Below are 72,089 nucleotides of genomic sequence, written 5' to 3'. Positions count from 1 at the left end.
CTTGACTGTATCCTACTGCTGTCCTTCAGTAAGTTGCAAAGGTGGAAGTTCAGAAGTCTTCTTATAATTCTAGGCTTAGCAAAGCTTGGTAAAAACCACAAATTATTGTTCTTAACTCACGGGGCACCAACATGTTATCCAACACAGAACTCTCAGCTGATGCACTGTGATATGTATTTACTTTGGTAGGTGTGGATGTGGTGGCTGCATCAAGTAGTAAAAATTAGAGAATACTTTATTAAATCCAACCCTACAATGGAGATGATGCCTAGGTGGGAACAGAGTGCTCAGCCACGATGACTACAGACCAGTAAATGGGCAAACTTGACCACGTCCTCTGACAGGTGCTAGAAGGACCAGTGTGGAAGATGATGCCTAGGCAAGAAGTTTAATGCTCAGCTGCAATCACTACAGACTAGTAATTGGTCAAACTTGACTGTAATCTACTGCTGTCCTTCGGTAAGTTGCAGAGGTGGCAGTTTGTGAGCCTTATTAAACCACGAGGCTTAGCAAAGTTTGGTAATGATCACAAACTATTGTTCTTAACTCATGACATATTATCCAACACAGTACAACTCTCAGCTGATGCACTGTGATATGTATTCACTTTGGCAGGTATAGATGAGGCGGCTGAATCAAGTAGCAAACTTTAGAGAATATTCACATGTCCTGTTTCTTAAATCCAAGCCTATAGTGGAGATGATGCCTAGGTGGGGAAAGGGTGCTCAGCCGTGATGACTACAGACCAATAAATGGGGAAGCTTGACGGTGTCCTCTGACAGGTGCTAGAAGGACTTGTGTAGGAGATGATGCCTAAGTGGGGAAAGGGTGCTCAGCCGTGATGACTACAGACCAATAAATGGGGAAGCTTGACTGTGTTCTCTGACAGGTGCTAGAAGGACTGGAGTAGGAGATGATGCCTAGGTGGGGAAAGGGTGCTCAGCCGTGATGACTACAGACCAATAAATGGGGAAACTTGACTGTATCCTCTGACAGGTGCTAGAAGGACTGGTGTAGGAGATGATGCCTAGGTGGGGAAAGGGTGCTCAGCCGTGATGACTACAGACCAATAAATGGGCAAGCTTGACTGTATCCTCTGACAGGTGCTAGAAGGACTGGTGTAGGAGATGATGCCTAGGTGGGGAAAGGGTGCTCAGCCGTGATGACTACAGACCAATAAATGGGCAAGCTTGACTGTGTCCTCTGACAGGTGCTAGAAGGACTGGTGTAGGAGATGATGCCTAGGTGGGGAAAGGTTGCTCAGCCGTGATGACTACAGACCAATAAATGGGCAAGCTTGACTGGGTCCTCTGACAGGTGCTAGAAGGACTGGTGTAGGAGATGATGCCTAGGTGGCGAAAGGGTGCTCAGCCGTGATGACTATAGACTAATAAATGGGGAAGCTTGACTGTGTTCTCTGACAGGTGCTAGAAGGACTGGAGTAGGAGATGATGCCTAGGTGGGGAAAGGGTGCTCAGCCGTGATGACTACAGACCAATAAATGGGCAAGCTTGACTGTGTCCTCTGACAGGTGCTAGAAGGACTGATGTAGGAGATGATGCCTAGGTGGGGAAAGGGTGCTCAGCCGTGATGACTATAGACTAATAAATGGGCAAGCTTGACTGTGTTCTCTGACAGGTGCTAGAAGGACTGATGTAGGAGATGATGCCTAGGTGGGGAAAGGGTGCTCAGCCATGATGACTACAGACCAATAAATGAGGAAGCTTGACTGTGTCCTATGATGCTAGAAGGACTGGTGTAGGAGATGATGCCTAGGAAGGGGTTTTGTGCTCATCCTCAATCACTATAGACTAATAATTGGGCAAACTTGGACATATCCTGCTGTTGTCCTTGTGTAAGTTGCAGAGGTGGCAGTTCACAAGCCTTGTAAAACCACTAGGCAAAGCTTGGTAATAATCACAAATTATTGTCCTTAACACATGGTACTAAACCATCCATTTCCATCCTTTGGTGGCTTGGTGGTAACATCAGGTTTGATGAGATGACAATCATATGTGGGAGTGGTTGACCTAGTTGATCTGGTTGTGTGGCTGGCATATGGAGCCCCTTCTCCATGGTCAGTATACCAGAGAGCTGGATGCGGCTATTGCCGGGAACGCCATCCTGTTTTTTTTAACTTTGTACTTTGTTTTGAGTATTTGATTGCTGTTCTAGAGACATCTATTGCCTTACTTTTCCTGAAGAAATGAGCGATGACCCGAGAAATGCATTGAAGCTTGATTTCCCCATACGCATACACTTTGGAAATATGTACAAATTAAGGATCTGCATATTAAAGAGTTGTGAGAATATGGATGGATAAATTATGTATTTCTAAGATGTTGGTATAATAAAGAGCGTACAATACATTATCTTAAAATTTTAGATTGAAAAATAAAAACTTTGATTTTTAACTATATTAATGGATTATTTTTTTTACCTTAAAAGCTCTGTAACTTTTATTTTGTAGGATAGGAAGTCTCATTAATTGTTTAGGATGTGGTTCCCTAATTACAGCTATAGTTTTCTTAGTGCCCCTTTCTTTTTCTGTTTTATTTTGAAGGATGATGAATCTGGAGTAATGGGTGTAATAGTAATGAAGAGGAAGTAGCCTGAGAAGGGGAGGAACAGAGGGCGATGAGTCTCAAGTGAGTAATACAACATTAGAGGGAGATGAATGAGGAGTAAGTAGTGGAATAGTGATGAATCTGGAATAAGTAAATGAGTGGAAACAAATACATCACCTCCTGCACTCAGGGACCCAGATCAGAGGTAGGCCGATGGAACAATATATGAAAGTTCGTCCAAAAACTGAACAAAGGTTGTGCAGCTCCAACATGAGGCTGGGGTAGCCCGATACAAACTGAAACGCGTCAGCTTTACCCTGAGAGTATCCCCTCTTGATGAGATTCACACGTATCTCCTATTCCAGTGCTTCAATCTTGGATTTTATATGCCTTATATATTGCCTTATATATTGCCACTTTTGTGAGTATATTTCTTAATCCAATAAATGTACCATTTGCTTACTGAGGTAATGCACAAGGTTGGTACGCTTTTGTTTTTGTTCATCACTACATAAGTAAATGAGTGTAATGAGTGGAAAAGTAGATGTTCAGGAAGCTGATGTATACGGTAGCATAATAAATGAGAGCGATGAATGCATAGTAGAATAGTAAAGTGTGAGAAGCAAGGAATGAATAGAGGAATAGTAGTGGGTGAGGAGCCTGGAAAAGATAGAGAATTCAAGGGTGAGTATCCTGGAATGGGTAGTGATATAGCAGACAGTTAGGATCCTGGAATGAGTAGTGGAATAGTAGAAATTTAGGATCCTGGAATGAGCAGTGGAATAGTAGAAATTTAGGATCCTGGAATGAGTAGTGGAATAGCAGAAAGTTTGAATCCTGGAATGAGTAGTGGGATGGTAGAAAGTTAGAATCCTGGAATGAGTAGTGGGATGGTAGAAAGTTAGGATCCTGGAATGAGTAGTGGGATGGTAGAAAGTTAGGATCCTGGAATGAGTAGTGGGATAGTAGAAAGTTAGGATCCTGGAATAAGTAGTGGGATGGTAGAAAGTTAGGATCCAGGAATGAGTAGTGGGATGGTAGAAAGTTAGGATCCAGGAATGAGCAGTGGGATAGTAGAAAGTTAGGATCCTGGAATGAGTAGTGGGATAGTAGAAAGTTAGGATCCTGGAATGACTAGTGGGATAGTAGAAAGTTATGGTCCTGGAATGAGTAGTGGGATGGTAGAAAGTTAGGATCCTGGAATGAGTAGTGGGATGGTAGAAAGTTAGGATCCTGGAATGAGTAGTGGGATGGTAGAAAGTTAGGATCCAGGAATGAGTAGTGGGATGGTAGAAAGTTAGGATCTTGAAATGAATAGTGGGATAGTAGAAAGTTAGGATCCTGGAATGAGTAGTGGGATGGTAGAAAGTTAGGATCTTGAAATGAGTAGTGAGATAGTAGAAAGTTAGGATCCTGGAATGAGTAGTGGGATAGTAGAAAGTTAGGATCCTGGAATGAGTAGTGGGATAGTAGAAAGTTAGGATCCTGGAATGAGTAGTGGGATGGTAGAAAGTTAGGATCTTGAAATGAGTAGTGGGATAGTAGAAAGTTAGGATCCTGGAATGAGTAGTGGGATGGTAGAAAGTTAGGATCTTGAAATGAGTAGTGAGATAGTAGAAAGTTAGGATCCTGGAATGAGTAGTGGGATAGTAGAAAGTTAGGATCCTGGAATGAGTAGTGGGATAGTAGAAAGTTAGGAACCCGGAATGAGTAGTGGGATGGTTTAAAGTTATGATCCTGGAATGAGTAGTGGGATGGTAGAAAGTTATGATCCAGGAATGAGTAGTGGGATAGTAGAAAGTTATGATCCTGGAATGAGTAGTGGGATGGTAGAAAGTTATGATCCAGGAATGAGTAGTGGGATGGTAGAAAGTTAGGATCCTGGAATGAGTAGTGGGATAGTAGAAAGTTAGGATCCTGGAATGAGTAGTGGGATAGTAGAAAGTTAGGATCCTGGAATGAGTAGTGGGATAGTAGAAAGTTATGATACTGGAATGAGTAGTGGGATGGTAGAAAGTTATGATCCAGGAATGAGTAGTGGGATGGTAGAAAGTTAGGATCCTGGAATGAGTAGTGGGATAGTAGAAAGTTAGGATCCTGGAATGAGTAGTGGGATAGTAGAAAGTTAGGATCCTGGAATGAGTAGTGGGATAGTAGAAAGTTAGGAACATGGAATGAGAAGTGGAATATTAGAGAATAATGAGAATAGAATAAGTAGTAGAATAGTAGAAAGTGAGGCATCTGGAATGCGTAGTAGAATAGTAGAGGGTGAGAATCCTGGAATGCGTTATGGAACAGAAAAGGATGAGAATCCTGAAATTAGTTGTGGAATGGAGAAGGATCCTGAAATAAGTACTGCTAAAGTTGAATTTAATGAGTCTGGAATAGGTAATGAAATAGTGGAGGTTGAGGATTCTGAAGTGAGTAGTGGAATAGTATAGGGTATGGATCCTGGAATGAGTAGTGGAATAGAAGAGGATGAGGAATGTGTAAAGTGTAGATGAATCGGTGAGGGTGAGGACTCTGAAATGAGTAGTGGAATAGTATAGGGTATGAATCCTGGAACGAGTAGTGGAATAGAAGAGGATGAGGAATGTGTAAAGTGTAGATGAATCGGTGAGGGTGAGGACTCTGAAATGAGTAGTGGAATAGTATAGGGTATGGATCCTGGAATGAGCAGTGGAATAGAAGAGGATGAGGAGCCTAGAATGAGTAGTAGATTAGCAGAGAGTAAGGAATGTGTAAAGTGTGGAGGAATCGGTCAGGGTGAGGACTCTGAAATGAGTAGTGGAATAGTGTATTGTAAGGCTCCAGGAATAAGTTGTGGAACAGCAGAGGATGAGAATCTTTGAATGAGTAGTGCAATAGTATAAGGTAAGGAGCCTGGAATGAATTGAAGAATAGTAAAAGGTGATGAGTCTGGAAAGAGAACTGAAAAAGTAGAGGTGCCTGGAATGAGTAGTGGAAAACTAGAAGATAAGCACCTTGAAATGAGTGATAGAATAGTAGAAGGTGAGGATTCCGGAATAAGCAGAGAAATACAGAGAGGTTGATGCGATAATCCTGAAGTTAGCAGGGCATTAGTACAGGGTGAGGATCCTGGAGTTCATAGTGGAATAGTAGAGGTTGGGGGCTGGGGGGTTCTGAAGTTAGTGGTGGAATAATAGAGATTGGGGGGGAGGGGGATCTGGAGTTAGTGGTGGAATAATAGAGATTGGGGGGGAGGGGGATCTGGAGTTAGTGGTGGAATAATAGAGATTGGGGGGGAGGGGGATCTGGAGTTAGTGGTGGAATAATAGAGATTGGGGGGGAGGGGGATCTGGAGTTAGTGGTGGAATAATAGAGATTGGGAGGGGGGGAATCTGGAGCTAGCGGTGGAATAGTAAAGGTTGGGGATGGGGGTTCTGGAGTTAGTGGTGGAATAATAGAGGTTGGGGGGGATTCTGGAGTTAGTGGTGGAATAATAGAGGTTCTGGAGTTAGTGGTGGAATAATAGAGGTTGGGGGGGGGGGGTTCTGGAGTTAGTGGTGGAATAGTAGGGGTTGGGGGGGGAGGTTCTGGAGTTAGTGGTGGAATAGTAGAGGTTGGGGATGGGGGTTCTGGAGTTAGTGGTGGAATAAAAGAGGTTGGGGGGGTTCTGGAGTTAGTGGTGGAATAGTAAAGGTTGAGGGTGGGGGGGGGGGGGTTTGGAGTTAATTGTGGAATAGTAGAGGTTGGGGGTTCTGGAGTTAGTGGTGGAATAGTAGAGGTTGAGGGTGGGGAGGGTTTGGAGTTAGTGGTGGAATAGTAGAGGTTGGGGATGGAGGTTCTGGAGTTAGTGGTGGAATAAAAGAGGTTGAGGATGGGGGTTCTGGAGTTAGTGGTAGAATAAAAGAGGTTGAGGATGGGGGTTCTGGAGTTAGTGGTGGAATAGTAGAGGTTGGGGATGTGGGTTCTGGAGTTAGTGGTGGAATAGTAAAGGTTGAGGGTGGGGGGGGTTTGGAGTTAGTGGTGGAATAGTAGAGGTTGGGGGGGGGATTCTGGAGTTAGTGGTGGAATAGTAGAGGTTGGGGATGTGGGTTCTGGAGTTAGTGGTAGAATAGTAAAGGTTGAGGGTGGGAGGGCTTTGGAGTTAGTGGTGGAATAGTAAAGGTTGAGGGTGGGGGGATTTTGGAGTTAGTGGGGGAATAGTAAAGGTCGGGGATGGGGGTTCTGGTGTTAGTGGTGGAATAGTAGAGATTGGGGATGTGGGTTCTGGAGTTAGTGGTGGAATAGTAAAGGTTGAGGGTGGGGGGGCTTTGGAGTTAGTGGTGGAATAGTAGAGGTTGGGGATGGGGGGTTCTGGTGTTAGTGGTGGAATAGTAAAGGCTGAGGGTGGGGGGGCTTTGGAGTTAGTGGTGGAATAGTAGAGGTTGGGGATGGGGGGTTCTGGTGTTAGTGGTGGAATAGTAAAGGCTGAGGGTGGGGGGGCTTTGGAGTAAGTGGTGGAATAGTAGAGGTTGGGGATGGGGGTTCTGGAGTTAGTGGTGGAATAGTAAAGGTTGAGGGTGGGGGGGCTTTGGAGTTAGTGGTAGAATAGTAAAGGTTGAGGGTGGGGGGGCTTTGGAGTTAGTGGTGGAATAGTAGAGGTTGGGGATGGGGGTTCTGGTGTTAGTGGTGGAATAGTAGAGGTTGGGGAATAGGTAATGGAAAAGGCAATGCTTGAGATGTTGGAGGTCACTGTAGCAGAATGAATGGGAGAGGAATATCTGAAATATATAGTATAGTACTAGTGTATGTTAGCGGTGGAATAATAGAGGTTGGGGGTGGGGGGTTCTGGACTTAGTGGTGGAAAAATAGAGGTTTGGGGGGGAGGGGATTCTGAAGTTAGTGGTGGAATTACAATTAGTGGAATAGTAATGGATAAGCCTCTTCAAATGAGTAGAATGAGTATAGATGATGATTAGAGTAGAGGGTCTGGAGTGGGTGGTGGAGTGGTGGTGGGGAGATGAGTATGGATTGAGTAGAGGAATACTAGTCGAGGTGCTTTCATTACCCTCAGCAACCAATGAATTCAGTGCAGTCATGACAGCCAGGCTCTTATTATCTGCCAGGAGATGAGCAACAGATTTCTCCTTTCTCCATGTTCTATATATAGTATACAGTGTATGTAAAAAGAAATGCACACTGGCGCTTACTTCCCAGATTTACTGTAATTCTTCAACAGCATGCTTATCACAAGAGCAATGCACAGGACCACGTCTCCTGGATGCCGGGTGTCATTCTCGGTATCTGTCATTCTGTATGTATGGACTCTGCACAGTCCCATTTCTCCTGTCCTGGATGCCGGGTGTCATTCTTGGTATCTCCTCTTATTCTGTATGTATGGACTCTGCAGAGTCCTACTTCTCCTGTCCCGGATGCCGGGTGTAATTCTCAGGATCTGTCCTTATTCTGTATGTATAGGGTAATGAAAGCACCTCGACTAGTATTCCTCTACTCAATCCATACTCATCTCCCCACCACCACTCCACCACCTCCGCAACATCGCCAAAATCCGCACGTTTCTAACCCCAGAAACCACTAAACAGCTCATCCACTCCCTCATCATATCACGACTCGACTACTGCAACTCCCTCCTCACTGGCCTACCTCGCCACTGGCTATCCCCGCTTCAGTCCATCCTGAATACGGCTGCCAGACTCATTCACCTTTCCAACCGCTCCATCTCCGCCACCCCCCTCTGCCAATCCCTCCACTGGCCTCCATTCAGTGTCCTCCACCCCCCTCTGCCAATCCCTCCACTGGCTTCCGATTGCGCAACGGATCAAATTCAGAATCCTAACGCTGACGTACAAAGCTGTCCACCATACTGCCCCGAACTACATCACTGACCTAATATCCAAGTACCACCCAACATGCACACTCCGCTCCTCACAAGATCTCCTTCTCTCTAGTTCCCTGGTCTCCTCCTCCCATGCCCACCTCCAGGACTTCTCCAGGGTGTCACCCATCCTCTGGAACTCCCTGCCCCAACCCATCAGATCATCACCTACTCTCCTCTCCTTTAGGCGCACCCTGAAAACCCATCTCTTCAGGGAAGCCTACCCCACCCCCTGCTAACTTGCCGACCTCCTCCACTCTTCCTACCACTCCATCCCCCACAGCTTTCTCCTCCTGTACCACCATCCCCTCCCTCCTAGATTGTAAGCTCCAAGGAGCAGGGCCCTCAATCCCCTCATGTTTTGCATTGTATTGGTATTGTTCTGTCACATGTTCTGTCCCCCTTTGTAATGTACAGCGCTGAGCGAACTATTGGCGCTTTATAAATACTGTATAATAATAATAGTAATGTATGGACTCTGCACAGTCCCACTTCTCTAGTCCCGGATGCCGGGTGTAACTCTCAGTATCTGTCCTTATTCTGTATGTACAGACTTTGCACAGTCCTATTTATTCTGTCCTGGATGCCGGGTGTCATTCTCGGTATCTATCCTTATTCTGTTTGTATGGACTCTGCACAGTCCCACTTCTCCTTTCTTGGATGCCCGGTGTAATTCTCGGTATCTGTTCTTATTCTGTATGTATGGACTCTGCACAGTCCCATGTCTCCTGTCGTGGATGCTGGGTGTAATTCTCGGTATCTGTTCCTATTCTGTATGTATGGACTCTGCACAGTCCCACTTCTCCTGTCCCGGATGCCGGGTGTAACTCCCAGTATCTGTTCTTATTCTGTATGTATGGACTCTGCACAGTCCCACTTCTCCTGTCCCGGATGCCGGGTGTAACTCCCAGTATCTGTTCTTATTCTGTATGTACGGTCTCTGCACAGTCCCACTTCTCCTGTCCTGGATGCCGGGTGTAACTCTCAGTATCTGTCCTCATTCTGTATGTATGGACTCTGCACAGTCCCACTTCTCCTGTCCTGGATGCCGGGTGTAACTCTCAGTATCTGTCCTCATTCTGTATGTATGGACTCTGCACAGTCCCAATTCTCCTGTCCTGGATGCTGGGTGTCATTCTCGGCATCTATCCTTATTCTGTATGTATGGACTCTGCACAGTCCCACGTCTCCTGTCCCGGATGCCGGGTGTCATTCTCGGTATCGGTTCCTATTCTATGTGTACAGTATATAGAATATATTGGGAGATCACACTCTCTTCCAGTGTGTATAGAAGAACCTCCTTGGTAACAGATGCTGGGATGTGGAGGGTTAAACTGGCTATACACAGTTGGATTTTTGTTTGAATGTTCAATAGTAAATCATTTCTCGCCATTGTTATCTAATTTTATTCAAATCCCTTAAAATTTCCTCCCCACCTGCTACTTGAAAGGAATCCCAGATATGTTAAACAGGTTTTATTACAATATGAATGTTTTTTTCCTGAACAGACCGTAATTACAGTTAGAATTTCGTTTGTTTGAGAAAAAATTTCCATCCTGCACCTTCGAATTTTCTTGCCACTGCAGTCGGAAAATCGAATGTCAAAAGAATGTTTGGAATTAAAAATTTTTATGAAATTATACTGCAGCTTTGCAGCGTCTCTCAGTTCGCCGCTGGCGTTCTCGATCATGTTTCCGTATCACAGGCCCTGTACCGTGGAATGCTCGCTGTATGCACCACCAAGCTGTCGCTGCGCTTGCTGTTCTGACCTGTCTATGGAGTCTGCAGCTTCACACCCGCCTGTCACTACACCTCCATCTCCCTCGCTCACTAACCATCCATAATGTAGGCATGTCTGGGCCCCATGAATTATTCATGAACACGGGATGTCCCATGGGAGAGATTCAGTGTTAACCCACGCAATACGAAACACATAAAGTGTTGCTGAAGGAAAAAAGGAGAGAGTGGGCATTCCTCGGCATGGGAAACACCCTTCATTCGGAGCGAAATCTCTGCATTTTGGATGCGGAGAATTCTACAGGGTGCTTGGAGATGGCTGTGCAGCAACAAAATTCTGACACAGATTAAACAGTGGGAGGCTGAGAACATAAGAAAAAAAAAATCAAGATATGTTTCTGGAAAGGATATGGAGGTGGTGGAGACAGAAATAAAACAATAGGAGGGATACCAAAGCATTGAGAAGAGCAAGAACATGTCAGGTTTTAGGGAAACTGATAATATGGAGGTGGTGGAGAAATAAGGAGTATATCAGGGATTCAGTGAGGGATCCTGAGGTGGTGGGAAGGGCAGTAAAATCTTTGGGGTACATGAGCAGGGATACTGAGGTTCCAGGGGAAGCAGCAGAGTGGTGATGGATAGAGGAAGGGATATTGGAATGCTGAGGTGTACAGGAAAAACTAGGAAGATGGTGCGATGAATGGAAGACTGCAAGCATGTACAAGAAGGGATATTGGAATGTTGAAGTGTACAAGAAGAGATATTAGAATGTTGGGTTGTACAGGAAGACTTAAGAAGATGATGTGGTAAATGTGAGACTGTTGGGGTGCACAGTAAGAGATATTGGAATGCTGGGGTGTAGAGGAAGAGATATTGAAATACTGGGGTTAAGAGGATGACACAGGAAGATGATGAGGTGAATGGAAGATTGCCAGGGTGTTCCAGAAAAGATAATAGAATGTTGGGGTGTAGAGGAAGAGATATTAGAATGTTGTGGTGTAGAGGAAGAGATATTGGAATGTTGTGGTGTAGAGGAAGAGATATTGGAATGTTGTGGTGTAGAGGAAGAGATATTGGAATGTTGGGGTGTAGAGGAAGGCACGGGAATATGGTGAGGTGAATGGAAGTTTGTCAGGGTGTACCAGAAGAGATACTAGAATGTTGGGGTGTAGAGGAAGAGATATTGGAATGTTGTGGTGTAGAGGAGGAGATATTGGGATGTTGGGGTGTAGAGGAAGGCACGGGAATATGGTGAGGTGAATGGAAGTTTGTCAGGGTGTATATTGCAAAGCTGGGGTGTAGAGGAAGAGGTACTAAAATGTTAGGGTGTAGGGGAAGACGATGAGGGGAATAGAAGGTTGTTAGGGTGTACCAGAAGAGATATTGGAATGTTGAGGTGTAGAGGAAGGCACGGGAAGATGATGAGGGGAATAGAAGGTTGTCAGGGTGTACCAGAAGAGATATTGGAATGTTGAGGGGTAGGAGAAGAGTTATTGAAATGTTAGGCTGTAGAAGAAAACATGGCGAGATGGTGTGATGAATGGAAGGCTACCATGGTGTACCAGAAAAGATATTGAAATGATGGGGTGTAGAAGAAGAGATATTGAAGGGTTGAAGTGTAGAGGAAGACACAAGAAGATGGTGAGGTGAATGGAAGATTTCCAGGGCGTACCAGAAGAGATATTGGAATGTTTGGGTGTAGAAGAAGGGATATTGAAAGGTTAGAGTGTACAAGAAGACACAGGAAGAAGGTGAGGTGAATGGAAGATTGTCAGGGTGTACCAGAAGAGATATTGAAATGTTGGGGTGTACCAGAAGAGACACTGGAATGTTGGGATGTAAGGGAAAAGATTTTGGAATATTGGATGTAGAGGTAGACATGGGAAGATGGTGAGGTGAATGGGTGGTTGCCAGGGTGTACCAGAAGAGATATTGGAATGCTGAGGTGTACAGGAAAAACTAGGAAGATGGTGCGTTGAATGGAAGACCGCAAGCATGTACAAGAAGGGATATTGGAATGCTGAAGTCTACAAGAAGAGATATTACAATGCTGTGGTGTACAGGAAGATTTAGGAATATGGTGTGGTAAATGTGAGACTGTTGGGGTGTACAGTAAGAGATATTGGAATGTTGGGGTGTAGAGGAAGAGATATCAAAATATTGGGGATTAGAGGAAGACACAGGAAGATGATGAGGTGAATAGATGGTTGTCAGGGTGTACCAGAGGAGATATTGAAATGTTAGGGTTTAGAGGTAGACATGGGAAGATGGTGAGGGGAATGGAAGGTTGTTAGGGTGTGCCAGAAGAGATATTGATATGTTTGGGTGTAGAAGAAGAGATCTTGAAAGGTTTTAGTGTAGAGGAAGACACAAGAAGATGGTGAGGTGAATGGAAAATTGTCAGGGTGTATCAGAAGAGATATTGGAATGTTGGGGTGTAGAAGAAGAGATATTGAAAGGTTAGAGTGTAGAAGAAGACACGGGAAGAAGATAGTTGGGTGTAGAAGAATAGATATTGAAGGGTTGGAGTGTAGAGGAAGACACAAGAAGATAATGAGGTGAATGGAAGATTGTCAGGGTGTATAAGAAAATGTATTAGAACGTATTTTGTAGAGGAAGAGATATGGAAATGTTGGGGTGTAGAGCAAAGCATAAGGATATGGTCAGGTGAATGGAAGATTTTCAGTGTGTACCAGAAGAGATATTAGAATGTTGGGGTGTAGGGGAAGACATGGGAAGATGGTGAGGTGAATGGAAAGTTGTCAGGGTGTACCAGAAGAGATACTGGAATGTTAGGGGGGGGGGGGTGGGGGTAGTAGAAGAGTTATTGAAATGTTAGGGTGTAGAGGAAGACATGATGAGATGGTGACATGAATGGAAGGCTGTCAGGGTGTACCAGAAGAGATATTGAAATGTTGAGGTGTAGAAGAAATGATATTGAACGTTTGGAGTGTAGAGGATAATGGAATATTGGGTGTAGAGGAAGACATTGGATGATAGTGAGGTGAATGGAGCGCTACGATAGGTAGGAGGAGAACCAGGAGAGAGCAGAGTCTCTGAGGCCAAGAGAGTGGAGTTTTTTGAGGAGGAGGGGATGGTCAACCATATCAAAAGTCGCAGAGAGGTCAAGTTTTAGTAGGGCAGTTTCAGTGGAGTGTAGTGAGCGAAAGCCAGACTGTAAAGGGTCAAGAAGGTTGTTGTCGGTGAGGTGGGAGCTCAGGCGATTGTAGACTAAGCATTCTAGGAGTTTAGAGGTAAATGGCAGCAGGGAGATGGGTCTTAAGTTGTTCAGGTTAGTGGGGTCCAGGGAGGGCTTTTTAAGTATGGGAGTGATGTGCGCATGCTTTAGAGGGGAGGGGAAGGCACCGTAAGAGAGGGAAAGATTGAAGATGTGAGTGAGGGAGCATAGGATGGAAGGAGAGGGTGACTGTAGTAGTTGTAAGGGGACAGGATCCAGGGGGCAGGTAGTGAGATGGGCTTTCGAGAAAATCTTAGTGACCTCTTTGGTAGTAGCAAGGTCAAAAGAGGAAAGTGTTGAGGGAGGTTTAGTATAAGGTATGCTAAGTGGGATGGATGTCTGTGCAGTGGAGATGCCCCTACGAATTGCATCAATCTTGTTTTTGAAATGATTTGCAATCTTAGCAGTGAGTGAGGTACTGGGTGGAGGTGGAGAAAGTAGAGAGTTAAAAGTAGAGAAGAGACGAGGACTGGATGACAAGGTATTAATAAGAGTGACAAAGTAGGCTTGTTTGGCAGCATGAAGGGAGGAATTGTATGTTAATAAAGCAGATTTATATCGGGTGAATACTTGCTGGGTTTTAGTTTTACACCACAATCGCTCCAGCGCACGACTATATCGTTTAAGATTTCTGGTGTTGTCAGTCTGCCAAGGTTGCAACGGTCGGGGCTTGATGCTTCGTGTTGTTAGAGGAGCAAGCGTGTCTAATGCGGATGAAAGCAAACTGTTGTAGAAAGCAGTAGCTAGGTCAGGGCAGGACAGGGGAGAGATTCTGTCAAAGAGTTGGTCAAGGGAAGGGATATCGAGAATAAAACAGAATGATGGGATGTGCAAGAAGGTATATCTAGGAGAAAGTAGAATGCTGGCATCTACTGGAAGAGATGTCTGAGATCACAATGTAGGATGTAAAAGGAAAGGATATCTGGAAGAGGGTAGTATGTTGTAAAGTGTGGGAAGGGATATGTAATAGAGAGCAGCATGTTGGGATGTGTAGAAAGGGACAGGACTCTGAATATGGGGGTTCCACCAGTCCACCTGTACGGGGAGAGACATACAGGGGATTGGTTCCAGTAATTGCCCCCCCGGCTGCACCCATCACCCTCCCTATGCACCATACATTTCCACCTGCTGCCAGGGCCCCTCTGTTTACCTCCACCCCCTCAGTGCTGTTGGATTCCCGCCTCTCCTTCCCACCAGCAGCTGCAAGGACACAATAGGATCCTTCAGGATGGAGAGCAAAAGAAGGGTCTGATAAATATGTCACATCTACCAGGCCCTTCCTTTCCTGAATGAACACAGCGAGTGATCGGTAGCAATCGCTCACGGTGTTCATTCATAAACCGAAGCCTAGTAAACGGTGTTTCTTTTGAGAAGGGCCCTGTCAGGTTGGCTGTATGGGGCCCTGAGGTTTCTAACAGCTGCCCTGGGAAGGGATATATCGCAAAGAGCAGAATGTTGTAATGTATGGGAAGGAATACCTAAGAAGAGAGCAGAAAGTTGGAATTTACAGGAAGGGGTAGAAAGAAGAAAGTAGAATGTTGGGATCTAATTGAAGAGATATGTAAGATTTCCGAATGTAGGAATATACGGGAAGAGATATTTAGGAAAGAGCATAATATTGGAATGTACAGGAAGGGATATCTGAGATAAAACAGAATCTTGATGCATGGTAAGGTATTGTATAGGATGGAGAGACAAAAATGTAGGGACTTATGGGAAGGGATATGTTGAAGAGAGCAGAATGTTTGGATCCACAGGAGGAAATTGTAACATAGATGTGGGATTCAAGTGATTGGACTGAGATGTGATCAGTAACAATATGTAATTGTAAATTTAGTTGCATTCCTTGTTATTACAGAAATATTCAGTCATAGGTATTCAGAGACATGTGCTCACCCATTAGCATCTGAAAAGACAGAGCAACTTCCAGGCTGGAAGTGACACCTGGGTGCCAAAAAGGTTTGTATATAATCAGACTTTGCCACCTTCCTGAAGTTTAAAAGAGGAATGCAGACATTTCGGCTTCATGACACCAGGGGGACTCCGATGTGCCTGGGGAGCTTTAAAGTATATCACAGATCAAAGGAATAAATTTCATCTCTCATAAAAGCTAAAATATTAGTTGCAGAGAGATGAAAATACTTCTTTCTGATTGGGCACTCTGTGGGCTACATCTGCATGTAAAAACTGTATTTGTGGCCAGAAAAATGCTGGAAATGGTTATGTGGCGCCGGATTGCGACAGCTGAACAGTGATTGGTACTGTCGCGATCGGACTGATGCGCTGGTGTCGGAAATTCAATCCCTGACTTGGTGATTCAAACCGTTCCTGGTCCAATTGACTTTGGGCATTTCAGCACCCAGAACATCCTGTGGGCTGGTACAGGAACACCCCCCAGGGTTGATTGGCCAAGGACTCATGTCCAGCCTACATCCATATTCCCATAAATTGAGGACTTGAGGTATGGACGTTGTGCTTTGTATGGAGCCCGTTCTATTTGACTGGCGGATCGCGGACTTTCTCTGACTTGCTCCAGTTGCAGGATAACTCTTGGTAAAAGTTTTATTTCTGTTTTATTTCCCTTTTATTTTATAGTCAATAGCCAATTGTGTGTATTCTTGTATTTTCTGTAACTTTTAATACTTTGTACATATTTTATGCACTGCCCATTTTGGGATATTAAATCATAAGATGAATAAGTGACTTCTGGGTATTTAAGCTCGGGCTCATATCTCCGGAGAGATTAGATTGTATTGTATGTTAGTGCCTTTAAATGCTCGGTTAAGTTCATTGCCAATCTGTATGCAATTGCACTGCGTGTTGGCAGATTGCATGTAGATTGTAAGGGTGACAGGTCTGCCAGACGGAGATCTGTGTGTGTGGTGTCCCAACAGACCGTTCTGCGGATAAACTGTTGGGTAGTGGCAAGCTACCGTTTGTGGTGTGTCTGGTGTGGGGGTGTGTGGACAATGGAAGAGTGACTAACACCGGGGTTCTAGCTTGTAGGATAGCTGGAGGAATCCTAGAAGGGTGTGTGATTGCTAGGCTGCTCCTCAACCCTAATTAGTGCACCAGATTGTATGTAAGATCGTATCTGCCAGTGTGTGGTCGACCGGCTGGATTGGATTGGAGTCTCCCTCCAGTGGTGGCCAAGAGGTAGTGCGGGCTGTGACAGTTGTGTTCAAAATAATAGTAGTGTGTTGAAAAAAGTGAATAAAGCTGAAACTCCTAATAGCTTTTATTTCCATCCACGCAAATGCATTGGGAACACGACACATTCTATTCCAAATCAAAACATGAAGAAAAATACATCAAATTTGTGTTGTTCCTCTAAAAAAATGGAAGAAAAGTGAATATTAGACAGTTCAAAAAAATGGCCGTGTTTGTATTCTTCTTTACAAACTCAAACATTCACTATATAAACTGAGAAATGTTTGAAGATTTTGCTTTCCTTTGAATGACTTCATGAATATTTGGTTGTAGTCGCACTGTTTCTGAGAACTGCTGTACATCTGTGTTGCATGGAGTCACCCAACTTCTGGCCCCTGTGATCAGGTATTCCAGCCCAGGATGATTGGACCACATTCCACAGTTCTTCTCTATTTCTTGGTTTTGCCTCAGAAACGGCATCTTTGATGTCACCCCACAAGTTTTCTATTGGATGAAGATCCGGGGATTGGGCTGGCCACTCCATAACATCCATCTTGTTGGTCTGGAACCAAGATGTTGCACGTTTACTGGTGTGTTTGGGGTCGTTGTCTTGTTGGAACACCCATTTCAAGGGCATTTCCTCTTCAGCATAAGGCAGCATGACCTCTTCAAGTATTCTGATGGATTCAAACTGATCCATGATCCCTGGTATGCGATAAATAGGCCCAACACCGTAGTATGAGAAACATCCCCATATCATGATGCTTGCACCACCATGCTTCACTGTCTTCACAGTGTACTGTGGCTTGAATTCAGTGTTTGGGGGTCGTCTGACAAACTGTCTCCGCCCACTAGACCCAAAAAGAACAATCTTACTTCCATCAGTCCACAAAATGTTGCGCCATTTCTCTTTAGGCCGGTCAATGTGCTCTTTGGCAGATTGTAACCTCTTCAGCACATGTCTTTTTCTCCAACAGTGGGACTTTGCGGGGACTTCTTGCAGATAGCTTGGCTTCACATCGGGGTCTTCTAATTGTAACAGTCCTCACAGGGAACGTCACACCTTCTTTCATCTTCCTGGAGCTGATTGTTGGCTGAGTCTGCGCCATTTTGGCTATTCTTCTATCCATTCCAATGGTAGTTTTTCGCTTTCTTCCACGTCTTTCAGGTTTTGGTTGCCATTTTAAAGCATTTGCCATCATTTTAGCTGAGCAGCCGATCATTTTCTGCACTTCTTTATATGTTTTCCCCTCCAATCAACTTTTTAATCAAGGTACGCTGTTCTTCTGAACAATGTCTGGAATGACCCATTTTCCTCAGAATTTCAGAGAGAAATGCACTGTAACCAGCATGGACAACATTTGCTGCCTTCCTTCCTTAAATAAGGGCAATCATTGCCACCTGTTTATCAAAGAATGAATGACCTCACTAATAGAACTCCACACTGCTATTATTTTGAACACGCCCCTTTCAATGAGTGATTCAATGACACAGAATCAGCAGCATGCATGTCATGACTGTTGGGTCTGTTGGATTTCTATTACTCTACTACACCTGCTAGGAAATTATTTGCAATGTAGAAATATAATTTCTACCAAAAACAGTGATTGATCCGGTTAGTGATGTCTGACTGCTAGTATTTTGAACACCACTGTAGGTGAGTGTGTGACTTTTAGCTCTACATGACTGAGTGATCCCAAAAGGCATCTGCTTACATCCTCTTCTTACTTTCTGTTCAACTAAATTTACTGACAGTACATTTCTGAAGTGCCCCACCCAACCAGTTCCTCCATGAGTTGAGCAGCTTTAGCCCGGGTTCACACTGATGCAGCACAGAATTTGCAGCATTTTCAGTGAAAATTCCACACCGCATCACAATCGCACCCCGTTCATACAAACCGATGCGGGTGTGTATGTTTATAACACCCCAAAATTGGCCCGCAAAACGCTGTGCGATGGGCAGAATTAGGTGAATATCTATGCGATCTGATTCTAGTGTGGACCAAAAAAGTGTCCTGCACATTTTTGGTGCGGGTGCAAATAGAGTCATACATAATGTATAGGTCCGATCGCACCACACACAAATCTCATGTGATTTGTACAGGAATGCGGTGCAGTTCATGTGCGAATCACGTGCGATTTACCGCACCGCATGAGTGTGAACCTAGCCTCACAGTGCTACTAAACCCTGCAATCAATATATCTGGTCTCCCACATACACACTACATTGAAATGCAATTATTTTAGTAACTAAACTGCTCAAAAAAATTAAAGGAAGACTTTTTAATCCGAGTCTAGCATCAAGTTCATGACACTCCTGAGATATGGTTCTGGTCAGGTAAGTAGCAGAGGGGGTGATCATCAGTTTCAGCTGCTTCGGTGTTAATGAAATTAACAACAGGTGCACTAGATGGGCAACAATGAGGTAACCCCCAAAACAGGAATGGTTTTACAGATGGAGGCCACTGACATTTTTTTCCCTACTCATCTTTTCTGTTTTTCACTAGTTTTGCATTTGGCTAGGGTCAGTGTCACTACTGATAGGATGAGGCCATACCTGGACCCTACAGAGGTTGCACAGGCAGTCCAACTCCTCCAGGATGGCACATCAATACATGTCATTGCCAGAAGGTTTGCTGTGTCTCCCAGCACAGTCTCAAGAGCATGGAGGAGATTCCAGGAGACAGGCAGTTACTCTAGGAGAGCTGGACAGGGCCGTAGAAGGTCCTTAACCCATCAGCAGGACCGGTATCTGCTCCTTTGTGCAAGGAGGGACAGGATGAGCCCTGCCAGAGCCCTACAAAATGACCTCCAGCAGGCCACTGGTGTGAATGTCTCTGACCAATCAGAAACAAACTTCATGAGGGTGGCCTGAGGGCCCTACGTCCTCTAGTGGGCCCTGTGCTTACTGCCCGGCTCCATAGAGCTGGATTGGCATTTGCCATTGAACCCCAGAATTGGCAGGTTCACCACTGGCACCCTGTGCTTTTCACAGATGAGAGCAGGTTCCCCCTGAGCACATGTGACAGACATGAAAGGGTCTGGAGAAGCCGTGGAGAACGTTCTGCTGCCTGTAATATGGTTCACCATGACCATTTTGGTGGTGGGTCAGTGATGGTCTGGGGAGGCATAGCCATGGAGGGACACACAGACCTCTACAGGCTAGACAATTGCACCCTGACTGCCATTAGGTATCGGGATGAAATCCTTGGACCCATTGTCAGACCCTACACTGGTGCAGGGGGTCCTGGGTTCCTCCTGGTGCACGGGGTCCTGGGTTCCTCCTGGTGCATGACAATGCCCGGCCTCATGTAGGGAGAGTATGCAGGCAGTTCCTGGAGGATGAAGGAATTGATACCATTGAATGGCCCCCACGCTCGCCTGACCTAAATCCAATAGAACCCCTCTGGGATGTCATGTTTCGGTCCATCCAACGCCGCCAGGTTGCACCTCAGACTGTCCAGGAGCTCAATGATGTCCTGGTCCAGATCTGGGTGGAAATCCCCCAGGACACCATCTGTGGTCTCATTAGGAGCCTCCCCCGACGTTGTCAGGCATGCATACAAGCACGTGGGGGCCACACAGACTACTGAGGACCATTCTGAGTTGCTGCAATAACATTTCAGCCAAATGGACTCGCCTGCTGCATCATTTCTTCACTTTGATTTTCGGGGTGTCTTTGAATTCAGTCCTCTGTAGGTTGATCATCTTCATTTCCATCAAACGATGGGGCATCTTTACATTCCTCACACATTACCCCGTCCAGTATAGAGATCTAGAAGGAGATTTTTCCCCTTTGAGATCTTTTGTGTTTTCAAAGTGTTCCTTTTATTTTTTTTTAGCTGTGTATAAACTGCTAAATCTCTTTTCTCATCAGCAGTGTATAGCAGTCTTGTGACTACTATCTGTGTCCAGCACTGCACTGGTTGCAGCTTGTAGGAGGATTTGATTTTCCTCTAGGAGCATGCAGAACCCCTGACCTGTCTGGACAGTGCTGATTGGCCCTGTGCTGATCACATGCACTCTCTCAAGAAGAAGAAAAAAAACGCTCTAGCAATACACACCAAACTGAGCATGTGCAGAGTGACTCCACCTGATATGTCTTATCAGGAGATAAGAGGGGGACACTGGAAGAAGGGGAGGATCAGAGAAGACAGGATCAAACAGCTTTTTATACAATACAGAGGATTAACCCTTTATGTTCCACGGTGAGCATAACACTTTACTGCATATACAGACAGATTTTACTGTTGTGGGTTTAGTAACACTTTAAAGATAGCCTGGACAGTCTTGAAAAGATGTTCTTCTTTACAGCCAGCACCACCTACCATCTCCTAAATGTAAGAGGCACTGCTTTCTTTGTACTGCCTGTCTACCAGCACGCAGAAAAAAATGTCTTAAATAGGCTCATTTTCAGGAAGAATGGATATAGCATCCAAAAAAAACCAAAAACTTGTGATCTTTATTCTTTGGTAGCACTGAGGCCAAAGCTTACCACACATTATCCTTTTTCTGTACAATCTCCTTTAGATCTGTGGTATAAGAGCCTACCTAAAACGGTACAGATTGAATAGTTTAAGTAAGTCTTTATGTTACATAGTTTTGGCAAATCTAAAAAAAAATTACATTGTGCCTGTGCTCTATAGGAGGAATTGTGCCCCGTCGTTGGTGTCACTGGGAACAATTATGCCTCAGTTTTGGTGTCACTGGGAGGAATTATATCCCAAGGGTCAGACCTGAGGTCTATAGGAGGAGGAATTGTGCCCCAGCGTTGGGGGTCGGTGAGAGGAATTGTGCCCCAGCATTGGGGGTCGGTGGGAGAAATTGTACCCTAGCATTGGGGGGGCGGTGGAATTGTGCCCCAGCGTTGGGGGGTCGGTGGGAGGAATTGTGCCCCGTCGTTGGTGTCAGTGGGAACAATTGTGCCCTGTCGTTGGTGTCAGTGGGAACAATTGTGCCTCAGTGTTGGTGTCACTGGGAGGAATTATATCCCAAGGGTCAGACCTGTGGTCTATAGGAGGAGGAATTGTGCCCCAGCGTTGGGGGTCGGTGGGAGGAATTGTGCCCCAGCATTGGGGGTCGGTGGGAGAAATTGTACCCTAGCATTGGGGGGGCGGTGGAATTGTGCCCCAGCGTTGGGGGGTCGGTGGGAGGAATTGTGCCCCGTCGTTGGTGTCAGTGGGAACAATTGTGCCTCAGTGTTGGTGTCACTGGGAGGAATTATATCCCAAGGGTCAGACCTGTGGTCTATAGGAGGAGGAATTGTGCCCCAGTGTTGGGGGTCGGTGGGAGGAATTGTGCCCCGTCGTTGGTGTCAGTGGGAACAATTGTGCCCTGTCGTTGGTGTCAGTGGGAACAATTGTGCCTCAGTGTTGGTGTCACTGGGAGGAATTATATCCCAAGGGTCAGACCTGTGGTCTATAGGAGGAGGAATTGTGCCCCAGCATTGGGGGGGGTGAGGGCGGAGGAATTGTGCCCCAGCATTGGGGGGGGGGGGGGGTCGATGGGAGGAATTGTGCCCCATCGTTGGTGTCAGTGGGAACAATTGTGCCCTGTCGTTGGTGTCAGTAGGAACAATTGTGCCTCGGTGTTGGTGTCACTGGGGTGAGGGCGGTGGAATTGTGCCCCAGCATTGGGGGGGGGGGGGGGGAGGGGGGTCGATGGGAGGAATTGTGCCCCAGTATTGGAGGGGGGTCAATGGGAGGAATTGTGCCCAAGCGTTGGGAGGAACTGTGCCCCAAGGGCCCAATAAAGGCAAGCAAAGGTCCGCATCTGGCCACTGATTGGAGACCTTCTGATCATGCTTCTAACTGGTCAACTTCATCCTGCAAGGCAGAAGATTATCTGCATGGAGTTTGCACGTTCTCCTTGTGGCTATGTGGGTTTCCTCCAGGTACTTTCTTTTCTTTGCTTACTCCAAAAGACATGATGGTAGGTTAGCTGCATTCTGTCAAAAGTTGGCCTAGTATGTATGAGGGATAGGGAGCTTAGATTGTGAGCTCCTTGAGGGCAGGAACTGATGTAAATGTACAGTATGCATAATTTGACAGTGCTGTATAAAAGCATGTAATAAATGAACAATAAAGTACAGGGAGGTTAGTTGCCTTTTGCATGTTCATATGGGTGGTACGGGCAACATAGTCTGAGCTCCTCTGCAGGACCAGAACCAACATGAATGTTACCATTGAAACACAGTCAAATATTCCAACTAAGCAAAATAAGACTTTTTGATGTCCACTACAAGGGAACTAATAAAAACAGCACAAAACAGAAAAGTAACTTCTTGTCATGCAACAACGTGGCAAAAACAAAGCGCAGGCAACTTTGGGATTTAATATTTTACTAAAATTCAGATGTTTCATAAGCAACCATGAAGGTAGACGTGAAATATTCTACATACGGAGACAGATTACATGATACAGAGAACAGAAGGCAGGGCTAGTCCTTTACTGACAGGGTTAACTCAAAGAAATACTGGGTAGAACGGAGTGACATTGGGCTTCGGGGGGGGGGGGGGGGGGGGGGGGGAGGGGGTGAGGAACAGAAGTCAGCATCACAAAGACATTTAAGATAACATTTTTTCCTAATTTTTTTTTTCCCTCGTTTTTACAGATATCAAAATGACGGGTTTCCAGCAGTTTCGATATTTACAGTGCGAGATGCATGTGACATACACAGTATATACAGCCTGTAGACCACGTCCCTGTACATATTATATACACAAGGTCTCATGCACTCAACATTGGATCTGCACACGCAAAGCAATCATGTTTTAACATTCAAAAATTAAAAAAAAGCCACGTTTCTGAAGTGAACGGATTTATTTTTAACCTCCCTTGATAAGAACAAGTGCACCCGCCCCAAAACACTGGTGGCTAAGGGCCCAGGGACAAGGTGCACAACAATAGGACAACATGCAGGGCCAGGCTCCAGCAACGAGGAAGGCGGTGAAATGACTATGGAGAGGGCTTATTATAAAGCTATGTACACCATGTATTTTGCATGAAAATTATAAAAACAAAAAACCCCACAATGTTTACAAAGAACTGCTAGGCCGAGATTGGTCCCCCCACTCTACTGCACAAATGAGGTCAACACACAGTGACCATAGATTTTGGTTGAAGATGTGAGTCAAGACTGGGGACTTTAACAGAAAAAGACGAAGAATGAATGAATATGCTTAACAGTCACTCTCTGGGAGATGAACTGAATAAATTTATGAGACTCAGACGGGACTACATAAATGAATGACAATAGGAGGACCATACCTAAAAAGATATGCCATGGCTAAACTGACGTGTCAATGGGCTGATGGAACGTGATCCTTACCTGAACCAATTAATCTAGAAAATGGGGCATCTCTGAAAAAAGATGGTCATGTAGAAAAGGAACAAATGTCTAGATGGCAAACATTGACCCTAGCTCACATTAGGATGAAGGGCCATCTCCAAAGTCATCTCTGAAAAAGATTGTCATCTAGAAAACATTTCAATGGGCTCTTGAACATGATCTTTGAACCAATGAATCAAGTAAACGGGTCATCTCTGAAAAAGGTGGTCAACTAGAAAACAAACACATCTAGATGGCAAACACGGCAATTGACTCAAGTTAGGATGAAGGACCATCTCCAAAGTCATTGGCTGAACTAAAAAGAGACACGGTGATGGCACTGAATCAAGACAAGGGGTCTTCTCTGAAAAAAAAAATGTTCATCTAGAAAATGAGGATGTCTAGCTAGGAAACATTAACATAGATTCACGTTAAGATGAAGGACCTTCTCCAAAATAACTGACTGAACTAAAGAGACATGGCAAGGCCTATAAATCCAGACAAAGGGCCATCTCTGAAAAAGATGGTCATCTAGAAAACATGTCAATGGACTGTTGAACATGACATTTGAACCAACGAGTCAAGTAAATGGGTCATCTCGGAAAAAGGTGGTCAACTAGAAAACAAACACGTCCGTTGACTCAAGTTAGGATGAAGGGCCATCTCCAAAGTCATTGGCTGAACTAAAAAGAGACACGGTGATAGCACTGAATCAAGACAAGGGGTCTTCTCTGAAAAAAAGATGGTCATCTAGAAAATGAGGATGTCTAGCTAGGAAACATTAACATAGATTCATGTTAAGATGAAGGACCTTCTCCAAAATAACTGACTGTCTTGATTTATAGGCCTTGCCATGTCTCTTTAGTTCAGTCAGTTATTTGGAGAAGGTCCTTCATCTTAACGTGAATCTATGTTAATGTTTCCTAGCTAGACATCCTCATTTTCTAGATGACCATCTTTTTTTCAGAGAAGACCCCTTGTCTTGATTCAGTGCTATCACCCTGTCTTTTTAGTTCAGCCAATGACTTTGGAGATGGCCCTTCATCTCAACTGACGTGTTTGTTTTCTAGTTGACCACCTTTTTCCGAGATGACCCATTTACTTGACTCATTGGTTCAAATGTCATGTTCAACAGCCCATTGACATGTTTTCTAGATGACAATCTTTTTCAGAGATGGCCCTTTGAACTAAAGAGACATGGCAAGGCCTATAAATCAAGACAAAGGGCCATCTCTGAAAAAGATTGTCATCTAGAAAACATGTCAATGGGCTGTTGAACATGACCTTTGAGCCAATGAATCAAGTAAATGGGTCATCTCTGAAAAAGGTGGTCAACTAGAAAACAAACACGTCTAGATGGCAAACACGGCAGTTGACTCAAGTTAGGATGAAGGACCATCTTCAAAGTCATTGACTGAACTATAGACACACGGTGATGCCCATTCTGTAGAACAAGACTAACAAATTTATAAGAAGAGGTGAGCTTTCTCATGACCTGTTCGTGTCAACAGAAGATCGTTGTAGGCAAAAAAATAGGCTTTAAAGTGTTTGTCAGGGCAACATAAAAAAAGAAATCTATATATTAAGTGCAATATATGCACATTTCTATATGTTTTATCCCTTTACAAAACATTACAAGTACAAAAATACCTGTTGATCTGCCAGAAATCCAGTGAGCTCCTAAGATCCCATCTCAGCACACAACACAGTGCCTCTATTACACTGGAGTTCCACGCTGTGTTGTGAGTCCTGTGCAGGACTACAAAACTCCACCTTTCCCTGCCCCTCTCCACATCTATACATTGACTTCTTTCCCAACAAATCTGACTCTCAAAAACCTGTCCACATACTGGGGTTTATCTACTAAAGATGGTTCACTCCAAATCTCTTGTTCACCTGTGCATGGCAGCCAATCAGCTTCTAACCTTAGCTTGTTCAGTTAAGCTTTAGCAATAAAACCTGTAAGCCGATTGGTTTCCATGCAGAAGAAGTGCACGAGACTCTGAGTGAACCAGCGTTAGTAAATAAACCCTACTGTGTTTAGTAACAGGGTCTCTTTGGAGATGTAGTTCTGGGGGCGTGCCTATGTTCATAGGAACTGACCATCCAGTAGTTGCCCATCCAAGAATTTTACATTCCTAGTGAAGATATCACAGGCAGTAAAAGCCATTTGTCGCTGCATGGTTTAAATTAAAAAAAAAAAAATGAATGCTGGGACCAGGGGCAGACTGACAACTCATGGGGCCCCCGGCAATAGGAGATCATGGGGCCCCTGTGTCCTTGCCCAAACTCAAAAAAGCCTATGAAAAAGGTACCAGGGGCATCTCATGGGGCCCCCTACTGACCCCGGGCCCTCGGGCAGTGCCCGAGTTTCCAAATGGTCAGTCCGCCCCTGGCTGGGACATGATCTAGAGAGGGAAGGGGAGGTTTGGGGATAAATTTGAGTCATTCCAAGGACAAATCCTTTAAGTGAACCAAAATTCCTTTTCTAGAAGTGCATCACCTTACATGAATGTAACAAATGATGGGCCACAAAACGAAAATGTATATGGGCTGATCTAACAAGATGAGTCTGAGACGGCACAAAGTAGAAGTGGTTGTTTTTACCATAGTTGTAGGTAAAGCTTTTTTTGCAACCAAATCAGAACTTTTTTTTTTCTTTTTAGATAGGCATTTACCAACCCATCCTGTAAAATTTCCATTTGTGCAGTTGCTGCTGAGAACCAAGCTAAAATCCCTGTTGAACAGCTTGAAACAAAACCCCATTTTGCATAAATGTTACAACATATATTTTTACACAAGAAATTGTGTAAATGAAAAATAATTGGATGCCATTTGGATTATTAAATCACATAATTGTTTTTCATAATACTGTTCTCATATTTTTTATTTTTTTTTTCATTCTTCCCCCTTCCCATCACAGTGCTGCTGATCTTCTCCAGCCTCTTTTAGCCACTTCCCGTCTATGTGCCTTTGCTCCAGCGTCAGCTGCAAGCCATTGCTCTGGACGGGCTCTCTTATAGTGACAACAATGAACCATGCCAGCACAGAAAGTCCTTAAGGCCGGGTTCACACTAATGCGGTACGATACATTGCATGTGATTCGCACAGAAACTGCACCGCATTCCTGTGCGAATCACATGCGATTTGTGTGTGGTGCGATTGGAGCCGCACATTTTGTACGGCTCCAATCGCACCGCACCAAAAAGGTTCATGACCCTCTTTTGGGTACGCACTAGAATTCGATTGCACGGGTATTCACACCTATGCGATCCGATTCTGCACTTCACGACCGATTTCGAGGTGTTGTTAACATACACACCCGCATCGGTTCGCATGAACGGGGTGCGATTCTGATGAGGTGCGGAATTCGCACAGAAAATGCTGCAAATTCTGCACCACATCAGTGTGAACCCGGGCTTAGCCTTTACCAGGTTTGCAGGGTGACAATACGGGAAAGCAGTAGGGAGGCCGTTATTACCCCATAAAAGGAAGTGCCTAAAAAAAGACCTTCATGGCAGGATCACCAATTGTTATTTTAATGAAAACTGCAGATTTGAAAAGAATACAAACAAAAATGTAAAAAAAAAGGCCAAATTAAGCTTTAAAGTGGACCTTGCACCTCATTGACAAAATCTGTTTATTCGAAGTGTCCCTGCCTCATTATTTTGAATGGAAGAGCAGAAGAAAAAAAAAATGGGGGGGGTGGGGGTTAGATAATAAATTTCCTTTTCCATGGCAGCTTCTCATGAAGTCTACTTGAAGGAGACTTCATCCCGTTATCTTCCATAGAGCACCCCAAATCTCAACAGAAGACGATTCTGCACTGTCTTCTCAGGAGATTTGGGATACTCAGCATTCTCGGGAATCTTGTCGGCAGGAGGTGGATGGCACCCAGTACCAGGGGCGGACTGACAACTCATGGGGCCCCCAGCCAATAGGGGATCATGGGGCCCCTGTGTCCTTGCCCAAACAAAAAAGCCTATGAAAAAGGTACCAGGGGCATTTCATAGGGCCCCCTACGGATCCCGGGCCCTCGGGCAGTGCCCGAGTTTCCAAATGGTCAGTCCGCCCCTGCCCAGTACACTACTGGAGTTGGGGAAATCCAAGCATATTGTATATTTTTGCCACCATTTTTTTTTTTTTATGCAGCTTTTAAGGAGGAGGAGGGGAGCTACATTGAATAAGCAGACCTTGTCTGAAGTGCAAGGTCCAATTTAATGAGATCTACTTTAACATATGCCCTTCCATTTCAATGTGCACTCTATTCAAATGTCACTTTCTTGCAATATGACAAACTAGGAGTGTTGTGTACTCCAGCCCGGTACAAAACTCCCCCCAAAATCAAATATTTTACCTCCATTGTTGGCCTACTGCCTTCCCCTAGTATCTTTAGAGAGCTGCACGTCAAGATTAGAGGCACTCTGAAAGATTCTTTTTGGGGTGAAAATGTGGCAGGGAAAAAAAAAAAAAAAAAGAAAAAGGAGCACAAAACTGGAGCTATTGACCAATCAAAATTAATTTTTATAATTTAAAAATTTTAAAATGAAGGAAGACTAAAATGCTTGCTCCGGTTTGCTGCTCCTCTGTTCCCCAGTTTTCAGTCCCTTTTCAACCAGTTGATGCAGACGGTGCCACTTTCCTGTACACAACACTGAGGTTGCTCAGGTGCCAATAATGAAGGCAGACCCTCTCAATTCTTTAGCAATGAAGAAAACCTCAATTTCTTCAGACTAAAATAAAAACATAAAAGTTTGCCAAAATCCTCAATGAACAGATCTAAAAAGTGATTTATTTTCCCCCCAGTGAAACTGGAGTTTACTTTAAATAGTATACCTGGGCAAAATAAAAATTAAAAACATATGCAGTACGTCACTGCAATCCCTGCACACTTCCCCTGTGTGGTCTCCTAAAAACTCCTCCAAGTACAGAAAATTCCTATGATCTACCAGAAATCAAGCAAGCTCCGAACTTCCTGTAGTGAGCTGACAACGCGGCCACTGATGGACTGAAATCCCAAGCAGTGCTGTCATCCCTGTCCAATTCTTCTGGACTTGATGGATTACACAACACCCCCATGTTATATTATGGAGATGAGGAGAGGGGAAGATGTTCTCTAAATTAGAATGGAAGAGAGAAGAAGGTTCTCATGGTCAGTTCAGTGGCGTAGCTTGGGTTGTCAGCGCTCGGGGCGGGGCAAGGAAAGTTATTTTCACCCTCTAACCCATGGACTTTTAGTACTCCTACAGCCAGTCAGTAAGCAGTGTTCAGTGAGGACAGCCAATCAGTAAGAGGTGTGCGGCGAGGACAGTTGCTGTGCGGTGAAGACAGCCAGTTAGTAAGCAGTGTGTGGTGAGGACAGTCACTGTGCGGTGCGGACAGCCAGTCAGCGAGCGGTGCGGACAGCCAGTCAGCGAGCGGTGCGGACAGCCAGTCAGTGAGCAGTGTGCGATGAGGACAGTCACTGTGCGGTGCGGACAGCCAGTCAGCGAGTGGTGTGCGATGAGGACAGTCACTGTGCGGTCAGCCAGTCAGTGAGAAGTGTGCGATGAGGACAGTCACTGTGCGGTGCGGACAGCCAGTCAGCGAGCAGTGTGTGGTGAGGACAGTCGCTGTGCGGACAGCCAGTCAGTGAGCGGTATGTGATGAGGACAGTCGCTGTGCGGTGCGGACAGCCAGTCAGTGAGCGGTATGTGGTGAGGACAGTCGCTGTGCGGTGCGGACAGCCAGTCAGCGAGCGGTATGTGATGAGGACAGTCACTGTGCGGTGCGGACAGCCAGTCAGTGAGCGGTATGTGATGAGGACAGTCGCTGTGCGGTGTGGACAGCCAGTCAGTGAGCGGTATGTGGTGAGGACAGTCGCTGTGCGGTGCGGACAGCCAGTCAGCGAGCAGTATGTGATGAGGACAGTCACTGTGCGGTGCGCACAGCCAGTCAGCGAGCAGTGTGGAGTGGGAGGGCGGGGAGCAGTTCTCCAGTCCTTTGTGTGCAGTGTAAGCTGTAAGCATCATGGAGGGAATTCCTGCAGTGATAAATGTAAACCTCTCCCCATCAGCCTACTGGAAGTAGAAGACTCCTGGGCTGCCATCTTTGCTCCGCCACCTTCCCAGTTTCAGCTGCTTGATCAGCCAGAGCAGCCCCCTGTGAGTGTATATGAGGGCGAGTTTGGCCACACCGTCGGCCCAGCCACCACCTCCTTAGTCTTGGGAGATGCGGCACAGCTGACAGAGTCCCCACCGGCTGCAAACTTCAAAATGCTGTGTGCCGGCACTAGAGGGACACTGTAGCCAGGGGAGAAACTCAAAGGCAGACCTTGTCAGCCCCGTGACAACTGGATGGATAGATGGGGGTGAACCCCAGCACCCCCCCCCCCCCAGGCACTGCCACTAGATTAGGCTGTGCCCAAGCGCACACCTTTGAGCCCACTCTCTCAATCCAGCATGAGCCCGCTCACGGTCATCCAGTGCGAGTCACACTGGATGACCGAGCGGGGTCACACTGGATGACCGAGCGGGGTCACACTGGATGACCGAGCGGGGTCACACTGGATGACACACACTGTGAGCCTGCGCCCCTCTAAATGTTGCGCCCAGGACGACCACACCAACTGCCTCACCCCACTGGGTCAGTTCACTACAGGAAGCTAGTACAGTTTGCCCAGACATACACTTTGAGTGACTTATGACTTCCTGAAGACACTGAATTTGTGCAGTGCAGTTAGGGACAATTCTCTATAAAATTTACTAAGAGCTTGTGAAATAAGTCCTACCTATCCTAGAATAAAGAGAAAAAAAAAAACAAAAAAAAACGCAATAAAATCCGCTGAGCCTATTAAAAGAGATCGACAAAAATCACCATCTTATTCCACGTACTTTGCTTTTAAAATTTTTCCCACCTCTGTGTCTCCAGTTCATTCAAGTTGGATGAGGACACCGGTGATGGAAAAGTATTTACAGACAAGCAAAATCTATCAATAAATTTGCTTTCTTTGTGGGGGAAAAAAAAAACAAAAAACAAAAAAAGAAAAAGTATATTTAATTTTAAACCTTTTAAATAATAGACCTACGGTCCTGATTCATCAAGCTGCAATTGCAATCAGGGTGTGCTACATTTTGTTGTCCTTTAGCATATGATGTGCGTTTTGGTGCACTTTACCCAGTTATTGCAGTAACATCGACAAAACAGATGCAAAAATGCACATTAAAAACAAGGTTTTCATAACGTTAGTGTGAATCAAGATACACTATATGGCCAAATGTTTGAGGACACCGGACCATCACACCTATAGGAGCTTGTTAGACATCCCATTCCAAAACCATGACCATTATTAGGCAGTGGTCCTCCATTTGTGGCTATAACATCCATCATTCTTTGGGGAAGGAGTGAATCTGTGGGAATTTGTGCACATTCAGCCAAAAGAACATTTGTGAGGTCAGGTACTATTGTTGGATGAGAAGACCTGGATCACATATGGTGTTCCAATTCATCCTAAGGGTGTTTAGTAAGGTTGAGGTCAAGAATCTTTGCAGAACACTTGAGTTCCTTCACACCAACTTGGTCAAACCTTGTCTTTATCATGGTAGCTTTTGCATAGAGGCTCAGGCATGCCGGAACACAAGATGGCCTTCCCAAAACGGTTGTTACAAGGCTGGAAGCACACACAGTTGACTAAAATATTTAAATTTATATGCTGTAACAATAAAAGTATCCTTCACTGGAAACACCTGAACTTGATCAATTGAGGGGTGCCCTCGTGCTTTTGGTCATTCAAAAGCCTAGTTCAGAATCACTTGAAGAGGATGCACCCTCAGTACTGGAATAATGCACAAAATGCAGTTGACAGGACCTTTTAAAATATAATGTGCTAACAACTAGGACCGAAATTCTAGGGTCAGATAAGTGCTTGGACACATCTGAAAAATTTCAAAAAGTTGCTCTAGAAACCCATCTGTATGGGCTTCAGTGACATCTGGATCTGCAAACCCAACCCATACTCCCAACATTCAGAACTCAATGAGATCTCAGAGTTCACTGATAATTACAACTTGCTTCATTGTTAATTTCATTATAGCCATCTACAAAAACTAGTTCGTCAGCAGCATTTGTAGGTATTGTCAGAGCAACACAGTTTACGACTTGTTCTACTATAGCGGTGGTCGCTTCCCAAAGTTCGTAAAACCAATTTACAAAGTTCTAAGCTTATCAGGTTGCTGAACGGCTTCAGGTGGGAGTCACAGAGTGAAATATTATTTGGTGAACAGGATCAGACAAAGGGTAAATAAAAAAAAAAAAAATTAAAAAAATATGGGGATGCCAGATTTTAGTCCCCAACCCTGCATTGTGTCCTGAAACTCTGCACAAGGATGGTCATGACATTTAAACCTGTTAATAAATGCCCTGGACTTTATCCATGGTAATAATCAGGGCAGTAAAGCCAACCACAGCATGGTTCTCATCCTCTTTTCTGCTTGCCAATATTTCTGTTGTGCATTTTCGGCAGTCCCAAATGTTTTCACGGAGCTCTAGGTTCCTCTCCGCTGCACCACAGTCTCCTGCTCCTTCAGCAAGGTCCCTGGTTCCTTCCTGCACCTCCAGCAAGCCCCTGGGGTCCTCCCTGCTCCTCCAGCAAGGCTCCAGTTCCTTCCTGCTCCCCCAGAAAAGCTATGGTTCTTCCCTGTTCCTCCAGCAAAACCCAACCTATTCCTTCCTGCTCCTCCAGCAAGCCCCTGGGGTCCTCCCTGCTCCTCCAGCAAGGCTCCAGTTCCTTCCTGCTCCCCCAGAAAAGCTATGGTTCTTCCCTGTTCCTCCAGCAAAACCCAACCTATTCCTTCCTGCTCCTCCAAGCAAGGCCTCTAGTTCCTCCTGGCTATACTGCAGTAAGGCTCCTGGTTCCTCCTGGCTACTGCAGCAAGGCCCCTGGCTCCTCTAGCAAGCACCCAGCTTCTCTTAGCTCCTCCAGCAAGGCCCCTGGGTTCCACAATGCTACTCCAGCAAGGCCCCCCATTTTCCTGGTAAAGCCTCCTTGCTCTCCCTGTTCCTCTCTAGTACCATGCAAGGTTTCTCCATTTTCCTCTAATAAAGCCTCCCTTCATTCCTCAATGTTCTACCAGTAGAGCACCCCCCCCCCCCCCCCGTTCCTTGCTGTTCCTCTGGTAGGTCTCCTATTTCTTCAGTACAGCCCCGCTTCTCCCTGCTCCTTGGGTACAGTCTACTGTTCCTAAAATTCAACACCCTTTTACTCCCTGCTCTTCCAGCAAGGCCCCCATTCCTCCATGCTAGTCCAGTATAGCCCCTTGTTCCTCCAGTAAGTCTCCTCTTACTCAAATACAGCCCTCCCCCCTACCCATTCTTCCCAGCTGCTCCAAGTACAACCCCCCTCCCCCGTTTCATTAAAAAGTGCCACTTCCCCCTCTTTGCAGCACAAATACGTTTTTTTAATGGAACTTTCATACCTACCTCTACTTTCCCAGGGGGCCTTCTGAAATTCTATACTCCCCCACTTTTGACAGCCAGCCATTGAACTGGCAAAGAATAAAGATAAAAAAGTACTCTTCATCTAGTGTTATTAAAACTCATTGAAATAAAGTAAGTCTACACCATCCGCAGGACGCTGCGTCTGTCCGACAACCTGGCAAAACTGCAGATAAAATGTCTAGTGAAGTCCAACTCTGCTAGACAAGCCTGTGCGGCTAGCTTTTCCCTACTGCAGTGGCCCAATCCCGTGCCATCCCTATGTGCCACCTCCACACCAGCTGCTCTGTCCACAGTGGGGCCGGAAAGTTTCACAACGAGGGCCACATGCCAATTAAACGCTACACTCCTCTTCCCACCACCCAGGGGGGTGTAGTGTATAAAGTTCTGCCCAGTGCAGTTCGTGTCTAGTAGTGAATATGGGGCAATAGGGTATTGGTAATACCAAGCTGTCGGTATGGATGGTGTTCCTTTTATTGTTTTTGTCTTTCCATGTCCCCTTCATAATTCCTCCCTGGGGAGGTTGAAGGTGACAGGAGGAGGTTACATGCACCCCCTCTTCATAATACATTATGTGCGCATCGGAGGGGCCATCGCCCCCCCCACCAGTCTGTACACAAACACATCAGAAGAGAGAGGCCGCAGCGTCTGTATCCCCCTCCAGAAGAGCCAGTCACCAGGGCTGCGACGGCATTATGCCAGGGACAGTAGCGTTGGGCAGGACAGCGGTCACGGCGGCCGCCGTTGGGTCCGACAGAGGGCAGACTTGGCAGGTCCCTGCAAGACAGGAAAAAAAACAAAAAAAACACGTTTGAGAACTGAGCACATTCACCAAATGGGGGGGTGGTGGAGTTTAAAGGGTGTCTCCATGTATCACAGAGGAATGAGAAGAGCAAAAGGAGGAGAGAGCGTAGAATTGACATTTACACATTCTACAGGGAATTTTTTTTTTTTTTTTTAAATTCCTATGCCAGTCCCACAATTTTGCAGACCAGGATAGAGCAACAAAAAGTTAAAGACATTCAAACACTATACTCTCTTCACCGATCTCAACTTGATATAGTAAAGCATTCGTGAAAAAAAACAAAAAAAAAACCCAAAAAAAACCACCTTTTGTTTTGGTAAAAATAGGCAATGGTTAAATCCAGGGGTGGACTGACAACTCATGGGGCCCCCGGGCAATAGGGGATCATGGGGCCTCTGTGTCCTTGCCCAAACTCAAAAAAACCTATTAAAAAAAAAAAAAAAAAAAAAAAAAAAAAAAAAGTACCAGGGGCATCTCATGGGGCCCCATACTGACCCCGGGCGCTCGGGCAGTGCCCGAGTTTCCAAATGGTCAGTCCGCCCCTGGTTAAATCTGACCTCCAGCCTTCAGTCTTGCACGGTTGTACCGGTTCCTCTCCAGTACTGAAAGTACTTACTCTGATTTCACTGCACACAGTGGACAGCTCACAAATGTGCATTAGAAGCTGCAGCAAATCAGAACCTGCCTCATTTCCTGGCTGGAGGACAACCAGCATCATCTAGCTCTTTCCTCGCCAGCATGGCAGTCCCTGGCCCGGCCCCTTTCTCTGCATCACATGGATGTCTTACCTAGGGTGACCTACATGAACATGCGACCTGCCTAGAATGTCCACTCCTCCAGACCGACACCCACCTATTAAGGGCTTTTGATATTTGCATAACTCCTCCCAAGAGCCAGCCCACTGCTTTTGCATCAGGACTGGGGGCTCTTGAGGAGTGCCAAGTCTAGGTTCACATCTGTGCGGGTGGTGCCGCTGAGGATCCACACAAAAATCAGAATGTGGACCCGCGGGTGGGTGCCATTAGTTCTAATGGCGCGTCGCCCGCACTGGAAATCGCAACCGTACTGGGAACCTCGGCTGCGTTTTCCAAAGAAGTGTGAGGACTTCTTTCCCTGCGTGTCCCGATGCACGAGAGTCCGTTCAAATGAATGGGTTCTCGTGTCCGCGCAAAACGCCGTCCGCAGGAACACAGATATGTTAAAAAGGGGTAAAGGCAGAGGGCTGTGATGTTTTCAAGATCCCATGTACAGCACGCTGTTGTCTCCTCCCACCAGTCATGATCTGCCCATATTGCATAGAGAAACACAGAAACCTATTGATGACATCATCACTTGCTCTAAAATAAGATCTGTTATGACGACAGAAAGGTTTTAAGAAAAAAATGCATTTGTATGTTGATAAGGGCTAAAGGGTGGTGGGGGGACCAGGGAAGACAAAATATAAAAAAAACGGGTTAACCGCCATGTTAAAGTCCACCCGTTTTTTTTTTCCCTGTTTCCCTTCACTTCCTGTTCTAGAAACTAAAAGGAGGAGATCTCATCATAGCAAGGCAAAATTCCCCCTTAGGCAGGCCATAGATTATACAATTTTCTTTCCTGCAACCATGCAGTGATTATTGCTAGTGGCTATAGTAGCTGGCAATACATCGTATGCTAAAAATCAAACATGCTGGTTTTCCCCAAGTCTATCGAACGATCGTCTTGGTTATATTCAGCTTGCCCATAGATGTACTGAATCTCAGCCGGTCCCTGATGACCCGGCCGAGATTCGAACCATCCATGACCAGCTTGAATAGTCACCAGAACAGGTACCCCCCAGGGGCGGACTGACTATTTGGAAACTAGGGCACTGCCCGAGATCCCAGAGTCAGTAGGGGGCCCCATGAGATGCCCCTGGTACCTTTTTCATAGGCTTTTTTGAGTTTGGGCAAGGACACAGGGGCCCCATGATCCCCTATTGCCCGGGGGCCTCATGAGTTGTCAGTCTACCCCTGGGTACCCCCGCTCTCCTCACCATGTGACGTATCTCCCATCACAATCCGTACCAGAGACAATGGTCAGCAGGAACTATAGAGGGATTCATCTCGAGTGGGGACATAGACAGCAATACAAACCTGACAGAAGATCTAACCCTTCCACATTCTATCCAAAACTAAAAGAAAAAAAAAAACCCAAAAGTTTTGGCTTTACATACACTTTAATATGGAGTCACCTTTTAAACCTGCATAACAAATATATTTTTTGCAAAAGCATAAAATTGTGCAAAACAAAAAAAGACACAGAATGGAGAGACAAAACCGGGCAGCTAGACGAGCGGCAGAAACAAAGCATGGATTACCGAGATTCTATTATGACAGGCATGTCAAACCAGAGACAGCGAAGGACAACGGTGCAGGAAATGCTTTCCAGCACCTCTCAGGGTTATCCTCTCTTTAAACGGCAATAGTCTATAGATAGCCATTCATTTTTTTTTTTTATTTTTCTATTTTTTTTACAGAATTAGCAAATTCCCAAAAGTGCCACCATTTTTTTTTTTGGTCAAGTTTGGCCATAATGCAGCCCTTTGGGAATTACCCTCAATAATTTGTACACCACTGTGAGTTCGACATGCCTATTACAGGACGAGCCCGGACAAAAAAATCATGAATGACGAGACAGATGTGCCAAGAAAGAGGACAGGAGAGGATTATGGGCCGTACCCCAAGACCCAGCAATGCTCAGGACAGCGCCAGCTACCCACAATGCATACAGCCCCAAGGAAAAGGAGGAGAAGGGGAGGGGGGGAGGGGTATGGAAAGGTAACTACGCTCTTGCCTTAGCCGTGGTCACTGCAGTGTGGGCCCCTCAGCAAGGCCCGTGGCCCCCGCCATGGCATGTGTGTGCATGTGGCCGCTCAGCTGAGCCAGAGTTTTGCAGTGTACGCTGCACAACTTGCAGAGGAAGCTGTCTGCCCGTGGGCACACCAGACCGTGGTGCTTCACCGAGTGGACCCGCAAGTAGGCGGCCGTGGCAAAACCTGCACGGGGGGGAGAAGCACACGCCGCTTTAAGGCCGGGCCACAGGCATTGCTCTCTACTAAGAATCTGCCACCCAACCCCCCTCCCCCAAAAATCAAAGCACCCACACCAGCTATCTCCTCTAATAACCAGGAAACAGTAAAGCTGAACTCCAGGCAGATATAAAGGAAAAAAGTAATGCAGCTCTGTATTCATTAATAACATTTTATGGTTTTTTTTGTAAGCATTATGGCTTTGTGTCAGCCTCTTGCAGCCCCAGTACAGCAGAGCTCAAGCTGCAAGAGGAAGAAGCAGCACAAAGTAGCCAATCAGTTGTGCTGCAAGGCCAACAAGGGGCATGCTGATAGGAGGAGAGAGCAGAATGACAGAAAGATGAGCTCATCAGTCTGCTACTTCTCCTTTCACTGCCCAGTCACAGGCTGAGGGGAGGGACAAGGCATGCAAGTGTTAATTGCAGGTCTCCTGCCCTTCCAGATGGAGCTGCACAAATCTCAGCACTTGATGGACATTTGATAGGGAAGAAAGCTCTCATATTTATGTATTTCTTGTTTGTTTAGCTGGAGTTCGGCTTTAAAATTCAGATTTTACAAATTAAAAAAGGTAAACTCTCATGAACCTTTCAGTTATAGGTTGGTGCCAGTGAACTACATCGCCCACTTCTGATATCTATCGGAGACTCCGCTGGTGGCGGTTTGGTTCTCTGCTCCCTATGATGTCACTCCCTCGCCGCTGAACTCTCCGCTCAATTATTTACATTGTGGAGAATCCATTAGGGGGAGAGTGACACCATCACTGGCAGAATTCCAGCACAGCTCTCTCGTCACAGGAATCTCCAGGAAACATCAGAAGCCAGCACATGACTACTATTGATCACAGATAACATCGGTTTAGGGTGGAGCCTCCCTTTAAACCCCGCCTGTCCAAATTCCTGCCCTTGCTGAGATTCTTTGAGCTGTGCATTGCTTCACTGAAGGATGGTGTGCTCACCCCCCATGAGTTCTCTGTTCTGCCCACCTGTAATAAAAAGAGGGTCTCACTCGCACTGCTGATTTTTTAAATTTTTTTTTTTATTTGATCATTGAGAATGCAGCAGAAGAAGTGAGAACCCAACGGCCTGGAATCCTAATGGGAACAGTCCATACAAAGACTGGGAGTTCAGGGATGAGCAGAGAGGGATAAAGACTCTGGAAGAGACCATTGTGTATTCCCATCAGAACTGCTCAGGTAAGCCCTGCACAGCCAAAGCTAACAGGATTTATATTTAATTACCTTACTCTGTTTATCGCGGGATTTCTGTATTATTGGCTTAAAACATGTAAAGCAAATCTCCAGGCAAACAATTTCCTGCACCGCAGAAGTAAAGAGAAGAGGAGTTTTCAGTTAGCCAATCAGAATCTATCGCAAAGCACAGTGCTACCAGCCAGCTATTTATCAGGAGGGGGGGAGGGGTATTTAAGGTAAAAAAACAAACAAAAAAAAAACAAAACACTTTAGGAGAGGGGGAACCTTGCTGAAGAAACCTGGCGCCCAACCCCCGACCCTTTGGCACTTTGTGTGGGCCCCTGCAGACACTAATCTGTATTTCCCCATTGCTCTATTATAGAAGTGATTTCCAGCAGTCTAATGTAACAAGTCTCTAACAACTTCTATAGCATTTTCACAGTCCGACCATGCCGCCGGCCTCTCACCCGCTCCTGCGCCGCCGGCCTCTGACCCGCGCCGCCGGCCTCTGACCCGCGCCATGCCGCCGGCCTCTGACCGGCTCCTGCGCCATGCCGCCGGCCTCTGACCGGCTCCTGCGCCATGCCGCCGGCCTCTGACCCTTTGTGTGAGCCCCTGCAGACACTAATCTTTATTTCCCTATTGCTCGGTTATAGCAGTGATTTCCAGCAGTCTAATGTGACATGTCTCTAACAACTTAGCATTTTCACAGTCTGACCGTGCCACGCCTCCGGCCCGCTCCTGCGACGTGCCGCCAGCCTCCGGGCCCGCTCCTGCGACGTGCCGCCAGCCTCCGGGCCCGCTCCTGCGACGTGCCGCCAGCCTCCGGGCCCGCTCCTGCGACGTGCCGCCAGCCTCCGGGCCCGCTCCTGCGACGTGCCGCCAGCCTCCGGGCCCGCTCCTGCGCCGAGTCCACAGTCTGACTATATCCTGTTGTGTGTCTGCTGTCTCTAACACTGAATATTCATAGAGTTTTATGTGCGGCTCTTTGGTAATGTCAGGGGTCTCAGTTGAGGCCGTAGGATGATGCATATTCTGTTCAATGGGTAGGCAGGTGATATAAGGAGCAGCATTGCTACCACTGACCATAATGGTGGCCACTAACAGGCTGTGTACTGTGGCAAGAGTGTGGAAATAACAAAAATTGCTGAACAGACTTAGACAAATTTTGTATTTTAAATTTTAGGCGTGCATATGGCCATTTGCCTGGAGTTTACATTTAAACCTCATGTTTTCTGGTCTTACAAAATACTTAATAGACATAACTCCCACCCCTAAGGAGTAATCACCACAAATCCCATTTCGAAGTTTATCTACTTCAATTCAACTACAAGACAACTAAGAGCACAGTATTGCCCCAAACACAAAATAAATAAATAAAATCTTAAACTTTATGCTTAGGCTTTACAAATCAACATGTATAATCACACTATAGACAGTCTGTCATTCATTACTTTTAGTGCCTGACAGGAAAGGATATTAGAATCAGTATGTTTTTTTTCTTAGCAGAGCTTATAAGTAAAGCCATGCATAGCTAAAAGAACAGCAACAGTTTTTAAAGGCAGGATATATTTCATCAAAATATACCAGTCTCAAGCTTGCTAGCCTGTGATTGTCATACTACCCCCTTAACCCCACCCCCGAGGAGCTTGGCTATTATGTTCATCCCACAAGGGTTTATGGTTTACATAATACTCTAAAACTCCACCCCTGAGGAGTTTAGTCATAAGTCACGGCACAAAATTCTCACCGATAGCTGGTTGGTAAAATAATTATTTACATTTGGCTAAGTAAAAAAAAAAAATATTTTTTTTTACCAAAATACAAGTTGTGGTTCCATGGGATTAAGAATAGTTTGAGCCTATAAATTACCTTCACACCCTATTAAAACAGAATTTCAAGCTGATAGTTTGACCAATTTTTTAAAGAAATTTAAAATTTATATATTTCTGCATCAGCAACTTTAGTCTAGTATTCTACAGACCCACCAAATGGACAAACTTGGATCAAAGATTGCGAAATCTATGAACTGGAGGTGGTGGTGTGCTTTACGTCAGTCATCTGTCCCTTCAATTTAGAGATCTTCAAATCTCAAGTCTTTCGGCCCTTTGCTCACCATGCTGCAGCCAGCTGGTTGTTGGAAAATGCCCACAGGGGATCCATAGGGCCAACAAATAACTCTGGCTGGCTTCAGAAAGATGGCCAAAGGGTGGACACGTGGCAGGAAACAACCTTTACGGTTGAATATATTTAGTTTTGAGGGTACAGAGTCAATCACTGTACTTCCACTTTCTCCAGAACCTTTGTGATTCTAGAGTTTTCCTACTTCCCAAACCACAAAAGCCCTAAGTTTACAAAGCCAATGGCCTCTCAAAGACCACCAAACCCACCAAATGGGTTCTTCAAACTTGGCTGAGAAGAGCATCGCTGGACATTGGGATACACCCACTGAGAGTTATAGGGAGTGTTCTGGTGTCATGCGGGGATGGCAGGATGAAGGCACATAAATACTCCTCTGTAGTATTACCTTTGTTGCACAGCTCGCACACGTGGTTTGGACCCTGGTTGTGAACCTTCATGTGGTCCGTGATGTAAGCAGCGCTAAGGAGCTTCCCACAGACATGACAGGGGACCTTCTCTTCGTGTCTCACCATGTGCGCTCTCAGACGGTCCTTCGTAGCGAAGGCAGCTTCGCAGGTCTGTTGACAGACAATTGCATCAGAAGAAAATTACTGCTGGAAATCTTGTGGCAATAGCTGGCACAGAATCGCACACCCAACAACGCACAGAAAATGCCAATTTAAAGTGTTCCTGTAAGTGGACTTTCATAGAATGCTTTGGTCCGACCATTACACAAACATGTTCACAGATCTGTAGAGGTTCACACATGCATGTGAAAGCCAGAAATGCCCTTTCTGGTGCAAGTCCCCACATACAGCCCAGAGAGCTCCAGAACAGACAGACCTACCAGGCTGAACGGGAACCTGCGCCCATATTATGGACATTTAGGTATTTTCATATTCTTAACAAGTAGTACATGCTTTAAAGCAAGCCTTCACTGACCTCTTTAGCCGTCAGCACTGTGGAGCAGTTCATTCTCTAAGTCAGCCTTTCTCAACCAGGGTGCCCAGGCACCCTGGGGTGCCTTGGCATAATGCCCTAAATCAAGGGTTAAAATTTCGAGTCCAGACCTACTAGCCGGTCACAAAAGAAAAACTTACTCTCCACCAGTTGCCCCACCCAGCCTTGCCCAGGACTGCCCCCAACCACACCCCTGGCCCGCCCCAACCACACCCCCTTAAAGCTTATGAAATTACATTCTTTAGAATAAAGAGTCCAAAATAAAAAACTGTACACAGTAATGTATATTCCAGCTCCCCTGTACTCCATTATAGTGATATGACATGTTGTATACAGTACTTACTCCTAGTCCCTCCGTGTCCCCCGCGGCAGTGGAGAGGGTGTCTCCTCTCAGCGGAGCCAAAGAAGACGGAAACCGGAAGTTGTGAACCGGAACTTGGCTTCACACTGAGGCTTGGAGCGCAGGTGCAGTTGCTTCATGCTTCATCTGTACTCGCTGCTCACCACAGAGGAATTCCTCCTCGCATTTGGCGAGCGGCTTTTTCAAGCCCTGCTCTAAATTGTATACAAGCCAGCAGGTGGATCAGTCTTGCCTTTTAATACACAAAGCGCACTTTTATGACCTTCTAGCTGCCAGCATCCAACAACCAATGACATCATCAGTTGATAAGGAGGATATTAGGTGCATGCACATCATCCTTGTTTGGCCCTACCTTGCCCCTCTCCTTCAGCACTGGGGTCACATTAGCAGAGTGAGGGAGAGAAAATGATAGAGACACACTGGAATACTAGTCAGTACCAGTGTGCAAAGGTGTATTTGCTTTGGAAGAATAAATCACCTCTAACGTTGGGTGTGCTGGATGGGTGTAGAATAGTTTTTTACATTTTGCCTTGAGATTATCCATAATTTTAAAGGGTTCCCTGGCTGAAAAAAGGTTGAGGAGCACCGCTCTCGTTCATAGCAGAAAGCACTGAAACCATTCACTCAGCAGCTCAGTTCACCCTGCTCCCCACTCCCAGCTGTAGCTCAGCAGCCTTCCAGCATTCCTATCTTTTAAACAGACAAAGCAGGAGCTCTGGATAGGAAAGCAGAATGAGCTGAACTAAAGACTTCGGTGTTTTCTGCTGTGAACTGGAGGATGAACTGCTCTACCGTCCTGACTTCATAGGATCTGCTGTGAATTTTTGAGAATGACTTGGTCCACAATTCCCGCAGCTGCAAAGGTCAGTTTTATAGCTTATTTGCTGCTATGTAAATACTTGGGACCTCCAAAGTCTGGCCACAGGGTCGCTTTCATGTGAACAAGTGAAAATCTCAATTGGCAGGGCTCTTCCTCACTTCTCAAAATGGAGAGGAAAGAGAAAAAAGTAACAGGTTACATCTGCAATATTAGATGGGTATATCACAGAATCTGCCACGTTTAAATCATAGAATTATTCTCTTCGTATATGCAAGAGAAGAAGACAGTATGGCAAGTACCTGGCATTTAAAGGGACGCTCTGTGGAATGAACTTGTCTGACGTGACTGTTCAGATGATCAGGACTGGAAATACAAATAGAAAAAATAAAAGATCAAAATAGATTTGTTAGACATATACAGTGGAGAGAATGCATTAAGTATGAAAAGACTATAAAAAGGTACAATCATAACATTTGCATTCCTGTTACGGATAATCAAGGACTCCATTACTCTACTGCAGCAATGGGAAAACTACGGCCCGGCGGACCTTTTAATCCGGCCCGCGGAGCGTGATACATTGGCTGTCAGGATGTGTGTAGGCGGGGCAGCGTGACGAACATGAGGGGAGCTAGGCTCCTCTCACAGTCCGCCCTGAAGACCGGAACGGCGCGGGAACACGGCGAGAGGAACGCGCGGAGCAAAGGTAAGTGAATTGACACAGGGGGGGACTTGGCTTACTACTTGGGGGGGGATAGTACTGTGGGGGATGAATTACTATATGGGGGATGAATTACTATATGGGGGATGAATTACTATATGGGGGATAAATTACTATATGGGGGATGAATTACTATATGGGGGATAAATTACTATATGGGGGATGAATTACTATATGGGGGATTAATTACTATATGGGGGATTAATTACTATATGGGGGATTAATTACTATGCTTACTATGGGGGAATATTACTATACTTACTATGGATGACACATACACATCATTCATCTACTCTTGGTCCGGCCCCCGGGTCCAATATATGAACCCATTGCGGCCCTCAAGTCAAAAAGTTTGCCCACCCCTGCTCTACTGCCATTTGTTACAGTGTTGATTTTTTGTTTTGTTTTTGAGATTAGTTTACAACGTATGCTTGTTTCTTGATCACAAAATCCAACTACCAACCTGCTCTCATTATCTGATACATTAAAACATTTTAGCATCCTGTTCTTTGCCGTGTAGAGCTAATCCAACCTTGTTTTATCTTTGGCCTTTAAAACCCAAGCGCTGTGGTCTACTTATATTGTTATGAAACAAGAAGCTGTTCAAAAATTGCTAAATATTAATAATGCTTTTAAGTTACTCTCCTTGTCAAAGCAGCAGAGCGCCTATGAGAACTCAGTACTGTGGATCTGCAACTGTGATTCTACTGTGTACTGTACTGCACTGTGGAACAGCAACTGGTCTCCCAGCCCCACTCATTTGTCCTCCTTACCGCGAGAATCCTTTTCCACAGTGGCTGCAGATGTAGGGCTTGTGCACCGTGCCGTCATGGGAACGCACGTGATAAGTCATCCGGTCCTTGCGCTTAAAGCGTTGCTGACACACGTGGCAGGAATAGGGCTTCTCGTCAGAGTGCGACAACTTGTGGCGGTTCAGGTGGTAGACATCTCTGAAGGCTTTGCCGCACATCTCGCAGGCGTGGTTCTTGCGCACCTTTTTGGCCGTGGGAGCGGGCCCAGGCACTGGAAGGGAGAGAGTGGAAGGAGAGTTGGGCACCTCCAGAGTTTCTGCACCACCTCCGAGCGCGCCGGCAACACTGAGCAGACTTAGCGGCACCATCGTGGGCATTTTAACGGCTGCCGGCTGTGCCCGGGCGGGTTTGGTGCCCGTGTGGATCGCTTCATGCCTTCTAAGGTTGTAGCCATTTTTGAACTCTTTCGAACACAAGGAGCAGATGTAGGGACCTCGACTCTTGGACTTCTTGGGCAGCTCCATGACAGGGTGCAGGGGAAGGGCGGTGGTGGTAGTGACAGGAGAGGGTTGTGATGAGATGGAAGTTTGTATCATTTGCTGGGGAATAGACAGACCTGGCACCACCTGCTTGAGGGCTGCCGTGTCCACTGTAGAAGGGTGCTGGGGTGCCATGCTGTGCACCATCGTCTGGGGGGTGAGGGATCCATCTGGCGGCGCAGTTACAGTAGCCAACACCGGCAAAAGTTCGACTTGCAGCGGTTCGGCAGGGGGTGGCGGAGGGGTCTGCAAAAGAGAGAAAAAAAATATATCTAAAATCGATCTTACAAGGACTTTCAAAATGTGCCTTCCTATTTAAATGATCCAAGGCAAGTGGACATTTGAAAGCTGTGGGACTAGCTGTGTTATATGGGCCTGTGTATGTGGAAATCTAAGCTACTTTGGGTGCAGGGCTGATATGAATGGCCCAATGCTGTCCGTATTGTGCTGGTGATATATAGAGTGCCTAAAACCCACTTAGTCAAGTTCCTGAAATTGACCAGTTGTATAGCACCCCAGAAATACTATATAGCCACATGACGGCCTAGTCTTGTTTCAGCTAGCTGGGAAGGCACACTACAAAAACCCTTTAAAATAGCAAGTAAGCCCATTATGTAATCCAAAAACATTGATTATTAGCCAAAATTAAAAAACTAGACCTCCCAGCATACAGTCATTTCAGGCTGGAGGAAAGGCTGCATTGGAATAGCCCACAGGAAGCTCTCGGTGCACAGGAAAATATCTTCCTACCGAACAAAACCTCCATATTAATACAGGTCTACCGCGATAAAAAAAATGCGCATATAAGCCAAAATGTTTAGGTTGGCATTTTAAAAATTTGCAAACACAGAGACATTAAAAATCTTGAAAAATAATGCTTCCAATCAGGTCTGAAATGTTGTAAAACCAGTCCAAAGACTGAACTAAATTCACCCAACCAGTCCAGGCAGAAGGTCACGACTGTTTGAACTTATTTAGTCTTTTGAAGTAAAAAAAAAAATAAACCAAAAATCATGTAATAGTAATCATTTATTCATAATTTACAACTTGTGTTCGATATTTCCTAACTTAAATCGCCAGACTAGGCCACATTTTTTTTTTTTTTTGTAGAATCTAATTTTTGCAAAATGGTTAACTGTTGCAATAAGTTTCTCCAGGGTAACCAGTGTGACCTAGTTCAGAAATGTTTTTTTTTTTTTTTTTAAATGTATGGTATGAATGTTACTGTGATACATATTATTTTAATGCAAATGTATACTCAATTGTTTGAGGGCACAGTCTTACCCCATCTCTAGGGGGGGGGGGGATCAAAGAGGGCACAGTCTTACCCCCTCTATGGGGTTGAAATCAAAGAGGTCACAGTCTTACCCCCTCTAGGGGGGGGGGAATCAAAGAGGACAGTGTCTTACCCCCTCTATGGGGGGGGGGGGGGGACAGTCTTACACCCTCAAACATATGGGCAGCACAGTAGCTAAGTGGTTAGCACTTCTCCCTGGCAGTACTAGGGGTCATTGGTTCGAATCCCAACCATGACATCACCTGCTTGGAGTTTGCATGTTCTCCCTGTGCCTGCGTGGGTTTCCTCCGGGTACTCCGGTTCCCTCTCACACTCCAAAGACATGCTGGTAGGTGAATTGGCTCCTGTCTATATTGCCCCTAGTATATGTATGTATGAATGTGAGTTAGGGACCTTAGATTGTACGCCCCTTGAGGGTTAGGGACTGATGTGAATGTATAATATATATGTAAAGCGCTACATAAATTGACGGCGCTATATAAGTACCTGAAATAAATAATAGATAATATGACAGGAAGTCCACAAAACTTTTTTTTAGCAACCGATTCAAAAAAATAAAAAAAACACTTCCACAAAAATAAGATATATAATAGTAAATTCATATTGTATTTGTGTTCCATATCTTCTAACTTAATCTCTGGACCGGGCCACACCGTGTGGGCCTTCTTGATACTGATTGTAACAGATTAACATTTTGTTGAAAATACATTTTTCATAAATACAGAAAAGGGCTAAATAATGACAACGTTGAATACATTTTGCGTAATATCACTATACCCCAATCAAAACAACATTTCCCTCTTCAAAATGTACGAAGAGAGAGTCATGAAAGTGATGAAGAAAGAAAGTAAAAAATAGTTTGGGGTTTTTTTTTTTGTTATCAATTCTAAAAGCAAAACTTGCATGAAATAAGATGTATAACAATAGTATAATCCTATTTCACAATTTGTGCTTCCAACAATCTCTCCAGACTAGGCCACACCGGGGTTACCCTGGAGAAACTTTACTGCAACATGTATATATTTTTTTGTTTTACAATTGATTACCAAAAACTTGCACAAGAATAAAATACAAAAATGTATAAGAAGTAGTATTTATCTTGCACAAGTAGTTTTCTACATCTTCTAACCTAATCTCCAGACCAAGGGCGGCCTGACCATTGGGAAACTCGGGCACTGCCCGAGGGCCCGGGGTCAGTAGGGGGCACCATGAGATGCCCCTGGTACCTTTTTCATAGGCTTTTTTGAGTTTGGGCAAGGACACAGGGGCCCCATGATCCCCTATTGCCCGGGGCCCCATGAGTTGTCAGTCCACCCCTGCTCCAGACTAGGCCACACTGGGGTTACCTTGGAGAAACTTTATTGCAACATGTATATTTTTTTTGTTACAATTGATTACCAAAATCTTGCACAAGAATACAAAAATGTATAAGAAGTAGTATTTTTATCTTGTACAATTAGTTTTCTACATCTTCTAACCTAATCTCCAGACTAGGCCACACCGGGGTTACCCTGGAGAAACTTTACTGCAACACGTATATTTTTTTTTTTACAATTGATTACCAAAAACTTGCACAAGAATAAAATACAAATGTACAATAAGTAGTATTTTTATCTTGCACAATTAGTTTTCTACATCTTCTAACCTAATCTCCAGACCAGGGGCGGACTGACCATTGGGAAACTCGGGCACTGCCCGAGGCCTGAGTCAGTAGGGGGCCCCATGAGATGCCCCTGGTACCTTTTTCATAGGCTTTGAGTTTGGGCAAGGACACAGGGGCCCCATGATCCCCTACTGCCCAGGGGCCCCACGAGTTGTCAGTCCGCCCCTGCTCCAGACTAGGCCACACAAGGGGTTACCTTGGAGAAACTTTATTGCAACATGTATATTTTTTTTTGTTACAATTGATTACCAAAATCTTGCACAAGAATACAAAAATGTATAAGAAGTAGTATTTTTATCTTGTACAATTGGTTTTCTACATCTTCTAACCTAATCTCCAGACTAGGCCACACTGGGGTTACCCTGGAGAACCTTTATTGCAACATGTATATTTTTTTTGCTACGGATTACCAAAATCTTGCACAAGAATAAAATACAAATGTACAATAAATAGTATTTTTATCTCCTAGATTGCAAACTCCAAGGAGCAGGGCCCTCTAATCCCTCGTGTATTGAACTGTATTGTCTCCCTCCATAATGTAAAGCGCTGAGCAAACTATCGGCGCTATATAATTCCTGTATTATTATTATACAGTATTTATAAAGCGCCAATAGTTCGCTCAGCGCTGTACATTACAAAGGGGACAGAACATGTGACAGAACAATACCAATACAATGCAAAACATGAGGGGATCGAGGGCCCTGATCCTTGGAGCTTACAATCTAGGATAATAATAATCTTGCACCATTAGTTTTCTACATTTTCTAACCTAATCTCCAGACTAGGCCACACTTTGGTTTCGTTGCAACAGTTAAAGTTCATTAAAAATAAAAAGTTTCATAATCAAAAAAGAAAAGTGTTAACTAAGGACAATCGTGAACACATTTTGAGCATGGTGGTCTTACTGGGGCCAGATCGAAGTGGGTACAGACTTCAACCCTCTCTAAACTTACTGCAAAAAATAGTGTTTCATAATCAAACAAAAAGCAAAACGACAACAAAACTGATGACATTTTGAGCACGGTCGGTGTGCTGATTATACGGATAAACACTTATATGAAATGTTAGATTGTAAGCACTAACGAGTAGGGTCCATTGATTCCTCCTGTTTTGAATAGTATTGTAAATGTACGGTCTGCCCTCATGTTGTTGTAAAGTGCTGCACAAACTGTTGGCGCTGTATAAATCCTGTATAATAATGATAAAAAAATAATAAAATACAAAAAAAAACAATCACCAGATTGGGCCACACCGTGGTTACTTTGGAGAAACGTATTGCAACACTTTAACATTTTGCAGAAAATAGAAAAAAAGTGTTTCTTAACCAAAAAAAACAAAAAAAAGGTTAAAATGACAAAACATCAAATGTACCGAGGCCCAAAGCAAAGGGAGACACAGCTTTACGCCCTCTTCAAACTTACTGCAAAAATGAATAAGCGATAAAATCAAATAAAAAGGTTAAAAAACAAAACTTTAACGTGTTTTGCGCGCGGTCGTCGTTCCCCGATCCAACTTTACCCCCTTATGATGACAAGCTGTAACACTTTGTACTGCCCAGCTCCCACCTCTGAGATGAGGCGGCATACAGCGGACAGGTGGGCCGTTCACCTGTCACCCTGCTGAACGCAAAACCGCATTAGTCGCTGTAAGAGCCTGAATGCTCTCCAGGCACCGAAAACTATTTGTGCTGCTTTTTTTGCCACTATTTTTCCTGCCCACCAGCGCTCCCCCCAGGACACAACAACAAACAAGACCCCCTTTCCGGCAACAACCCCCCAGACTGACAGAACGCAGCGGCAGCGGTTTAAAAGCGTGTAAGGTATATTCTCGGCGTGTGATGGGAATATTTAGGCCGCCCCCCCAACCCCTCCAGCCCTGGTCAGAAATATACACCGTCTGGCCCGATTTAAGGAGACGGCGGCTGTTTTCGCAGACAAAGAGCTGCACACACGGAGCCATGACGGCCATGCAAGCAATCCTATTAGTGCCTTGCATAAAGCAGGCACAGACCTATCGATATACAGAGATATTTGTTTTCTCGGCGTCGAAGCGCGGACACACGGCGCAGACCGCCCTTTGCAAGGGAATATTATCCTCGCGGCGCCTCGCTATTTCTATGAAAGGGAAGAAGAGGGAGAGGGAAAAAGATGGGAGGGAGGGGTGGTGATTTAAACACCCAACACCATCTCCTCTTTTGCTCTCCCTCCCTCCCTGCAAAAAAAAAAAAAAAAAAAAAATACTCACAGACAGAAGAAGAAGATGCTAATTTTCAGGGCTCAGTTTTTGATGGGGCCCCCCCCTAAGTCGCCAGCAGGAAAGGTAACGCATGCAGCCCAAATCTACAGCAAACACCATCCCAAAGCCGCCCCCTTCCCAACAAAAGACATCCATTACCTGGAATATAAAGCTGGTCCAGTTTGCATCCATGGCGAAGAGGGGGGGGTGTGGGGGTGGGTTGCAAAAAAAATCTATTTTTGTTTTTTTAGTTTGATATAAAATATAGAAATTTTTTTTTTTTGTGTGTGTGTGTGTGTGTGTCCCGGTGATCTCCCCCCCTCTCTGGAACTGAGCACTCTCCCCCTCCCTCGCCTTGCTCTGCTTTGGATGGCTCTCTCTCTCTCTCCCTTGCAGATCACTGCCCCCTAAAGGCTAGTTTTTTTTTTTTTCAGAGCTTGATTTAAAAAAAAAAAAAAAAAAAAAAAAAAGAAAAATCCCATAAAATACACACAGCATTGAATAAAGGGAGATCAGAGCTGCAATGACATCACTGGCACCCCTCCCCTCTCTCTCTCTCTGGGTGCTCCCCCACCCCCTCCCTGTACAGAACAGACTGGGAAATAACTGCAAGGCTGCCTGATCTCCCCCCCACCACCACCTCTCTCCAAATTCTCCCCTCCTCCTCCTCCTCTGATTATTTCTGCATTATTTACTAGCCAAAATATGGCAGCTGCTGTGACCTTTCACCTTCCCAGCCTCCCCCACCCCCATCTGCAAAGCCCCCCCCCCCCCAAATCAAACCTACATCGACCAGACCCTAAAGAGGGGGTGCAGGGAGGGAGATTCTGCTGCAATAAAGGAAAAAAAAAACAAACAAAAAACTATCAATGCGTTGCAACAATGTATCTTTTTTTTGCTTCTCTGCAGAGGCAGGACTGAACTAATGGGAAAAACAAGGGAGGGGGGAAGGGAGCTTTTTTGCAAAAGTGCAAAATGGAGACTGTGCATTGTGCAGAGAGGTCGATGTTGGAGGGAAGGGGGGGTGCGATTATGGGAGAGGTGGGGGGGCAGGTAAACACATCGCTGGCACCTCTGCCCCCCATCTCTTGCCCGTAGTAAAGGCGATCTGCAGAGAAGAGGAATGGTTTAGACCTGAATGAACAGTCAGCGCGAGCTCCGGCTCCCCCCACCCCTGATATAATGGTATCGCCCGCCTGCATTGATGAGCGGCTTGGCTCTTAAAGGGAATGGGCGGAGCTTCCCTCCTGGCCCAGGCATTTATTTGTCGGAGGGCAGATAGGGCGCTTAAAGGGGCAGCGCCTCCTTACTTGCAGCTGCATTCCATCTAATGGCTGCCAGTGTAGAGTTACATTGTATCCTGCACAATGGCGGGAGGGGGGGATGGGGAAGACGTTCCCCAGGTTAGGCTCGCTCTCACACCGATTCGTCTTTCTGCGTTTAAAAAAAAAAGCGGAAGATAAATGCGTGATCGTGTATTCCTAGGGAACTCGTCGCACTGTTCGTAAAATCCTGCTTGCTGCATTTTTGCTGCGGTGAAAAAAAAACAATTGAAATACATGGAAAACACATAAAAATGGACGCGCGTTTTTGAGCCACGTGTCCTGTTTAAAACGCCCGGCAAACGCGGAAAATATGCAGATGTTGTACAGCGCTGAGCAAACGGCGTCATATAAATCCTGTATAATTATTTATTTCAGGTACTTATATATCGGCTTCAATTTACTCAGCGCTTTACATATATATTGTACATTCACATCAGTCCCCGCCCCTGAGGGGTGTACAATCTAAGGTCCCTAACCCTCAAGGGGCGCACAGTCTAAGGTCCCTAACCCTCGAGGGGCGTACAGTCTAAGGTCCCTAACCTTCGAGGGGCGTACAATCTAAGGTCCCTAACCCTCGAGGGGCGTACAATCTAAGGTCCCTAACCCTCGAGGGGCGTACAATCTAAGGTCCCTAACCCTCGAGGGGCGTACAGTCTAAGGTCCCTAACCCTCGAGGGGCGTACAGTCTAAGGTCCCTAACCCTCGAGGGGCGTACAGTCTAAGGTCCCTAACCCTCGAGGGGCGTACAGTCTAAGGTCCCTAACCCTCGAGGGGCGTACAGTCTAAGGTCCCTAACCCTCGAGGGGCGTACAGTCTAAGGTCCCTAACCCTCGAGGGGCGTACAGTCTAAGGTCCCTAACCCTCGAGGGGCGTACAATCTAAGGTCCCTAACCCTCAAGGGGCGTACAATCTAAGGTCCCTAACCCTCGAGGGGCGTACAATCTAAGGTCCCTAACTCACATTCATACATACACATACTAGGGCCAATTAACCTCCCAGCATGTCTTTGGAGGGTGGGAGGAAACCGGAGTACCCGGAGGAAACCCACGCAGGCACAGGGAGAACATGCAAACTCCAGGCAGGTGGTGCCGCGGTTGGGATTTGAACCAATGACCCGAGTACTGCCAGGAGGAAGTGCTAACCATTTAGCCACTTTGCTGCAATAATAATATGCGTTTTTTGCCCGTTTTTGCTACGGATCAGCGTGAAAGTAGCCTCCGGATACATAGACATCGCATGCGTTTATTGCAGGTTGGCCAGTTTAAATGACGTTCACATCTGAGCGTAGCGACGCCGCACGTGTTTGGTGCGACAGTGAGGCCACCAAAGTAGCTCCCGCAGCTTTTTTATTTTTTCGAGCGGACTTTGGCGCAGTTTTATTTCAGGTACTTATATATTGCTGTCAATTTACATTGAAAGTATTCCCGCATTTCACTTTTGCCACATTTATGTTACAGCCTTATTCCAAAATGGATTCTATTCATTTTTTTTCCTCTACAAACAATACCCCATAATGACATCGTGAAAGAAGTTTGTTTTGAAATCTTTGCAGTTTATTAAAAATATAAAACGACCCCCCCCCCCCCCATGTACAGAAGTATTCCCAGCCTTTGCTCCATGCTTTGTTGAAGCCTCTTTAGCACCAATTTCAGCCTCGAGTCGTTTGGAGTATGAGGCTACAAGCTTGGCACACCTAGTTTTGGGCGATTTCTCCCATTCTTCTTTGCAGGACCTCTAAAGCTCCATCAGGTTGGATGGGGAGCGTCGGTGCACAGCCATTTTCAGATCTCTCCAGAGACGTTCAATCGGGTTCAAGGCTGGACGACTCCAAAACTTTCACAGAGTTGTCCCGTAGCCACTCCTTTGTTATGTGGGCTGTGTGTTTAGGGTGGTTGTCCTGTTGAAGGATGAACTGTCACCCCAATTTGAGGTCCAGAGCGCTCTGGAACAGGTTTTCATCAAGGATGTCTCTGTACATTGCTGCATTCATCTTTCCTTCCATCCTGACTAGTCTCCCAGTTCCTGCTGCTGAAAAACACCCCCACAGCATGATGCTGTCACCACCATGCTTCACTGTAGGGATGGTATTGGCCAGGTGGTGAGCGGTGCCTGGTTTCCTCCAGACATGACGCTTGGCATTCAGGCCAAAGAGTTCAATCCTTGCTTCATCAGACCAGAGAGTTTTGTTTCTCACGGTCTGAGAGTCCCTCAGGTGCCTTTTGGCAAACTCCAGGCGGGCTGCCATTTGCCTTTTACTGAGGAGTGGCTTTCATCTGGCCACTCTACCATACAGGCCTGATTGGTGGAGACCTGCAGAGATGGTTGTTCTTCTGGAAGGTTCTCCTCTCTCCACAGAGAAACGCTAGAGCTCTTTCAGACTGACCATCGGGTGCTTGGTTACCTCCCTGGCTAAGGCCCTTCTGCCTCGATCACTAATTTTGGCCAGGCGGCCCGCTCTAGGAAGATCCCTGGTGGTTCCAAACTTCTTCCATTTACGGATGATGGAGGCCACTGTGCTCATTGGGACCTTCAATGCTGCAGAAATGTTTCTGTACCCTTCCCCCGATCTGTGCCTTGATACAATCCTGTCTGGGAGGTCTACGGACCATTCCTTGGACTTCATGGCTTGGTTTGTGCTCTGACATGCACTGTTACCTGTGGGACCTTCTATAGACAGGTTTATGCCTTTCCTCATCATGTCCAATCAACTGAATGTCCCACTGGTGGACTCCAATCAACTGAATGTCCCACAGGTGGACTCCAATCAACTGAATGTCCCACTGGTGGACTCCAATCAAACTGTGGAGACATCTCAAGGATGATCAGTGGGAACAGGGTGCACCAGAGCTCAATTCTGAGTGTCATGGCAAAGGCTGGGAATACTTATGTACATGGGGGGGGTTTTCTTTTTTAATAAATTGCAAAGATTTCAAAACAAACTTCTTTCCCATTGTCATTATGGGGTTTTGTTTGTAGAATGTGGAGGAAAAAAATAAATTTAATCCATTTTGGAATAAGGCTGTAACATGACAAAATGTGGCAAAAGTTAAGCTCTGGGAATACTTTCTGGACGCGCTGTGTGAATAGCGGAGACATCCCACCAATGGGAATACTTTCTGGGTGCGCTGTATGAATGGCGGAGACATCCCACCAATGGGAATACTTTCTGGACGCGCTGTATGAATGGCGGAGACATCTCACCAATGGGAATACTTTCTGGACGCGCTGTATGAATGGCGGAGACATCTCACCAATGGGAATACTTTCTGGATGCGCTGTATGAATAGAGGAGACATCCCACCAATGGGAGTACTTTCTGGATGCGCTGTATGAATAGCGGAGACATCCCACCAATGGGAATACTTTCTGGACGCGCTGTATGAATAGCGGAGACATCCCACCAATGGGAATACTTTCTGGACGCGCTGTATGAATGGCGGAGACATCTCACCAATGGGAATACTTTCTGGATGCGCTGTATGAATAGAGGAGACATCCCACCAATGGGAGTACTTTCTGGACGTGCTGTATGAATAGAGGAGACATCCCACCAATGGGAGTACTTTCTGGATGCGCTGTATGAATAGAGGAGACATCCCACCAATGGGAGTACTTTCTGGATGCGCTGTATGAATAGAGGAGACATCCCACCAATGGGAATACTTTCTGGACGCGCTGTGTGAATAGAGGAGACATCCCACCAATGGGAGTACTTTCTGGACGCGCTGTATGAATGGCGGAGACATCCCACCAATGGGAATACTTTCTGGACGCGCTGTGTGAATAGCGGAGACATCCCACCAATGGGAATACTTTCTGGATGCGCTGTATGAATAGCGGAGACATCCCACCAATGGGAATACTTTCTGGACGCGCTGTATGAATAGCGGAGACATCCCACCAATGGGAATGCTTTCTGGACGCGCTGTGTGAATAGCGGAGACATCCCACCAATGGGAATACTTTCTGGACGCGCTGTGTGAATAGCGGAGACATCCCACCAATGGGAATACTTTCTGGACGCGCTGTATATATTGTACATTCATACATACTAGGGACAATTTAGACAGGAGCCAATTAACCTCCCAGCTTGTCTGGAGTGTGGGAGGAAACCAGAGTACCCGGAGGAAACCCACGCAGGCACAGGGAGAACATGCAAACTCCTGGCAGGTGGTGCCTTGGTTAGGATTCAAACCAATGACCCTAATGCTGCCAGGTGGAAGTGCTAACCATTTAGCCACTATGCTTCCCCCAAACTCCAGGCAGGTGATGCTGTGGTTGGAATTTGAACCAACGACCCCAGTGCTGCCAGGCGGAAGTGCTAACCATTTAGCCCCAGTGCTGCCCCGTAAAAGTGCATTCTTGCATGGTTTTCAGGCATATCATCGTGCAATAAAACTTTTTTTCTTTAAGTGTGAATGGCACCTGAATACACATTCCACGTTTTGGCGCATTGTGGACACGTGTGGAAACGTGTGTTGCCACTACGCTCAGATGTGAACGGGACGACGTATAAAGGCGATGGATTGATCAGGAATATTGCGTCCAATATTCTAATACTCTGACATTGTATCATTTTATCAGCAGTTTACTGTTGTAGATAAATGAAGGGGGGGGGGACAGCGACGGAGGTTTCGGTGGGACAACGCAATGAGGCATCGCTGTGGTGGGGGAGGAGCGGTTGTTTGAATTCGTGACGGAAAGGTGTTATAGGAAAATCTCACCAGTGGTCTGTCTTTAGTTTCAACTACAGTGTTTAATTCAGTTGTGGATGGAGTAGAGAAGTGATAGAACCCCTGTTGTGTTTTATTGCCCTATTTGTCCCAGTGAGCACTGCCACCAAAGCCGGAATTAGTGTTGTCACCTTAGCAGGAATGAGGAAGATCTCCTAATGGGGGTCACCTACCTTAAAGTATAACTAAAGGCAAAACTCTTTTTTTGTTTAGTGTTGGACAGAGTGGAGATCGATTAGAACCCCTGTCTGTTTTTAATGCGGTCTGTGCCCCCGTTAGGGAGATTCACCCTCTCTATTTGTCCTGTTTACTAATATCATTGAAAGTAGAAAAAAAAAAATTACAAATTTTACATTGTCCCCAGAAAAGTAATAGAGGGGAAATCTTCCAATGGGGACACTGGTTCTGGTGACCTAGGCGCCCCCAAGGAATTTGTAGAGATTTCCCCTTACTTCCTGTTTGACTATGGGACAGGAAGTGAAGGAAAATCTCCTGACGCTGAAAAACATCCCCACAGAATGATGCTGCCACCACCATGCTTCACTGTAGGGATGGTATTGGCCAGGTGGTGAGCAGTGCCTGGTTTCCTCCAGACATGACACTTGACATTCAGGCCAAAGAGTTCAATCCTTGCTTCATCAGACCAGAGAGTTTGGTCTGAGAATCCCTCAGGTGCCTTTTGGCAAACTCCAGGTGGGCTGCCATTTGCTTTTTAAAGAGGAGTGGCTTCCGTCTGGTCCCTCTACCATACAGGCCTGATTGGTGGAGTGCTGCAGAGATGGTTGTTCTTCTGGAAGGTTCTCCTCTCTCCACAGAGAAACGCTGGAGCATGCCAGATTTTTTTCATTGTGGCTATAGCCACCAGCAGAGATCATTGTGTTCTGCCAGCAGAAAAAGCTTCCCGCTGGGAGAACACAGTATTTAATGCAAAGGGTTACTTAAAAGTGCTGGGGGGTCCATTGATGTTAGCTGCTTGGGATCTATTGTTGAATGAGGGGTCTATTGTTGAAGGAGGGATCTATTGTTGAAGGAGGGATCTACTGTTGAAGGAGGGGTCTTTTCTTGCTGGCTGCTGGAGGGCCTATTAATGCTGGCTGCTGGAAGATCTATTGTTGCTGGGGGGAGGGGGATTTTGTTTCTGGGGGCTCTGTTGTTCCTAGGGGGGATATATTGTTGCTGGGGGCTTTTCTTGTTATCATTAACAAATTCCATACAAATGACTCCACAAAATGATATATTGTTCTGTTTTCTCAAAAAGGGGTGGTACTGGGAGGTGTGTAGGGGGTGTAACCAAGGGACGGTACTCGGAGGTGTGTAGGGGGTGTAACCAAGAGATGGTACTCGGAGGTGTGTAGGGGGTGTAACCAAGAGATGGTACTCGGAGGTGGGTAGGGGGTGTAACCAAGAGATGGTACTCGGAGGTGGGTAGGGGGTGTAACCAAGAGATGGTACTCAGAGGTGGGTAGTGGGTGTAACCAAGGGACGGTACTCGGAGGTGTGTAGGGGGTGTAACCAAGAGATGGTACTCGGAGGTGTGTAGGGGGTGTAACCAAGAGACGGTACTCGGAGGTGGGTAGGGGGTGTAACCAAGGGACGGTACTCGAAGGTGTGTAGGGGGTGTAACCAAGGGACGGTACTCGGAGGTGTGTAGGGGGTGTAACCAAGGGACGGTACTCGGAGGTGTGTAGGGGGTGTAACCAAGGGACGGTACTCGGAGGTGTGTAGGGGGTGGAACCAAGGGATGGTACTCGGAGGTGGGTAGGGGGTGTAACCAAGGGACGGTACTCGGAGGTGGGTAGGGGGTGTAACCAAGGGACGGTACTCAGAGGTGTGTAGGGGGTGTAACCAAGGGACGGTACTCGGAGGTGTGTAGGGGGTGTAACCAAGGGACGGTACTCGGAGGTGTGTAGGGGGTGGAACCAAGGGATGGTACTCGGAGGTGGGTAGGGGGTGTAACCAAGGGACGGTACTCGGAAGTGGGTAGGGGGTGTAACCAAGGGACGGTACTCGGAGATATGTAGGGGGTGTAAAAAAGGGACGGTGCTCGTAGGTGTGTAGGGGGTGTAACCAAGGGACAGTACTCGGAGGTGGGTAGGGGGCAGAGACAAGGGGGTGACTCAGAACTGGGGAGTACATGTACTTATTCTCTGAGAAAAAAAAACTCTGGTAACCCAAATTTACATAATTCTTCTGGGTGAGGAAAAAAAAGTAGCACTGAAGCCATTAAAGCAGCATGGCAGCCAGGCAACTAGCATTTTCTGAAGTAGAGAACATACATTTCAGCAAAGGTTTCCTTCAAAATTATCATGAGAGAATATTTCAGAAAATATGCACCTTTTATCAATAAAAAGCCGTCCCTGAGCTCCAGTTAGTGACTTTTCTTCGATGATCCCATCAGTCTGTTGCAGGTAGAATGAAGCATTTCCTCAGTCTCCTCTCCCCCAGTCACCAGACTACAAGGCTGTAACTTTGTAGCAACTCACTATATTAGGGGCTGATCTGTGTCGGACAGTTGTGAACCCAACCAAGAAATGTGCAAGGACCAGGATACACATAACTGTGTGATCTCCAGGAAATAGATGGTGACCCTGGGTGATGCCTGAACAAAGATGGCTCTGTCCTTGCAGAGAGAAAAGCAGATTAGGGCATTGTCAGGGGGAGTATGTGACAGATAATAAATACCTGGAAGTGTAACACTGACACCTAACATGACAAAATATATTCAATGCTAGGTCTACTTCTCTTCCTAGATTGTAAGCTCCCAGGATCAGGCCCTCCACCCCTCTCTGCCAATCCCTCTACTGGCTCCCATTCAGTGTCCTCCACCCCTCTCTGCCAATCCCTTCACTGGCTCCCACTCAGTGTCCTCCATCCCTCTCTGCCAATCCCTCCACTGGCTTCCCATTGCCCAACAGATAAAATTCAAAACATGAACAATAACATATAAAGCCATTTATAACTCCGCCCCAAGTTACATCACCGATCTTATCTCCAAAAACCACCCAAACCATACTCTCCGCTCCTCACACAACCTCCTGCTCTCTAGCTCCCTTGTCTCCTCCTCCCATGCTTGTCTCTAGGACTTCTCCAGAGCCTCCCCCATCCTCTGGAACTCTCTACCCCAATTTATCAGACTATCACCTACTCTGCTCACTTTTAGGCGATCTCTGAAAACCTCTCTTCAGGGAATCCTATCCTGCCCTCAGCTAATAATGGAATCTTCTATTCCTCCTACCAGTCCTTCCCCCACAGTTATTACCTTTTGTACCACTAGCCCCTCCCTTTAGATTGTTAGCTCCCAGGATCAGGACCCTCCTATCCCTCTTGTATTGAACTGCATTGTTGCTGTATTGTCTCCTGTTATATTGTAAAGCGCCGAGCAAACTGCTGGCGCCATAAATCCTGTATAATAATAATAATACTTCAAGACAACTACGTTCAGCAGCAAACCCCCCCCCCCCCACACCTAAGTTCCCCAAGCACAGAAGTCTCACTCATTTTGCTGCATTCTTCATAACAAAGAATACACAAAGAATCCAGTAGTGAGAGTGAGACACTTTTGGCTGTGGATGATGGACAGTGAAGGTAATGTATATGTGGCAATCAGGGGCGGACTGACAACTCATGGGGCCCCCGGGCAATGGGGGATCATGGGGCCCCTGTGCCCTTGCCCAAACTCAAAAAAGCCTATAAAAAAGGTACCAGGGGCATCTCATGGGGCCCCCTACTGACCCCGAGTCCTCGGGCAGTGCCTGAATTTCCAAATGGTCAGTCCGCCCCTGGTGGCAATGTATTCTTTCGAATCTGTACTAGATTAGTGCGGAGGAAGGTTCAAGCCCCTCACAAAGCCAAGATCCATATGGTTGGTAAATTAATGACCACATTGCTAATCCAAAACTGAGCTGATGTGACTCACCGAATGTGAAATTTCTCAGCAATATAGCAATCAAACGTAAACCGGCTATTGGTTTACAGGCAAGCTGAAGTGATTTCCTTTTGCACTTTGGAGTTTTGTGAACTGTAGAAGAGAACAGGAAATCGGATTACAATTGATTTTTGTGAAGAGTATATTATCTCAGAATCACTGCTTCTTCCTCACCGACAGACATCCAGGCTCTGTTCTGCCATAGAACCAAACTCCATCTCAATTTTTAAAAAAAATATCTTCAGGTATTGGAGAGCCAGAACAGGTTAGTAGATGCCCAAAGCAAATAAAGAAGCACAAGTAAAAATTACAATTTTTTTTAAGGACATTAACAAAGGAATCCTGTACCCAGTGTACAATCCTTACACAGAAAGTTTTACAGAGGAATTCCAGGTACGGCTGCCAGACTCACCCACCTTTCCAACCGCTCCATCTCGGCCACCCCCCTCTGCCAATCCCTCCACTGGCCTCCACCCCCCTCTGCCAATCCCTACACTGACCTTCAATCAGTGTCCTCCACCCCCCTCTGCCAATCCCTCCACTGGCCTCCACCCCCCTCTGCCAATCCCTACACTGACCTCCAATCAGTGTCCTCCACCCCCCTCTGCCAATCCCTCCACTGGCCTCCACCCCCCTCTGCCAATCCCTCCACTGTCCTCCACCCCCCTCTGCCAATCCCTCCACTGGCCTCCACCCCCCTCTGCCAATCCCTACACTGACCTCCAATCAGTGTCCTCCACCCCCCTCTGCCAATCCCTCCACTGGCCTCCACCCCCCTCTGCCAATCCCTCCACTGGCTTCCGATTGCGCAACGGATCAAATTCAAAATCCTAATGCTGACGTACAAAGCTGTCCACCATACTGCCCCGAACTACATCACCGACCTAATATCCAAGTACCGCCCAACACACACACTCCGCTCCTCACAAGACCTTCTCTCTAGTTCCCTGGTCTCCTCCTCCCATGCCCGCCTCCAGGACTTCTCCAGGGCATCACCCATCCTCTGGAACTCCCTACCCCAAACAATCAGATTATCACCTACTCTCCTCTCCTTTAGGCGCACCCTGAAAACCCATCTCTTCAGGGAAGCCTACCCCACCCCCTGCTAACCTGCCGACCTCCTCCACTCTTCCTACCACTCCATCCCCCACAGCTATCTCCTCCTGTGCCACCATCCCCTCCCTCCTAGATTGTAAGCTCCAAGGAGCAGGGCCCTCGATCCCCTCATGTTTTGCATTGTATTGGTATTGTTCTGTCACATGTTCTGTCCCCCTTTGTAATGTACAGCGCTGAGCGAACTATTGGCGCTTTATAAATACTGTATAATAATAATAGTTTCAGTGCTCCAGCTTGGATCAATGTAATTACAGTATCTCACAGAAGGAGTCCATCCCTCACATTTTTGTAAATATTTGATATTACGCACTTTTGTTGCCAGCGGTTTAGACATTAATGGCGGTGTGTTGAGTGATTTTGAGGGGACAGCAAATTTCCATGTTATACAAGCTGTACACTGACTACGTCACATTGTAGCAAAGTGTCATTTCTTCAGTGTTGTCACATGAAAAGAGAGAATCAAATATTGACACAAATGTGAGGGGGGGGACTGGAGATACTGTATGTATATGCCATGCATGGCTGATGCCCCGGGAAAGCTGGAAAGTCCCTGAAGTATATGGCACTAAATTAGTTATCTCCACTAGTTTCCAGTTCTGTGCCAACCAGTTGGCCTGCTCAATTCTGAGCATAGGAGGTTGGCCACGTGGCATGGGCACCATTCATGTGATCTCACTATTCTTCAGCCTCATTCAACGACCTCCTGCTCAATAGCTCCCTTGTCTCCTCCTCCCATGCTCGTCTCCAGGACTTCTCCAGAGCTTCCCCCATCCTCTGGAACTCTCTACCCCAATTTATCCGACTATCGCTGACTCTACTAGCTTTTAGGCGATCTCTGAAAACCTCTCTCTTCAGGGAAGCCTATCCCGCCCTCAGCTAATAATGGAATCTTCTACTCCTCCTACTAGTCCATCCCCCACAGTTACTACCTTTTGTACCACTAGCCCCTCCCTCTTAGAGTGTAAGCTCCCAGGATCAGGGCCCTCCTATCCCTCTTGTATTGTTGCTGTATTGTTGCTGTATTGTCTCCCGTTATATTGTAAAGCGCTGAGCAAACTGTTGGCGCCATAAATCCTGTATAATAATAATAATAATAATCAGAGGACACTTTGCTGTTCATTTCCTGAATGAATGCATTCTCTGAATGGCACCGGTGCCGATCGATCAACTGTGTCCAAATTGGACCAGTATAACTATTTATTTCAGGTACTTATATAGCACCATCAATTTACGCAGCGCTTTACATATATATTGTATATTCACATCAGTCCCTAACCCTCAAGGGGTGTACAATCTAAGGTCCCTAACTCACATTTATACATACACATACTAGGGCCAATATAGACAGGAGCCAATTCACATACCAGCATGTCTTTGGAGAGTGGGAGGAAACCCACACAGGCACAGGGAGAACATGCAAACTCCAGGCAGCTGGTGCCGTGGTTGGGATTCGAACCAGCGACCCGAGTACTGCCAGGTGGAAGTGCTAACCATTTAGCCACTGTGCTGCCCATAGTTCATTGAGAACTACAAGCTGAAAGTCACAAAGGACTTGCAGTTCATTCATTCACAGAACACCATGAATGTATGACACAGCCAGGCGGGCGGAGCTTCGCACAGCTTTTTTTTAAAATTGTGACAGCTAGCAGGAGAAGATCCCCCGCTAGCTGTCAAAATAAGCAAGCAGACACTTGCTGGCAGGAAGACTCAGTGAACTACCACGGCGCTCCACAGCACCGAGGTAGTTCATTGAGAACTTGTAGTGTTCTCATTCACAGAATACTGTCAATGAGTGAAGCGGCCGGGCGGGGGCTGGTCTGTAAGTAACATGTCACAACATGTAAAAGGTGAACTTATCCTTTAACCACTTGCCCTTCAGAAGATTTACCCCCCTTCCTGACCAGGCCTTTTTTTTGCGATATGGTGCTGCGGTATTTTAACTGGCAATTGGATGGTCATGGAACGCTGTAGATAAATGAAATGTCATTTTTTTCCCCACAAATAGAGCTTTCTTTCGGTTATATTTGATCAACTCTGCAATTTAAATTTTTTGCACTATAAACAACAAATACTAACAATTTTGAGAAAAAAAAACCCTTTTTGTTATTAAACATATTCAATAAAAAAATGAAAAAAATTTAATTTCGGCATAAATTTCATCACGTCTTTTGCAAAAAAAAAAAAAAATTCAAATAATTGTATATTAATTGGTTTACGTGAAAGTTATGGCGTCTACAAATGGCGGTATATATACTGGAATTTTTATTTATTTTTTTAAACTAGTAATGGTGGCGATCAGCGACTTATACTGCAGCGGGCATTCTGACACTGGGTGGGAACTGACTACCACTGACATCTCCTGTGATACTAATACAGTGATCAGATCTAATAAAAAGCACTGACACTGGACAGGAAGGGGTTAACATCTGCGGCGATCAAAGGGTTAACTGTGTGTTAGGGAGTGTTTTATTGTGTATTATGTACTGTTTTACTAAGCAGACCAGAGATAGAAAGCAGCATGTCCATGCTGACAGGAGAGAGATCTGTGTTGTATTTCTTCCTATATGTGAAATTCCTTCCAGTCTCCCTGGTTTCCTATTTCAAACTGACCATGCTAGGAATAAGGGCCCATGCATCCCTGTGTGATCAGTTTTCTGGCAGGAAGCACAGCCTGCCTATTCTCCAATGATCAGACACCCCCCCAGACAACCATTCAGTGTGAAGTATTTAGATTTTTTACAAGGCAAGGGTTCACATATTCTTTCAAACCAATGACCATAAAGCAGGGTGGTAATTTGGTTCTTTGGGACAGCAGATGCTGATGGTCTGTCAGAGCCCATGGTGAATCTGCTAGGTCGGTATACCACAACTCAGGCAAATCTAGAGCAATAAATATCATCAGAATGTCCTTCCTCTTTAACCTGCGGAGAAGACAAGGTTTCAGGGGACGAGAGGCGAAGATTAGGGTGTCCCGATCAAACGGAGTGGTTTCCACCAACAGATCCCATGATCTGGATACAAACTTGTCCATTTTATTGTTGGACCTAACTGTCCAAATCCAGCATCTCCCACCTCTGACACAGCTCCTGGAACACCTGTGTCTGGCAGAGACCACTGTCCCACGTCCAAAATGAGGAAATCTGCCTGGCAGTTTTTTAGGCTCGGAATGTAACTAGCTGACAAGGCTGGAATCCAAAATTCTTTCTAGGCCAGGAATTGCTGTAGCTTTCTTGCCGCAGTGACCTCTTGTTCTTCCTTGATGGTTGATGTATGCTTGGATCCATATCGGACAGCCAGATCACCCAAAGTTCCAAAACATTGATCAAGAGACACGATTCAGTTGAGTATCAAGTTCCCTGCACCAACAAGGAGCTCAGGACTCACCCCACCTTCCCCAACCACAAGAAAGGAACACTCTGGCTTGGAAAGTGTGCCAACCAAGATGTTTCAACCGGACACAAAACCAAATACTCCTGAAGGTTCAGGATCCACCCTAAACCTCTGAAGTGTTTGTAAAGTCAGGGATATGTTGTCCTCCAGAGCCGTCACTAACAGTTGCCACAACAGGAGATCGTCCAAATATTCCATGAGGAAAATACCTTGAGACAGCAGCAAGGCCTGCACTGGAGCAAACACTTGAAGTGCAGAAGGCAGGCCATATAGAAGAGCCACAAACTGGTAGTGCAGAGGAAATACAGCAAAAAGCATTGTCAAGTGGAAATAAAATGTAAACAAAGCATCTTTTTTGTCCACCAAAGCCAGGAAGCCCCCAGGGGAAGGAAAGCATTGACAGATCAGGCTAATTCTCTCTGGAATTGTTGGGGCAGAAGTGAAACATTCAAAGCCTTGAGGTCCAAGATGGGGCAACCCCCCCTTCCAATTTGGGTTTTGGGACAGTGAACAATTTGGGGTAAAATCCCTGACACTGTTCTACAGCCTGAACTGGAACAATGATTCCTTGGTGCAGAAGTCTGGAAAGTGCCTGATGGAGATCAGATGGTTTAATGTTGGATACCAAGAAGAGGATAGAAATTTGAGTTTGTAAGGAAGACATCCAGACATCCAAAAGAGTAGAGTTCCTTTGCTCTGAAAAGTTGAGACACACAGTTGAAAAGGAGGGCTTGTCAGTGTATTTGGCAGTTTTTGGAAGGCACAATTGGGGGAAGGTAATGGATTGGGTTGAGGTGGAAGTTAAAGGTGAGCTGAAACAAAGGGACAGATTTTTAGCGTAGAGGAATGGAGATGGCTTAGAAATATGTGCTTCTTTAACTGGGGAAGAGGAGTGCTTTTGCCCTCTGTAAAATCCTTGATGATAGCCGTCCACAGCCAGTGTGAAGAAACGTCCCTCGTCCAGAGCCAGTCTGAAGGAACGTCCCTCGTCCAGAGCCAGTCTGAAGGAACGTCCCTCGTCCAGAGCCAGTCTGAAGGAACGTCCCTCGTCCAGAGCCAGTCTGAAGGAACGTCCCTCGTCCAGAGCCAGTCTGAAGGAACGTCCCTCGTCCAGAGCCAGTCTGAAGGAACGTCCCTCGTCCAGAGCCAGTCTGAAGGAACGTCCCTCGTCCAGAGCCAGTCTGAAGGAACGTCCCTCGTCCAGAGCCAGTCTGAAGGAACGTCCCTCGTCCAGAGCCAGTCTGAAGGAACATCCCTCGTCCAGAGCCAGTCTGAAGGAACGTCCCTCGAAAAGCAAGCAGATCAAAGGCTTCTTGCGAGAAAGTTCTCCACACAGCTAGAGTTTAAATTCACAGAAATCTGTTCTACATGTCCAATACTCTAAGAGGAGGAGGGTTGACTCCAAAGTCAGAGACAAGCTCATTCCAGGCTACACACATCACCAAAATCAGGGATACACTGCAAGCAGTCCCCAACCGGTTAGTGGAAAGCGTTCTGGAAGCACCTAGTAGAGCGTGAATACCCCCCCACCTCAAGTGGACAAGTTGCAGCCTCATTTCAATAAGCAGTGTACAAGCTTATTGCAGAAGCAAGGCCTCAAGTATTAATGAAACATCGACAGCTGGCAGGAGGTGAAAATACACAACTGGAGGGTTGGGCAGCCAAAGGAGACCTAAGTCACTGTGGGCGGGCAGCAGAAACATTTGTGCCACAAGGCTCTTCACAGCAGGAAGATGCTTCCTCAATACTGGTTTGGCGGGAAAGAGCACACACCACTTCACCTAGCAGAATTACGTCAGTGGTCTCTCTCACAGCGGTGACATCTCCCTCAACAAAGTCAGTGTGAACTGAGAAATGATGGCTCCCAGAAATCAGTAATAATGAGGGGGCATTCAGTGCTCGGCCTGAAAGGCCCACATTACAGAGTCATCAGAGACAGAGCAGTGGAGATCTGATGTCACACACTGCACAGCATAGAGCAGAGTGTAATCTGAGAGAGAGGAAATAGAGGTGCTTTGGATCAAGGCAAGTGCATACTTATAGAAGATATGCTTTGTTCAGTTGTTTTCACTTCAGAGGTTACAACCACTGTAAGGCTACGTTCACACTAGCGCTGTGTGCAGGCGGCAGAGAGGCGTTTGGGAAGCGTTTTTACCGCTTCCCAAACGCCTCTGCCAATTCTGCACATTACAGCACATGGTGCTGTTCTAACGGGAGCGTTTGCGTCACGGCAAAAGGGATGCCTCTGGTCGAGTCAGGAGGCGTTGAAGCCTCCTATTCTCGTCTATGGTGCCGCTCCGCAAACGCCCGGCCGGCGTTTGCGGTGCGGTTGCGACGCGGTAACACCACTCAAACTGCATTATAGGCGTTTGTGGGGCGTTATTAACACTCGACAAATGCCTAGCAACCTCCGCTAAACCGCGCATACGGCGTTTGCCGAGCGTTAAAAAACGCTCCGCAAACGCCGGACCAACGCTTGCCAAACGCTATAGGGGTGTTTAGCAAGCGTTGGTAAAACAGCCAAGTGTGAACGAGCCCTTACTGTGAAGCGAGGAAAGGGGGGGTAGCACAGTGTTTGCCTTTACATTCTTTTTTTTTTTTTTTTTTTTTAAAGCGTAGTTCCACTCACGCTGTAAAAAAATAAAAGTAAGCAGCTACAAAAACTGTATTCCAGGCACCGGCATCTTTAGTGTGGGCACCCGGCTATGACAGCTTGCGGCTTCATAGCCGGGTGCCCACTGCACATGCGCGAGTAGCGCTGCACTTCCTGAATGGCCCCGTAGTCTTCTGGGACCTGTCACATGTCCCACAAGACTACGGGGAGGGAGGGATGGATGGAGGACAACTTCCGCTTCCGATCGCCTAGGCGATCGCAGCGGAAGTGGGAGCGGGTACCTGTCAATCTTGGGTACCCGCTCCCCAAATGTGCCAATCCTTAAAGGGGAGCGGAGACCAATCTATAAAGCGGAACGTCCTCTTTTGGGTGGAACTCCGCTTTAAAGATAGCCCCACCCCACACTGTTAAAAGCTTTGACAGTGACCAGTGTTAGCGAGGCCCTGTTGCCAGTGATGTCTGCTGGGGTTTGGATATTTAGGCAGGTTCAACTAACATTGGTGGCTTTAGAGAGATTGGGCATAAATCCTGTTTGGTCAGACTGTAAAATTTTACATGTGACCTTGTTTTTTTGTACTTTAGCCAGAATTCTAATATCAGTAGGAGTAAAGCTTTGGGGTGGTAAGATCCTTGAAGTAGTGTGTCTTTTTTTTTTTTAGGTACAGAAACATTACGGCAGAAGACCGAGTGGTCCATCAAGTCTGTCTGTATCACCATGACCATAGCGTCCTACACAGAGGAGGGAAGTTTGCCAGCACAGAATGGTTCGTTACGTGAAAGTAGAAGGGCTGGCAACAGAATTCTCCTGTATCATTTTTATAATTCCAGTAAAAAGCCATCTATTCCAATAGCCTTAGAATTAGGGAAACTGGACACCGATACTTCCAACTCACGGAGTGTAAACTTGGAATTTAGCAGTCATTGATTTGCTGCTGACAATTTCAGGAAGGGTGATCCCATCTAATACCAACTGCAATTCAGCAGGGTTGAAACGGTTTTGGTATTAGATAGCAGTGCGCCGAAATGAAAATTCTGGACTGAAATAGAAAAATCAGGATGTACTTGGCCGAAAACTGAAACGGATAGTTTTTTAAAAAAATATTTTTACATATAAAATGTATTATATTCGACTTTTTATTATCATGAGTTTAAATGAATATCCCCTCTGATGATGTGCATTGCACGAAAGGCCTTAGGAGGAGCCAACAGAGCGTGATATCACTGCTGCCTGGAGCCACGAGGAGGCCCGGCGGCCATCTTTAAAAAGGGGATATCCCATTACTATCCACTACCACCAGAGGGAGGGAGCCCTGTATCCAGTCTGTGCACCCATCCAACCTTAAGGCAGTGTTTCTCAACTCCAGTCCTCATGGACCCCCAACAGGTCACATTTTCAGGATTTCCCTCAGATGAAACAGCTGTGGTAATTACTAAGGCAGTGAAACTGATCAAATCACCTGTGCAAAATAATGGAAATCCTGAAAACATGACCTGTTGGGGGTCCATGAGGACTGGAGTTGAGAAACACTGCCTTAAGGGGACTTCTGGACCTGGCAGTTTTAATCACTTACCACCAAGACAAGATTTCCCACCTTTAGATGGATGCTCACCTATTCCGCCTTCCTAAGTGACCTGGTTGGATAATGATTACATGCGCATTACCTATGCGCATCTGGTGAGTGCGCAATTTTATCATTTGCCCCAGTAACTGCTTGCCTTGGTATACTGCAGTGTTTCTCAACTCCAGTCCTCATGGACCCCCAACAGGTCATGTTTTCAGGATTTCCCTCAGATGAAACAGCTGTGGTAATTACTAAAGCAGTGAAACTGATCAAATCACCTGTGCAAAATAATGGAAATCCTGAAAACATGACCTGTTGGGGGTCCATGAGGACTGGAGATGAGAAACACTGGTATACTGTGACATCAAGTGGATTACCTCTATATTTTATGAACTATTTATCCATGCGTTTATAATATGTTTTTGGGACATTTTATTATTCATTTATCTACTAACATTTAGCGCTGCACTTTTATTTATTTGTTAAATGAATATGAGTTGAAAAAATACAATCAGGTAAAGTAAAATAACTTTTATTGGAAGGAACACAAAAATTGAACAGAAAATAAAATGTAACATATATAAAATTCAAAAACCTAAATAGGAGGCATTTTTGCATTGAAGTCAATTAGGGGCGTTTTTGCATTGAGGTCAATGGGACGTGATTTTTGCATTGAAGTCAATAGCACACAATTTTGCATTAAAGTCACTTATCACTATCGGTACTTATTTTTCTCTATTGGCAAAACCGCCGATAACCCTATTTTTGGCCGTTAATTTTTGGCAGCCGCTATTTCGGTGCATGACTAGTATTAGGTCTTAAATACATCACAAATATCTACTGCATGTGAGTGGATTTGAAATTAGTAGTCTTTTAGGGTACCAACATGTATTTGAGCTGTCTGAGGTCTTGCTATTTGAACCAATAGTTTAAACGCTTTTTTTTCTTTCCCTTTTTAGTCCATGGAAAAATTGTTTGTGTTATGCTCTGTTGAGAAGGCGGTGTAGCTTAGACAGCAACCCCAATCAACACATCTTATTATCAGGTGTTGGGTCTCAGACATACCTGGCTTCAGTCTCTGAAACTGCAGCAGTAGCACCTTCCAACCCACCCCTTCTGAGATGCACTATATTGCCAAACGTACTGGGAAGCCGGCCTTTCCACACACATGAACTTTAATGGCATCCCACTCGTAGTCCATAGGGTTCAATATTGAGTTGGCCCCGCCCTTTCCACACACATGAACTTTAATGGCATCCCACTCGTAGTCCATAGGGTTCAATATTGAGTTGGCCCCGCCCTTTGCAGCTATAACAGCTTCTACTCTTCAAAAAAGGCCGTCCACAAGGGGTAGAAGTAGGTCTATGAGAATGTTTGACCTTTCTTCCAGAAGCACATTTGTCAGGTCAGGCACTGATGTCGGGGGAGGAGGCCTGGCTCACAGTCTCCGCTCTAATTCATCCCAAAGGTGTTCTATGGGGTTGAGGTCAGGACTCTGTGCAGGACAGTCAAGTTCCTCCACCCCAAACTGGCTCCTCCATGTCTTTATGGACCTTGCTTTGTGCACTGGTGGGCAGTCATGTTGGAACAGGAAGGGGCCATCCCCAAACTCTTCCCACAAAGTTGGGAGCATAAAATTGTCCAAAATGTCTTGGTATGCTGATGCCTTAAGAGTTCCCTTCACTGGAACTAGGGGGCCAAGCCCAACCCCTGAAACACAACCCCACACCATAATCTCTCCTCCACCAAATTTTACACTTGACACCATGCAGTCAGGCAAGTACCAGTCTCTTGGCAACCGCCAAACCCAGACCGGTCCATCGGATTGCCAGACAGAGAAGCGCGATTGGCCATTCCAGAGAACACATCTCCACTGCTCTAGAGTCCAGTGGTGGCGTGCTTTACACCACGGCATCCAACGCTTTTCATTGTACTTGGTGATGTAAAACTTGGATGCAGCTGCTCGGCTATGGAAACCCATTCAATGAAGCTCTCTACGCACTGTTGTTGGGCTCATCTGAAGGCCTCGCCAAGTTTGGAGGTCTTTAGCTATTGACTCTGCAGACAGTTGGTGACTTCTGCGCTCTGTGTGTCAGCATGCGCTGACCCCGCCCTGTCATGTGACGTGGCCTACCACTTGGTGGCTGTTGTTCCCAGTTGCTTCCACTTTGTTATAATCCCACTAACAGTTGAGCGTGGAATATTTAGTAGCCAGGAAATGTCACGGATGGACTTATTGCCCAGGTGGCCACCTATCACAATTTGCATTCACTGAGCTCCTGAGAGCGACCCATTCTTTTCAAGATGTTTGTAGAAGCCGTCTGCATGCCTAGGCGCTTGATTTTATACACCTGTGGCCATGGAGGTGATTGGAACACCTGAAGCCAACGATCTGGAGGGCGGCGCCAATACGTTTGGCAATATAGTGTATGCACAGTAGTGCAAAATGCTCGAGTAGCATAAAATGTTGTTAATGTCATGCAACTGAAAAAGGGACATCCATAATGGACTGAAGAGCCAAGGGGTACGCACGCCCTATTGCCCATGGGCGATGGTAAGGTATGGCAGCGAATGAATTCTAAAAGAGCTTTTTGCAGCTAAGTAGGGTTAGGACTCTGCTATGACAAATGAAGGGTTGTGGAAACAGACATGCAAAACAACTCAGACCAATATAAGACATCAGAGCAAGTTAAGGATTTGACCTGTAGAGAGCAGAGCTTCCTACCTCTGAGGAAGAGAATGGCTTTCGTTAAACCTCTTACGTAGAGAATGGGAAAAAGTAGGGCCAGTTTTAGTGCCTGTCTAGCCAGTCCGTGGCTTTTCCCAGGAAAAGACGTGGACCTAGTCACCAGCCGCCACTCTTATCCTGCCTAATGAAATAGCCTGCTGGGCTAAGTGTAGACCTTGAAGGCACTTTCTAACCTCTTGAAACTGGGCACAGTATTTTTGGACATCAGGTGGGAGAGAAGTCTGGAAAGAACACCATGGGTGATATTGAAGAGTACTTTTTTCAGTTCTCTAGCTCTGCACAGAACATTTTCTTTGTCTCTGTAATCTGATGAAGATAGGGTCTCGGAAGATTGCCTGGGGGTAAAGGATGGGTGGGAACCCTGTCTGCATGTCTGACTGTAAATACCAGTGTGAGATGTTCCTTGCCAAATGTCTCCATTAGCAATGGTTTATTGAATTCAAAAGGGATTGGCACCTTCAGGCAGACAATCAACCTGGCATTACATCACAGTCTGTTCTTTAGGGTTTCCGCTTTCAGGATATCTTCTTTGTGGATAACAATCTTTACAGCGGTGGTGAGACTATGTACTAGGTCCTACTGGGGATCATGTGTGTTCCTGCGCTTTTTTTGTAGAGAGTGCTGTAGAATCGATAAGTCTCTCTGAACCACCCGAATTTAACATTTAATGGACAGGGAGAGTATGGAAGTGATACACCGCAGAGAAAAACATCCCTAAGTGTGGATTCTTTAATTTGCCCTATGAGCTCTAGGCAATTTGAGAAGTGTGGTAGCAGTTCTCACAGTAGTGCAGATTCCCCCCTCCATTCATCCCCAGAAGTCAGATGCCAAG

At 45.9% G+C, this 72,089-nt stretch overlaps 1 protein-coding gene across 5 annotated transcripts; it reads right to left on the bottom strand.

Moving 5' to 3' along the window:
- Positions 1-30,879: 30,879 nt before the first annotated feature.
- On the bottom strand, positions 30,880-50,207 carry MAZ (MYC associated zinc finger protein). 5 transcript variants are annotated; one of them, XM_089657675.1, is made up of 5 exons: positions 50,003-50,203; positions 44,131-44,894; positions 42,939-43,002; positions 40,905-41,076; positions 30,880-34,111 (listed from the first exon to the last, which is right to left on the bottom strand). In XM_089657675.1, exons 1-5 carry the CDS (start codon positions 50,033-50,035, stop codon positions 34,008-34,010), a joined length of 1,137 nt encoding a protein of 378 aa, XP_089513801.1. In that variant the 5' UTR covers positions 50,036-50,203; the 3' UTR covers positions 30,880-34,007. The 5 variants fall into 5 exon arrangements, with proteins under 5 accessions (XP_089513801.1, XP_089513800.1, XP_089513802.1 ...); XM_089657674.1 differs by lacking the exon at positions 30,880-34,111 and adding an exon at positions 36,959-37,155 and having other exon boundaries at positions 50,003-50,207; XM_089657676.1 differs by lacking the exons at positions 30,880-34,111; positions 50,003-50,203 and adding exons at positions 36,959-37,155; positions 49,853-49,991.
- Between the last annotated feature and the right edge of the window lie 21,882 nt (positions 50,208-72,089).

Source organism: Staurois parvus, unplaced genomic scaffold (genome assembly GCF_062004578.1).
Source record: "Staurois parvus isolate SC_StPar_1 unplaced genomic scaffold, SC_StPar_1.0 ptg001021l, whole genome shotgun sequence".
NCBI lineage: Eukaryota > Metazoa > Chordata > Amphibia > Anura > Ranidae > Staurois > Staurois parvus.
Note: the sequence above shows the minus strand (reverse complement) of the source record. Positions and strands in the feature narration are given on the sequence as shown.

Bases quoted from the DNA above. Each gene is read 5' to 3' on its own strand.
- MAZ (XM_089657674.1), bottom strand. From the start codon at position 50,035: ATGGATGCAAACTGGACCAGCTTTATATTCCAG. The intron at 44,895-50,002 runs GTAATGGATGTC...TCTCTTTTGCAG, and splicing joins GGACCAGCTTTATATTCCAG to ACCCCTCCGCCACCCCCTGC. The intron at 43,003-44,130 runs GTAAGGAGGACA...TTGTATTTCCAG, and splicing joins TGTGGAAAAGGATTCTCGCG to TCCTGATCATCTGAACAGTC.